The sequence below is a fragment of the Odontesthes bonariensis genome, chromosome 11, assembly GCF_027942865.1.
Source record: "Odontesthes bonariensis isolate fOdoBon6 chromosome 11, fOdoBon6.hap1, whole genome shotgun sequence".
In the NCBI taxonomy this organism is placed as follows: Eukaryota; Metazoa; Chordata; class Actinopteri; order Atheriniformes; family Atherinopsidae; genus Odontesthes; species Odontesthes bonariensis.
The window spans coordinates 37,633,573-37,705,661 of NC_134516.1; the positions used below are offsets into that span (position 1 = coordinate 37,633,573).

The following is a 72,089-nucleotide window of genomic DNA, read 5'->3' on the forward strand; positions in this document are numbered from 1 at the left end:
TGGATGCAGTTCCCTGGGTGCAATTATATGGGTGCAGTTCCCTGGGTGAAGTTCCCTGGCTGCAGTTCTCTGGGTGCAGTTCTCTGGGTGCAGTTCCCTGGCTGCAGTTCCCTGGGTGCAGTTCCCTGGCTGCAGTTCCCTGAGTGCAGTTCCCTGGGTGCAGTTCCCTGGGTGCCGTTCCCTGGGTGCAGTTCCCTGGGTGCAGTTCCCTGGGTGAAGTTCCCTGGATGCAGTTCCCTGGGTGCAATTCTATGGGTGCAGTTCCCTGGATGAAGTTCCCTGGGTGCAGTTCCCTGGGTGCAGTTCCCTGGGTGCAGTTCTCTGGGTGCAGTTCCCTGGCTGCAGTTCCCTGGGTGCAGTTCTCTGGGTGAAGTTCCCTGGGTGCAGTTCCCTGGGTGCAGTTCCCTGGGTGCAGTTCCCTGGGTGCAGTTCCCTGGGTGCAGTTCCCTGGGTGCAGTTCCCTGGGTGCAGTTCTCTGGGTGCAGTTCCCTGGGTGCAGTTCTCTGGGTGCAGTTCCCTGGGTAGAGTCCCCTAGGTGAAGTTCCCTAGCTGCAGTTACCTGGGTGCAGTTCCCTGGCTGCAGTTCCCTGACTGCACTTCCCTTGGTGCAGATCCCTGGCTGAAGTTCCCTGGGTGAAGTTCCCTGGGTGCAGTTCTCTGGGTGCAGTTCTCTGGGTGCAGTTCCCTGGGTGCAGTTCCGTAAGTGAAGTTCCCTAGCAGCAGTTACCTGGGTGCAGTTCCCTGGCTGCAGTTCCCTGACTGCACTTCCCCGTGTGCAGTTCCCTGGCTGCAGTTCCCTGGGTGCAGTTCCCTGGCTGCAGTTCCCTGGGTGAAGTTCCCTGGGTGATGTTCTCTGGGTGCAGTTCCCTGGGTGCAGTTCTCTGGGTGCAGTTCCCTGGGTGCAGTTCCCTGGGTGCAGTTCTCTGGGTGCAGTTCCCTGGGTGCAGTTTTCTGGGTGCAGTTCCGTGGATGCAGTTCCCTGGGTGCAGTTCCCTGGGTGCAGTTCCCTGGATGCAGGTCCCTGGGTGCAGTTCCCTGGCTGCAGTTTCCTGGGTGAAGTTCCCTGGGTGAAGTTCCCTGGATGTAGTTCCCTGGGTGCAGTTCCCTGGGTGCAGTTCCCTGCTGCAGTTCCCTGGGTGAAGTTCCCTGGGTGCAGTTCCCTGGGTGCAGTCCCCTGGGTGCAGTTCCCTGGTTTCAGTTCCCTGGGTGTCGTTGTTGGACTTACTTCTACCATATCTAATCCTACAAAGCAAAATCAGCCAACATCTGTCTCCTCGCCACATCTGTACCAACGTACCAAAGTACATTTGTCCAATGAAGTTCCCTGGGTGCAGTTCCCTGGCTGCAGTTCTCTGGGTGCAGTTCTCTGGGTGCAGTTCCCTGGCTGCAGTTCCCTGGGTGCAGTTCCCTGGCTGCAGTTCTCTCGGTGCAGTTCTCTGGGTGCAGTTCTGTGGGTGCAGTTCTCTGGGTGCAGTTCCCTGGCTGCAGTTCTCTCGGTGCAGTTCTCTGGGTGCAGTTCTGTGGGTGCAGTTCTCTGGGTGCAGTTCCCTGGCTGCAGTTCCCTGGGTGCAGTTCTCTGGGTGCAGTTCCCTGGCTGCAGTTCCCTGGGTGCAGTTCCCTGGGTGCAGTTCCCTGGGTGCAGTTCCCTGGATGCAGTTCCCTGGGTGCAATTCTATGGGTGCAGTTCCCTGGGTGAAGTTTCCTGGCTGCAGTTCTCTGGGTGCAGTTCTCTGGGTGCAGTTCCCTGGGTGCAGTTCTCTGGGTGCAGTTCCCTGGCTGCAGTTCTTGGGTGCAGTTCTCTGGGTGCAGTTCCCTGGGTGCAGTTCCCTGGGTGTAGTTCCCTGGGTGAAGTTCCCTGGGTGCAGTTCCCTGGGTGCAGTTCCCTGGATGCAGTTCCCTGGGTGCAATTCTATGGGTGCAGTTCCCTGGGTGAAGTTTTCTGGGTGCAGTTCCTTGGCTGCAGTTCCCTGGATGCAGTTCCCTTGGTGCAGTTCCCTGGGTGCAGTTCTCTGGGTGCAGATCCCTGGGTGCAGTTCCCTGGGTGCAGTTCCCTGGGTGCAGTTCCCTGGATGCAGTTCCCTGGGTGCAATTATATGGGTGCAGTTCCCTGGGTGAAATTCCCTGGGTGCAGTTCCCTGGGTGCAGTTCCCTGGATGCAGTTCCCTGGGTGCAGTTCTCTGGGTGCAGTTCCTTGGCTGCAGTTCCCTGGATGCAGTTCCCTTGGTGCAGTTCCCTGGGTGCAGTTCTCTGGGTGCAGATCCCTGGGTGCAGTTCCCTGGGTGCAGTTCCCTGGGTGCAGTTCCCTGGATGCAGTTCCCTGGGTGCAGTTCCCTGGGTGAAATTCCCTGGGTGCAGTTCCCTGGGTGCAGTTCCCTGGATGCAGTTCCCTGGGTGCAGTTCTCTGGGTGCAGTTCCCTGGGTGCAGTTCTCTGGGTGCAGTTCGCTAGCTTCAGTTCCCTGGGTGCAGTCCCCTAGGTGAAGTTCCCTAGCTGTAGTTACCTGGGTGCAGTTCCCTGGCTGCAGTTCCCTGACTGCACTTCCCTTGGTGCAGATACCTGGCTTCCGTTCCCTGGGTGAAGTTCCCTGGGTGAAGTTCCCTGGGTGAAGTTCCCTGGGTGAAGTTCCCTGGGTGCAGTTACCTGGGTGCAGTTCCCTGGCTGCAGTTCCCTGAGTTGCAGTTCCCTGGGTGAAGTTCCCTGGATGTAGTTCCCTGGGTACAGTTCCCTGGGTGCAGTTCCCTGGGTGAAGTTCCCTGGGTGCAGATCCCTGGGTGCAGTTCCCTGGGTGCAGTTTCCTGGCTGCAGTTCTCAGGGTGCAGTTCTCTGGGTGAAGTTACCTGGGTGCAGTTCCCTGGGTGCAGTTCCCTGGGTGCAGTTCTCTGGATGCAGTTCTCTGGGTGCAGTTCTCTGGGTGCAGTTCCCATGCTGTAGTTCCCAGGTTGCAGTTCTCTGGGTGCAGTTCCCTGGGTGCAGTTCCCTGGGTGCAGTTCTCTGGGTGCTGTTCCCTTGGTGCAGTTCTCTGGGTGCAGTTCCCTGGAGACAGTTCCCTGGGTGCAGTTCCCTGGATGCAGGTCCCTGGGTGCAGTTCCCTGGCTGCAGTTTCCTGGGGGAAGTTCCCTGGGTGCAGTTCCCTGGGTGCAGTTCTCTGGGTGCAGTTCCTTGGGTGAAGTTCCCTGGGTGCAGTTCCCTGGCTACAGTTCCCTGGGTGCAGTTCTCTGGGTGCAGTTCCCTGGCTTTAGTTCCCTGGGTGCAGTTCCCTGGCTTTAGTTCCCTGGGTGCACTTCTCTGGGTGCAGTTCCCTGGGTGAAGTTCCCTGGGTGCAGTTCCCTGGGTGCAGTTTCCTGGCTGCAGTTCTCTGGGTGCAGTTCTCTGGGTGCAGTTCCCTGGGTGCAGTTCTCTGGGTGCAGTTTCCTGGCTGCAGTTCCTGGGTGCAGTCCCCTGGGTGCAGTTCCTTGGGTGCAGTTCTCTGGGTGCAGATCCCTGGGTGCAGTTCCCTGGGTGCAGTTCCCTGGGTGCAGTTCCCTGGATGCAGTTCCCTGGGTGCAATTATATGGGTGCAGTTCCCTGGGTGAAATTCCCTGGGTGCAGTTCCCTGGGTGCAGTTCCCTGGATGCAGTTCCCTGGGTGCAGTTCTCTGGGTGCAGTTCCCTGGCTGCAGTTCCCTGGATGCAGTTCCCTTGGTGCAGTTCCCTGGGTGCAGTTCTCTGGGTGCAGATCCCTGGGTGCAGTTCCCTGGGTGCAGTTCCCTGGGTGCAGTTCCCTGGATGCAGTTCCCTGGGTGCAGTTCCCTGGGTGAAATTCCCTGGGTGCAGTTCCCTGGGTGCAGTTCCCTGGATGCAGTTCCCTGGGTGCAGTTCTCTGGGTGCAGTTCCCTGGGTGCAGTTCTCTGGGTGCAGTTCGCTAGCTTCAGTTCCCTGGGTGCAGTCCCCTAGGTGAAGTTCCCTAGCTGTAGTTACCTGGGTGCAGTTCCCTGGCTGCAGTTCCCTGACTGCACTTCCCTTGGTGCAGATACCTGGCTTCCGTTCCCTGGGTGAAGTTCCCTGGGTGAAGTTCCCTGGGTGAAGTTCCCTGGGTGAAGTTCCCTGGGTGCAGTTACCTGGGTGCAGTTCCCTGGCTGCAGTTCCCTGAGTTGCAGTTCCCTGGGTGAAGTTCCCTGGATGTAGTTCCCTGGGTACAGTTCCCTGGGTGCAGTTCCCTGGGTGAAGTTCCCTGGGTGCAGATCCCTGGGTGCAGTTCCCTGGGTGCAGTTTCCTGGCTGCAGTTCTCAGGGTGCAGTTCTCTGGGTGAAGTTACCTGGGTGCAGTTCCCTGGGTGCAGTTCCCTGGGTGCAGTTCTCTGGATGCAGTTCTCTGGGTGCAGTTCTCTGGGTGCAGTTCCCATGCTGTAGTTCCCAGGTTGCAGTTCTCTGGGTGCAGTTCCCTGGGTGCAGTTCCCTGGGTGCAGTTCTCTGGGTGCTGTTCCCTTGGTGCAGTTCTCTGGGTGCAGTTCCCTGGAGACAGTTCCCTGGGTGCAGTTCCCTGGATGCAGGTCCCTGGGTGCAGTTCCCTGGCTGCAGTTTCCTGGGGGAAGTTCCCTGGGTGCAGTTCCCTGGGTGCAGTTCTCTGGGTGCAGTTCCTTGGGTGAAGTTCCCTGGGTGCAGTTCCCTGGCTACAGTTCCCTGGGTGCAGTTCTCTGGGTGCAGTTCCCTGGCTTTAGTTCCCTGGGTGCAGTTCCCTGGCTTTAGTTCCCTGGGTGCACTTCTCTGGGTGCAGTTCCCTGGGTGAAGTTCCCTGGGTGCAGTTCCCTGGGTGCAGTTTCCTGGCTGCAGTTCTCTGGGTGCAGTTCTCTGGGTGCAGATCCCTGGGTGCAGTTCCCTGGGTGCAGTTCCCTGGGTGCAGTTCCCTGGATGCAGTTCCCTGGGTGCAATTATATGGGTGCAGTTCCCTGGGTGAAATTCCCTGGGTGCAGTTCCCTGGGTGCAGTTCCCTGGATGCAGTTCCCTGGGTGCAGTTCTCTGGGTGCAGTTCCCTGGCTGCAGTTCCCTGGATGCAGTTCCCTTGGTGCAGTTCCCTGGGTGCAGTTCTCTGGGTGCAGATCCCTGGGTGCAGTTCCCTGGGTGCAGTTCCCTGGGTGCAGTTCCCTGGATGCAGTTCCCTGGGTGCAGTTCCCTGGGTGAAATTCCCTGGGTGCAGTTCCCTGGGTGCAGTTCCCTGGATGCAGTTCCCTGGGTGCAGTTCTCTGGGTGCAGTTCCCTGGGTGCAGTTCTCTGGGTGCAGTTCGCTAGCTTCAGTTCCCTGGGTGCAGTCCCCTAGGTGAAGTTCCCTAGCTGTAGTTACCTGGGTGCAGTTCCCTGGCTGCAGTTCCCTGACTGCACTTCCCTTGGTGCAGATACCTGGCTTCCGTTCCCTGGGTGAAGTTCCCTGGGTGAAGTTCCCTGGGTGAAGTTCCCTGGGTGAAGTTCCCTGGGTGCAGTTACCTGGGTGCAGTTCCCTGGCTGCAGTTCCCTGAGTTGCAGTTCCCTGGGTGAAGTTCCCTGGATGTAGTTCCCTGGGTACAGTTCCCTGGGTGCAGTTCCCTGGGTGAAGTTCCCTGGGTGCAGATCCCTGGGTGCAGTTCCCTGGGTGCAGTTTCCTGGCTGCAGTTCTCAGGGTGCAGTTCTCTGGGTGAAGTTACCTGGGTGCAGTTCCCTGGGTGCAGTTCCCTGGGTGCAGTTCTCTGGATGCAGTTCTCTGGGTGCAGTTCTCTGGGTGCAGTTCCCATGCTGTAGTTCCCAGGTTGCAGTTCTCTGGGTGCAGTTCCCTGGGTGCAGTTCCCTGGGTGCAGTTCTCTGGGTGCTGTTCCCTTGGTGCAGTTCTCTGGGTGCAGTTCCCTGGAGACAGTTCCCTGGGTGCAGTTCCCTGGATGCAGGTCCCTGGGTGCAGTTCCCTGGCTGCAGTTTCCTGGGGGAAGTTCCCTGGGTGCAGTTCCCTGGGTGCAGTTCTCTGGGTGCAGTTCCTTGGGTGAAGTTCCCTGGGTGCAGTTCCCTGGCTACAGTTCCCTGGGTGCAGTTCTCTGGGTGCAGTTCCCTGGCTTTAGTTCCCTGGGTGCAGTTCCCTGGCTTTAGTTCCCTGGGTGCACTTCTCTGGGTGCAGTTCCCTGGGTGAAGTTCCCTGGGTGCAGTTCCCTGGGTGCAGTTTCCTGGCTGCAGTTCTCTGGGTGCAGTTCTCTGGGTGCAGTTCCCTGGGTGCAGTTCTCTGGGTGCAGTTCCCTGGCTGCAGTTCCTGGGTGCAGTTCTCTGGGTGCAGTTCCCTGGGTGCAGTTCCCTGGGTGTAGTTCCCTGGATGCAGTTCCCTGGGTGCAGTTCCCTGGGTGCAGTTCCCTGAATGCAGTTCCCTGGGTGCAGTTTCCTGGCTGCAGTTCCCTGGGTGAAGTTCCCTGGGTGAAGTTACTTGGGTGCAGTTACTTGGGTGCAGTTCCCTGGGTGCAGTTCCCTGGGTGCAGTTCCCTGGGTGCAGTCCCCTGGGTGCAGTTCCTTGGGTGCAGTTCCCTGGGTGGCGTTCTTTGGACTTACTTCTACCATATCTAATCCTACAAAGCAAAATCATGTGTGATCAAGCTGTGTCCATGTGACCATAACTCCTCTTCCTTATATAAAATAGCGAGAACCACTGCTTCCACATGCTTTTAACAATAAGAGTCCATGTGATGTTTAAGCTACAGCGGTTTGTAATTCTGCCATTAGGAATGTCTTGTACGTGCATTCCTCGTCTCAGGGTTTCCTCTGAGGTTCATCACTAATTCTACATCTCTCGCCCATCGCTGTTTATTATATGAAGGCGTTGAACGGTCCTCCTTGTCAATGCGTAAGCTAACATTCTGGCACATGACAAGGCTTTTCTGGGTCTACTCCCTTCTTACCTCTCGACCTTCCTCCATCTGAGGAGTTCAGGGCCTCATAGCCTTTGTTCACAGGATTTTATATTATTCTCAGTTCCAAGGGTCCAAGCTGAGATGGGAAAAGTCTTTCATGTACGCTGCTCCCTTTGCCTGGAACCAACTCGTCCCGCTTCCAAGAAATTGCTGAATGACTCAGAGGCAGATGCATCTGTTAGTAGATGTTCTGCCTGATTTTCGGGTTTTGCTTGTGACGCAGGAGTCGGTTTGTATGTGTGTACATTAGGGCTGGGCAACGATTCAAATGTTTAATCTAATTAATCACATGATTTCCCTGATTAATCACGATTAATCGCATTTGTACGCAGAATCTAAAAATGAATCCAAAAGTAGCGTATAGCTTTTAGCATTTAGTTTTATTTGAAATGTGCTGCCATATGAATGAAAGTGCCATAACATTTGTTGTGCACACACACGTTTAACATCAGCATCTTTCTGTAGTTTTTATGTAGAAGCCTCGCTCCACTGTCTGTTTCCTTGAATGACTTGCTGCTATCAGTTGTGTGTTTTGCCTTTAAGTGATATTTTAGACTGGAACTACTACGCTGAGAAGACAATTCAACTTGGCAGTGTTTACAGATGACTTTGGTTCTGTCGACTCCGCCGTCTGGAAGAACTTTAAAATGAAAATGGCCGAGTAAAAGTTCCGTACCCTTCTCCATGTTTGGTGGATCCGCCGATTACTTTCTTTTCCGGTTCAGCACCAGACGGCAGCAGACTTTTACAAAATAAAAGCTGCAGATGCAGCTATAAATGACAGTCCTGTTATAAATGATCTGTCCTTTTTACAGTTTTTATTTAGTTTAGTGTTCCAGAGTCCAGACTAAACATGGAGAAGCAGCATTTAGCTGTTATGCTGCAAACAAGTGGAACAAACTGCCAGTGGAGATTAAACTTTCACCAAATGGAGACATTTTTAAATCCAGGTTAAAAACATTTCTGTTCTCATGTGTCTATGCATGAAATCTGCACGATATCTTTGAACCTCGAAGCTAACTATGTTATAAAAAAATATGAAAAATAGAAGAGGGGACATACCTTTGCTCTACCCATTCTTTTGGAAAACTGTTTAATGATGTGATTCACTGCTTTCTTCTACTTCTACCATGCTAACAAAGGTTATGGTAACAGGGTTGCGTTACCATACACACGTTCCATGAATAATAATTATTATTTGAGATATTATGTTTATTAAAACAAATGTTCCAACAGTTACAAGAGACAGCAATGAAACAAATAATGACAAAAAAATTACATTTAAATTTAATTTTAACTGTTTTGTTTGAGATTCAATTTGCTCATTAGGGTGGTGGGACAAGAGAAAAATGGCATTTTAGGGGATACTCCATACTTATTTTGGTATTTTTAAAGCTATTTGACAGCATTCTTTTCTCTTAATTTTTTTTAGGTTTGGTCTCAGGACAAGTAAATTTACTCAGAAACTGCATGTCTTACTATTTTGTATGTGGAATATTTAAAATTTGTTGGGTGGGACGTAAAATGTCCTCCAATTCTGGAATGACCCATTTCTGTTCTCATGTGTCTATGCATGAAATCTGCACGATATCTTTGAACTTATCTGGATTGTTGCTTGTTTTTAATCATTTTATTTATTTCTCTTTATATTCTTTTATGTATTTTTGATGCTTCTTCCACTCCATGCTGCCATGCTTTTATTTTATGTGAAGCACTTTGAATTGTTCTGGACATGAAATGTGCTACAGATAAATCTGATTTGATTTGTTTTCTGGGCAGACTTCTCCGTAGAAATGAGCAGCCATGTAAATAAAGCTTGCTCTGCCCTCCCACAGACGGCAGCAGTGTTTTAAACCACGGTCTTCCTCCTTTCGGCCAATGTTGCCCGCCCTGACGTGTCGCATCCTCCGGAGGCGGAACCACGCATACATTTATGTGAGGCGGGGGCCCGGGCCGGACCCATTAGCGCGTAGCGCCGGGCTCCTGAGCGGAAGCAGAAAGATGTGGCTGCAGTCGGTGCTGGTGCCTCTCCTCCGGCTGTATCTGTGCGGGATCAAGGTGCTCCTGTATCAGATGTTCAACAGGTCCTTCACGCTCCCAGGTCAGCTCTCCCCTTTCCCTGAAGTCTGAAAATAATTTCTCTTCCTGTTCTTCCTGTGCTGAAACGGGCCGTTTGTTCGCCGGAAGAAAAACGGATGTTTGACAACCGCATTTGATTCATACAGGACATAATGGGTCTTAAATTGTCTGCCTGCTTCTCTGCTCTTACCGTCACCTGATGGAAGCAGGTGTAAAACATGGCGTCCTCCCGGTTGTTTATTCTCTCCTGTTTCTTTGTGAGGATTGTTTGGTGCAGACATTTCTAATCTGCACCCAGGGGCGCCGAAAGGGGTAAAAGGAGAAGGATTCTAGGGGCCCTAATGAAATTATAATACTGACAAAAAAGTAATATGACACTAAGTTATTAACTAATTTATAATCACAAATATATTTTATTTACAATTTACTGGTAACAATAACTTTATTTGTTTTGGAAACGTTACGCTTATGTTTTGTATTTTTCAGGTAGCCTAATTAAGAGTTTAGAATCAGAGTATCAGTGTTGCAGCAAATAAATGAATTCCATTGGATTCCTTGTGCTCAGTGTTTACCTACCTCAATTGTTGTGTTTTTCTTTTTTCCCAAATATGGGAACGAATGTCAGAAATACCATTAAAATGCATAGTTTTCTGTAAAATAGCATCACAAATTTTCACCGACCTCCTGGCCGGCTGTTGGGGGGGCCCAGTAAAAATGATTTTCATGGGGCCCAAAATCCCTAGCGGCGCCCCTGTCTGCACCACTGGTTCGTTCCTAGAGGAGCTGATTAGTCCTCACAAAGTCCTGCTGCTCACCTCTTTTCATTGACTTTGGCTTTACGGGATGGGCTGAGGGTCATTGTGTTGGGTTAGTCAGCTGAAGGTGAGCCTGAGATGGATCGTGTGTCTGAGCAGTTCACTGATGGCCTCCACTGTACACCAAAAGTTAGAACAAAAGTTGGAACAAAACTTATTCAAAACGTTCCTTTGCCATACAGGTTTCATTTAAAATGGGAATTTATCCTGTTTGTTCTGTTTGAGGAGCTGTGGTGTTCATCAGGATATTAGAAAAGAAATAGAAAAATACTTTATTCTGAAAATTCAAACTAGTCAAGTAGCTCCTAAAAAAAATTATAAATATTTTAGGGCTGGGCGAGTTAACTCGTTAATTATTTAACGCCGATAAATATATTTTATCGCGCATTAACGCAGGTATTTATCATTTATTTTTTTAAATAAAAAAGATTACATTTTTGGATTTTGTGATTAATCCACAATTACCACATACCACAATTAATTAATTGTGGTAAATGCATTGAGGAGATTAATGACTGGATGTGCCACAACTTTCTCCAGCTAAACAAAAACAAGAACTGAGTTAATTGTCTTTGGATCCAAAGAGAAACGATTACAGGTCACCACAGAACTTCAATCTATACACCTAGAAACTACCAACCAGGCCAGACATCTGGGTGTAGTGATGGACTCAGACCTAAATTTGGAAAAACACATTAAGGCAGTAACAAAGTCAGCCTACTATCACCTTAAGAATATATCAAGGTTAAAGGATCTGATGTCTCACAGTGTTTCCCACAGATGTTTCCCTCCGTCTCTCTCGCATAGCCTACACACACACACAGCCCCTCCCCTCCGTGCTTCCCTGGAAGCTTGCTAGCTTCAGCGTCGCGTTAGATTAGCTCTATAGCTCTGGCTCAACCGAAAGAAGACGGCTGGCGAAATTCACGAAAGGTTGGTATCACGTGCACCTTTTATAAAATCACACATTAAAAAGTCCTATAAAAATATTTTATATTTTGAATACAATGTTGTCCCGTCCCGACCCGACCCATAGCAAACACACGATTACGCCTTCTTTATAAAGTTAACTAGTCGAAAGTTTGTCGTTTTTAAAAAAAAAAAAAAATGTAGTTGGGTTGTCGAGGTCTAAACACTAGCAACTGTGAATCAAATAAAGTAGTTTTTTTAAACTCTTACACTGAATGTTTGCTGCTTCAATCCAGATGAGTATTGAAAAATATTTGCCGCGCTTGAAAAAGAGACGTGCGTGTTGAGGATGAGGACCAGCCTGAACCGGAGGTATCAGTCTGGTCTTATGGGTTAATACAATAAAGTTCTGTGTGACCAATTACTAACGAAGGAATTATTTTGAAGAATTTTTATTTTTTACCCCCGCGGCCCACCACCACACATTGCCTTCACATCTGTGGGAAACACTGATTGGTCACACAGAACTTTATTGTATTAACCCATAAGAGCCCAGACCCATTTCTACTTAAATAAAAATTAAGGGGGTTATAACACAGACTAAATAGACCACATAGAACCCATTTCAGAATTTTTTTTTCCAGAATACCACCCCCCACTGTCAGAGATCTGTAATGTGACATATATGTCACATTGGGAGTTAAGAACCTGGATAATTTGTCCATCAAGGAAAATTATGGGGGACGTAAGGATGTGTGACACCTGTGTCACGGTGGGTGACACAGGTGCGGCTTAAATGCAGATTTTCACATCTTCATTGTAAACAAATGAATAACATAGCTAATTACACTGGTGGGACTGTTCAGCTGTTTCAGACTGATACCTCCGGTTCAGGCTGGTCCTCATCCTCAACACGCACTTCTCTCTTTCAATCGTGGCAAATATTTTTCAATACTCATCTGGATTGAAGCAGCAAACATTCAGTGTAAGAGTTTAAAAAAACTACTTTATTTGATTCACAGCTGCTAGTGTTTAGACCTCGACAACCCAACTACATTTTTTTTTTTTTTTTTTTTTTTTTTTTTAACGACAAACTTGCGACTAGTTAACTTTATAAAGAAGGCGTAATCGTGTGTTTGCTATGGGTCGGGACAACATTGTATTCAAAATATAAAATATTTTATAGGACTTTTTAATGTGTGATTTTATAAAGGTGCACGTGATACCAACCTTTCGTGAATTTCACCAGCCGTCTTCTTTCGGTTGAGCCAGAGCTATAGAGCTAATCTAACGCGACGCTGAAGCTAGCAAGCTTCCAGGGAAGCACGGAGGGGAGGGGCTGTGTGTGTGTGTAGGCTATGCGAGAGAGACTGAGGGAGAGCAGGGAAAGGAAATGCAGCTTAACGAATACGAGTATTTTTTTAAATAGTGTAAAAAAAAATAATAATAATGAAACGCAATATGTGGCGGCCGGTGTTGAATCTGTGGCGCACCGCCACGAATTAGTCTATGTGTGGGGAAACACTGTCTCATTAGGACCTGGAAAAACTAGTCCATGCATTCATCTTTAGTAGGCTTGATTACTGTAACAGCATCTTTACAGGTCTACCTAAAAAGTCAGTTAGACACCTGCAGCTCATTCAGAACTCTGCTGCTCGAGTCCTCACTAAGACCAAAAAAGTGGACCCCATCAGTCCAGCTCTGAGGTCTTTACACCGGCTGCCTGTCCATCAGAGGATAGACTTTAAAGTTCTGATGCTGGTCTATAAAGCTCTGAATGGTCCAGGACCAGAATGCATCAGAGACCTCCTGACCCAGTATGAACCTTCCAGGCCCCTCAGCTCATCTGGATCCGGTCTTTTATCAGTTCCCAGAGTCAGAACCAGACATGGAGAAGCTGCATTCAGCTTCTATGCTCCACATGTCTGGAACAAACTCCCAGAAAGTCTCAGATCAGCTGAAACACTCAGTGTGGTTAAGTCCAGGCTGAAGACACACCTATTTTCAGCTGCGTTTGAATAAAGCTCCAAAAGCTCTGAAGCTTGAGTTTTAAAACTTAATCACATTTTAACTCCTGATTGTATCTGATTTTATCTATTGTTCTTATTTCTCTTTTTTTTTTGTTTAAAATTTAAATCATGCTTTTTATTTCTAGTTTGAGTATGAGTAGTAACCTCATGATGCATACCCAACATTTCAGAGAATCTAGTATGCATCTGGGAGCTTCTCGCTTTCTCAAACTCGCATACTAACTCAAAAAGTTAGTATGAGTAGTAGGAGAAGTATGCAGTTTTGAACACAGACATAGTCTGTAATCCATGATGTCAGGGAGGGGGCCACACCCATACTTAGAAGCTTGTCTTTCAGTATGGGAGGCCGTATGGTGTTGAAGGCACATGAGAAGTCAAAGAACACGATTCTCACATATGAACCAGGCACATCCAGATAAGCATATGCCCGATGCAACATGTACAGAATCTCCCGTGTTTCTGGTAGGCACATGTTACAGGGTGATTGCAGAATAAAGTGGTGATGAAACCACCTATAAAGGTATCTAAAACCTTGGACTGACAGCCTGCTCAGTCGATCAAAGATCACCGATGAAGTCATTCATCAGGAGATCTGTGGCTGCTGACGTATTGACGAAGAATGCCTCTTTATCTTCAAAGTAATAAATCAGAAACAAAGTCCACTAAGTTACTTCAATTTTCAGCTGCTGAAACTGTGAAATGGGATTAAAAGCCATGCTGAAGTGGATCGTGAATGAAAACATTCTTTCAAGTTTAGGGTCAGTTTAACAGCAGAAACCAATGGTAGAAACGTGAAAGTGAACATGTGAGAAAAACAACCCTAATGCGTACGAAAGAAGCAGACAAAGAGGACTGTTTGTGGTCATTTTAGGTTTATACGCCTCTAATCTCCCAAAGAATGTTTAGCCACTCAGTGTTAGGGTAGGGGAGGGGGTACCAGCAGAACCCAATGCTTTAACCACAAACTCAACACCAATAAATAATGATGGAATGTGTGCGCAATTATGTAGGAGCAGGAACTAGATCAGTTCCCCATTTATTCAAGAATTATTAGGAAATGTTTTTTATATATATATATATATAGTGTGTGTGTAGATATCTACTTGTCCTTGGGTTAGGGTCACCTAATCCTCATGAAATATTTTCTGTTTGACGTCAGTTAGGATCACCAACATGTTTTATATTTATTTAATGTCAGAATAAAGAGATAATTTCATAGTACAACATCCACTTCCTCAGTATGTGGAAGCGTTACCTTAAAACTCTTTGACTCGGGCCAAGCATTTTGGGGTTCCTTCCACAAGCTTCTCCCAGTTTGCAGGGAGTCTGGCCCACTCCTCTGGACAGAACCGGTGGAACTGAGTCAGGTTTGCAGGCCTTCTTGCTTCAATGCTGCCACCATCTCTTCCACAGGACTGAGGTCAGGGCTCTGTGATGGCCACTCCAGTACCTTGACTTTGAGGTCCTTAAGCCACTGTGGAACTAATTTAGAGGCATATTTGGGGTCATTGTCCATTTGGAAGACCCATTTGTTTCCCAAGCTGGCTGATGTCTTCAGTTGTTGCTTCAATATATCCACATCATCTTTTCTCATTATGCCCTCTGTTCTGTGAAGTGCACCAGCAGCCCCACAGAATGATGCGGCCACCCCCGTACTTCACAGTTGGGATGGTGTTCTGCAAACTCGCCCCCTTTCCTCCAAACATACCGTTGATCATTAAGGCCAAACAGTTGAGTTTTAGGTTCATCAGACCACAGAAAGGAAGATCTTTGTCCCCATGTGCAGCTGCACACTGTAGTCTGGCTTTTTTGTGCTGGCTTTCTCATGGCTCAATGGCCTTTAAGCTCATGTTTTACTGTGGATAATCAGACTATATGACCAGTTCCAGCTGCATCTTCACAAGGTCTTTTCCATTAAAACCTGTTCATTTCTGGGACTCAGAATGCGTCTCCTTCCTGAGGTATGATGGTGTTTATACGCTGATATAAAGTTTTGAACCTGGGACCTTCAGGCATCTGGAAATTGAACCAGACTCTTGATTTTCCCATGATGCCACAGAAAGAGGTTCTGTGATGGAGGCGGGCCTTGAAATACATCCACAGGTGTGTCACCAATGAACTCAAATGATGCCAATTTACCAACCAGAAACTTCTAAAGCTCAGACTGGAATCATCTTGAATGTTCTTTGCCGTTTAAAGGCAGAATAAAGTTGGTGTGTGTATTTTTTTACTTTAGAATTAATTACTTGAGAATTAATTTGAAAAAGTCCCCATAAAATAATTTCTTTCTTCGATCTGAAAATGTACAAATGCAAAACATGTTGGTGATCCTAACTGACCTGAAACTCATTTAGTGACCTTTGTCTTTTTCTGAAGTAGATAAAAAAAAAAAAAAAAAAACATCTGGATTCAACTTGTGCTGTGGTTAGTCGGTTTGTTGTCATCAAACCGCTGAAACTCCTCGATCTGGCTCTCTGTAAGAGGGAGTAAAAATGTATCGGGCCGGTGGGATGCAGCAGACCCCTACAGGTCCGGTGTGGAGGATGCAGCAGACCCCTACCGGTCCGGTGTGGAGGATGCACCAGACCCCTACCGGTCCGGTGGGGAGGATGCAGCAGACCCCTACCGGTCCGGTGGGGAGGATTTTTGGTTGACAAATGCTGGCCATCAGTGCAACAAACTTTAACATGAGCACACCCAGCTTTTTTTTTTTTTTTTTTAAATAAAATAATGAACCTTTGAGGGTAGCTACTTTCCTTAACGTTAGTGTTTGTGTCTCAGTCTAGGCTTTCATATGCATGTAATGTTCTTCACAGAATCCTCAAATGTTAATTTCACTATCCTTGTTAGGTCCTCTGTAAGTGAAGGCACCCACGGGGGATTGCATACAAGGGAACCAATGGAGGGTAAAAGTTCAGGACCTTCATCCTCTGGACTCAATCTTGTTGCACATCCGCGAGCAAAAAGCAAAGTGTGGAAGTACTTTGGCTTTGACACAGATTCGGATGGGTGCATACTGCACTGGAAACGGATATACTGCCGCGTATGTATGAGCCAAATCGCCTACTCTGGAAATACCTCCAACCTGTCGTACCACCTTGAAAAGAACCACCCCGTAGAGTTCAGTGAGTTTGTGAAAAGCAACACGGATCAGATGCGTGAGGCTTTTGCCACAGCATTTTCAAGAATAAAGACGGAACCCACAGGCCCACATACACAGCAGCAGTCTCAAGATGTGAATTTAAGGCCAAACTTAAGCTTTGAAAACAGGAGACATAATGATCTGACAGCAGCTATCATCACCTTCATCTGTCAAGGATTGTACCCCGTGTCTATAGTTGAAGAACCTACGTTCAAGAATTTGATGAGTGTTGTCGACTCTGGATATTCGCCCCCTTGCAAACGAGACCTTGCAGGTAAAATGGTTCCTGAGACATATTGCCGTACCAGGGATGTAGTGTTCACTGAGCTCGGTGCGGTCGTGAACTGTGGAGTCACTACTGATCTCTGGCAAAGCCAGACCCAAAACAGAACATACATTTCACTCTCTGTTCATGCAGTTAATTACAACAGTTCAACTGGCTTCTCAACGACTGACAAGTGCCTCAAAACATTCGAGGTACAAGAGGAAAACACGGCTGAAAATATCACCAGAGCAATATATGAAGCCTTTGTTGAATGGGGAATAACTCATAAAGTGAGTGGTGCCACCACCAATGGTTCCGTGGACATCATCAAGGCATGCTCGCTCCTGGAGCTGTCCGTGAAGATGCCTTGCTTTGGGCACACAATAAACCGCGCAGTGGATGAAGCCTTCCAGCTGCCTCGAGTCGACGGCTTTTTGGGTAGTTGCCGCAGACTTGTGGATCATTTCAGAGAACCAGGAATGTATATTCTGAGAGACAAACAGAAGCAGCATGGTCTTGCTCAGTGCACCCTCATCACGGACAGAGGCAGGTCCTGGTTGGCCACGCTGGCAATGTTACAACGACTGAAAGGGCAGCAAGTTGCTGTAACTGCAACGCTCCTAGATGTTCCCAGCAGCCACCAGTTGAGCGTGGATGACAATGACTGGTCCTTGATGGAGGGCTTGATTGAAGTCCTTCAGCCGTTTAAAGTTGTTGCAAACATGGTAGCCTCATGTCGGCATCCAGCCATTAGCATGGTGAGACCTGTGCTTCATATGCTGCTAAACACCACCCTGAAAGTTAAAGAAGGGGATCTCAAGGAGATCAGCATGACCAAAGAGGTCATCTCCAAAGTCCTGTCAAGCACATATTTCCAGAACTCGCAGTCACAAGACATCTCAATGTTTCTGAACATCGCATCATTCTTAGATCCCCGTTACAAGAAGCTTCCCTTTCTGACCACTCAGGAACGATCCAAAGTTGAGACCAGCATCATCGAGGAGGCCAAAGTAATCCTGGAGAGGCAGATTTCGGAGCAGGCGTGTCTTGATGATCTGTCACTGGTAACTGACGAGCCGCCCAGCAAAAAGCAGGCACTTCTCAGAGAATCTGGCACCAGCACCGTGACCCAAGACAACCCACTGGCTGCCATATTTTGCCAGTCGGATGCAGACCAAAGCCAGGAGGAGCTGCACGCTCAGGTGCTCGAGGAGCTGAGCAACTACAAGTCCCAGAGGGTATTGGGTCTGAACGAGGACCCTTTGCTTTGGTGGTCCAGTCACGCACTCTTGTTCCCCACACTTCCCAAGGTGCTTCAGAGGTACTGGTGTGTCCCTGCCACCAGTGTTCCCTGTCACAGGCTGTTCAGCTCGTCGGGTGCGGTTCTGTGTGGGAAAAGGAACTGCATACCTCCAGCTCTGGTGGATCAGCAGGTCTTCCTTTATGAGAACTTGCGAGACCTCCATGATCCAGAACCCTGTGAGGACGATTTGGACAATGTTGGCGAAAGCAACAGGTTTCTGGGGCAGCCACCAGAGTGACCAAGACTTTGGGCATAGCTACATATACTGTATGGCATTAAAAGGACGACGCTCTGCCTTAGGTTCCGCAGATATTTGTTTTGGTTAATGTGTCCATAAATCATGTAAAGCTGTTGAGTTGGTGCATAAGATTATGTTTTTAGGTTTCCAAGGATTTAGGTATCAGAACATAAGGAAATGAGTTACAACCTCAAACGCTGAGACAAAACACCGAAAAAGTGTGAGGAAAAACTAAGTTAACCCTCACTGCTTCTGTGTCTGTTTTTGTTTCATAAATAATGAGACGGTGTCATGTGTTAGTGTTACTCTGAGGTTGTTTTTTACCTCCTTTTAACTCCTGATGACTGTGTTTTTTTTTGTTTGTTTTTTTTTTACATTACTCTACTTCCTCTTCTGCCTGTTAATGTCTCAACTGTGAACAGAACAAAGCCAAATGTTTTTATCTCTGATTATGTCTCTGATTTATCTGAATGGCTCATTTATCAACTCTCTTATATGTGTAGCTGCAGTTGTTGTTTGTCTCCAGTAAAGCACATCTTTGCAGAAAGTGTGATGTAATCGAATAAACTCAAACTATACAAAACAAACTGATGTCTTTATCTGATGGATGAGAGGTTTTCTCTCTGGGAAAGGTTCTCATGTGGTGCCCTCTCTCCTCCATCACAGTCCTACCCAGGCAAAGTGGAAGGGTTGCCATTGTGACTGGGGGCACCAGAGGTATGGGTTTTGAGACGGCGAGGCACCTGGCAAGTCTTGGGATGCGTGTTATCATAGGTAGGCCTTTTCTCGCTCAGTAGTTCCCCTGTTAACGTCTCCCCAGTCCAGTTTTAATGACGGTGTCTGCGTCATTTTGTTTAGTCAGCAGAATGTTTTGTATCTAAATTCCCCTCACACAATCTGTAACCAAATGAACTGTAGAAATGGAGTGATATTTCAATCAAATGATGACCAAATGCTTGTTATTACGTTCTCAAATCATTAGCATCCACTCAGTGTTTTTAGTTAAGCTCAGGACTCATGTTTGGAAGTTGGACGGATGGCATAAGTCGTGGGTTAAATGGATTAATAGCCAAACAAGCTTCTGTCTGATTTGCATCATCTCCAGCTGGGAACGAAAGAGAAGAGGGCTCAACCGCCATGAGGAAGATCAACCAAGAGTGCGGCCAAGACAGAGGTAACCATGTGCCCGTGTCACTGGCTGTGTTCGAAACCGCATACTACATATTGCATACTTCCATACTGCATACTCATCAATTAGACTGTATGCAGAGCGTTTACCCACAATGCATTTCGCTCCTGCCTGAGCCGATATCAGCCGGCCTGAAGCTGATTTCGCTTAAACTCTAAACTCTGTAAACTTTAGCAACATTTGAAACATTTTCAGGTGAGAAAGTAGTCGTTTAGATCCCCAACGTGTTGAAAACGTCCGGTTATTTTCACAAAATATAATAGCCGTTGCCTTTTATCATAGGGAAAGCCATTACGATACAATTGGTGCTTTTGTTTTGAAAACAGGAAGTGAACCTACCCTCGTTGTAGCTACCTTGAAACTGCCATTTTGACAGGAAATGACGATCAGTGACGTCACGTTACGTTGCATCTTGGGCAGTTTGAGTATGAGTGGTAACCTCATGATGCATACCCAACATTTCGGAGAATCTAGTATGCATCTGGGAACTTCTCGCTTACTCAAACTCACATACTAACTCAAAAAGTTAGTATGAGTAGTAGGAGTATGCGGTTTTGAACACAGCCACTATGTTTCACAGCAGCTGCTGCTTCAGTGTTTAAAGGTGATAACGGTCTGTTCCGCACAGCGAAATGCTCCAGTGGCAGCCGTTGAATTACAGAGCCAACACATCTGGAGCCAAACAATGTGGAATGAGACTTTTCCAGCGCATAAACAGGTGTTTTGCTTGGTGATAATGTGCACCTGGTGCATGCTTCCGAAGCAACCGAAGCCTTGAATGATTGAAGAGTAAAATATTCTGAGAACCTCCAGCTGTAGAAAGTGAATTACACTGAACAAACGCCCTCTCGGAGTAAGATTTAGTTTGAGTTTGTGATCTAGTGACCAATCGGTGATATTCAGATTCATTTCAAAAGGAAAATAAAATGCTGATATTGATCTATGTTCCTGTGGAGTCATGGGTGGGTTCAGGGTGACGGGCATCCCACGGGAAAGTTCCTAAAAGTGCCAAGCTACGATTTTAAAAGACAACAATCTATAACTGGAACTTAACTGGTTCTGTTCAAGTCCAGTTACTCGCCGCGTCATTCAGTTAAATCCAGTTAATTTCAGTGTAACTGTATGTATCTAACGACATGGCAAAGAGGAATACTCATCTTTAACAGGAAGCAGGAAGCACAGCCATCTGCCTCAACCGGCAGAGGAGTTAAGTGGAAAGAACAGAGTCCCACCCAAAGGCAAACACGCCAAGAAAAGCCCAACCTGCTCAGGGAAAGAGACGGAAACCAATTTAATGACAACAAAAGCACTCTTTTTACTGCAATATGAGGAGAGGTGCATCATGGGAGCTCCCCCAGCACTCTGGGCCTATAGCAGCTTAACTATGAGATGTTTCAGGGTCACCTGAGCCAACTATAAGCTTTATCAGAAAGAAAAGTTTTAAGCCAGGTCTTAAAAGTACCATGCAATGAAAGCTCCTTTAAAAAGGTGTTGTGGGGGCTGTAGCTCAGGAGGACCCCCAGCCGCTGGTTCCATTCCAGGACCCCCCAGTCTACATGTTAAAGGACAAGACCGTTTTTTTTTACATTGGGCCCTTGATTTCACATTATAACATGATGTTCTACTCACCCCTGCTTCTTGTTGGTAATTTGGAGCTGTTCCGAAGATATTCAAGAGGCGTCTGGCTGCTCTCTTGAGATATTCGGCCATGAAACGGTTTCCTATGGGCAACGTTATACAGGCACAAACTATGCTGTTTATAATTTATTAATTACTGTACATTAGCATCCCAGCTGCCTTTAAACATGCCGCTCTGCAGCTTGTTAAAAAGAAAGAAATCTTACCCCTCTGTCTTCTCTAATTGGATAGCTAACTTTTAGCTGGATAGCTAACTGCCCAAGATGCAAAGTAACGTGACGTCGCCGATCGTCATTTCCTGTCAAAAAGGCAGTTTCAAGCTAGCTACAACGAGGGTAGGTTCACTTTCTGTTTTCAAAGCAAAAGCACCAATTGTATCGTAATGGCTTTCCCTATGATAAAAGGCAACGGGTCTTTTATTTTGTGAAAATAACCGGAAGTGCGTTGCTCACTGCGGCTAGCTTTAGTAGCGCCGAATTCGTGGGAAAAAAATTGTAAATAGCCAGTATTTTGTCAGGTTTTCAACATGTCGGGGATCTAAACGACTACTTTCTCTCCTGAAAATGTTTCAAATGTTGCTAAAGTTTACAGAGTTTAGAGCTTAAGTGAAATCAGCTTTAGGCCGGCTGATTTCGGCTCAGGCAGGACTGAAATGCATCGTGGGTAAACGCTCTGCATACTGTCTGATCGAAGAGTATGTAGTTTGCGGTTTCGAACACACCCATAAACTTTAGGTCCAGCTCTCGTGAGCCCTTTCATGTCATAGGTTCTGGAGAAAGTAGCTCCTCAGTTCCTCCACGTTCCACGTGGGGGCGCTGTGCGCAGGGCTCACAGCTAACCTGCTTGTTGTTCTGCTTCCAGCTGAGTTTGTGTTTGTGGACCTGACCTCGCTGAAGTCTGTGCGGCAGTTTGCGCAGACCTTCAAAGACAGAGGTCTTCCGCTCCACGTTCTGGTGAACAACGGTAGGATGAAGAACACGCCAACACCCTAACCATAACCCAACCCTAACCTACCCTACCCTTCAAAGACAGAGGTCTTCCGCTCCACGTTCTGGTGAACAACGGTAGGATGAAGAACACGCCAACACCCTAACCCCTAAGCCTAAACCTCTACCCCAACCCCAACCCTAACCCTACCCTACCCTTCAAAGACAGAGGTCTTCCGCTCCACGTTCTGGTGAACAACGGTAGGATGAAGAACACGCCAACACCCTAACCCCTGTAGGGGCAGCTTCGCAGCTGCCTCTTCTGAGCGGATAAAACTTCGTCCAACGCGCGTTGTAGAAAAATAAAGTCTATTTATTTGTTCACATTCAAACCAAACAAAAGGTTTCATTAACTCAAAGTATACAAACAAAAAGGGCTCTATTTCGGAGGTTTCCACAAACACGGTTAAAAGACTGTTTGCCTCTTCCGCTCCCAGCTGGCCACCTGAGCGAGGCGTTTTTTATGAAACGTCATTCCAAATCCAATTAGACACGTCACACAGTAGGCCAAACAGAGCGGACCAAGCAAGACAGTCCAACAACAAAATAAATAATCCATAATTACCAGATCAAACTTTATAAACATAAATACCATCATTCCATAACCACAATATACAAATAATAAGTCAAAAAGTTTATCAAACACAAAATAGGCAAAATGGCTCCAACATTCCGGCCCCTAATTGAGCACAATGTGGCAATTCAATCCATATTCATAAGGAGCCATTCATTTCAAATTCAGAAGTCCAAAAGCATTCAAGTTCTGCATGAGCACATAGTGCTAAAGTCTCTCATGATTCAACAGAAAAGTCCTTCAAAAGTCTTCAAAATGTATCCTTTGGAGAAAATGGTCCATTAAAAAAATAAATAAATAAATAAAATCATTGAGATTCAAAAGAGTAATTCGAACAAATAGTCCTTGTAGCTCATTTCATCGTCCATTATTCAAGCATCACATTCAAAATTCAAACTCAAAGTCAATTTTCATATCAATTCCACATTCAAAATTCAATTTTCCTTCATATTTCCCAAAGTTTCAAAGAATTCAGCAATGCTTTCCACATTCATATCAACACACACAAAAACACGCACTTTCATTCAGTGCACTTGTGTGGTCAGTAAAGTGTTATGTGTCTTATATGTACTATGATGCATGTTCTATGTGTTCTGTCAGGTTAAGTCAGTCAGGTCATATCTTTAAGGAGGCAAAGTCTCGTGATAGGCCTTTCAAGGGTGCCAGTTTGGGTCTTGACCTTGACACGACGTACATGTCCGTTGGTGTCAGGGAATGTCTCTGTGATCAAGCCCATAGGCCAGGAGTTGCGTGGCGCAGTTTCATCAATGATCAGTACCAGGTCACCAGGTTTAATGTTTCTCTTCACTTCATTCCACTTCTGTCTCTCTTGCATAAGGGAAAGGTATTCTCGCGTCCATCTTTTCCAGAAGAGATCTGATAGGTACTGGACCTGCTTCCATCTTCTCCTGGAGTAACAGTCCTGCTTGTTAAAGAGTCCTGGTGGAAGGATAGGCTTTCCTTTAAGGAGCAGTATGTGGTTGGGTGTAAGAGGTTCAGGATCTTTCGGATCTCCAGATGATGCAGTGATTGGACGTGCATTGAGAATGGCTTCCACTTCGCAGAGAGCAGTGTGAAGACATTCGTCAGTCATGGTTTGTTCTTTCGTGACAGAGTACAGGGTTTTCTTGATGATACGTATGAGACGCTCCCACGCACCTCCGTGATGTGAGCCGTATGGTGGGTTGAAGGTCCATTTGATTCCCTTCTCGTGCATTGCGTTCTGTATCTTACTGAGGTTCATGTGAGTAAGGGCTTCCCTGAGCTCTCTTTCGGCTCCCACAAAGTTGGTTCCGTTATCACTGAGGATCTCCTTGACCTGGCCACGTCTACAGATGAATCTGCGGATGACTGAAATGCAGGAATCTGTGTCTAGGGTGTAGGACATCTCCAAGTGTATGGCTCTGCTGACAAGACAGGTAAATAATGCTCCGTATCTCTTCACTTTGCCACGACCATACTTGACTTCAATAGGTCCGAAGTAGTCCAGGCCTGTGTGAGTGAATGGGGGTAAGTCTGGGGTTATTCTTACAGAGGGCAGGTCTGCCATTTTCTGGTTGATGGCTCTGCTATGCCACCTTCTGCAAAGTATGCAGTCGTCCGTTATTCTCCTTGCAGCAGCATTTGCTTTAGGGATCCAGTATTTGGTTCGTAGTTCTGAGAGCATTTGATTTTTTCCACAGTGTCTGGCTGAGTTGTGGACATAACTCAGAAGTATTCTTGATAAGTGGTGGTCATGAGGCAGAATGGCTGGATGTTTGACTTCTTCCGGCATGGCCAGCCTACTCAGTCTGCCACCCACTCTTAAAATTCCTTCTTGGAGAACAGGGTCTAGCTTATAGAGCTTACTGTCTCTCTTCACAGTTTGGCCCTTCTGTAGCGCACACACTTCATCTCTGAAGGATTGATGTTGAACATGGGCTAAAAGTGACATTTCAGCATCTTTGAGCTCTTGGACTGAGAGCTGTTGGTCTGCAGGATCTGGTCTTACTGACATTTTCAATGAGACGCTGGTCTGGCTCCTCAGCCTCAGATGTTTCTTGAACTTTAGAAGCCAAGCTGTAGCTCTGATCAGTTTTGGCCATGATGAAAAGTGCTCTATGAAGCAGGTAAGGGGGCTCTGCTGCTGGACTGTTGTGGCAAGAGTCACGGCAGTTTTCTTTACCTCAGTGTCATTCTCAGAGAGTTCCAGAGGTTCAGTCGGGAGTTTTGGCCAAGCACTTTCAGATTGGGTCAGGAAGTCAGGGCCTTTGATCCAATTTGTAGCTGCCAGTAAGGTCTCAGCTCGCATCCCTCTGGATGCCTTGTCTGCTGGGTTCAAGGCAGTTCGTATGTGACGCCATTGAGATTTCTCTGTCAGATTGCGAATGAGTGTCACTCTGTTTGACACGTATGTTTTAAATCTTTGTGTGTCACTCATGATGTATTTCAGAACCGAAGTGCTATCAGTCCAGAATACAGAGTCTGACATCCTGAGCTCTAGCTCATTCCTCAGCATTCTGTCCATCCGAGCAGCCAACACTGCTGATGCAAGTTCCAATCGGGGTATTGTGATCACCTTCAATGGAGCCACTCTTGCTTTCCCCATCAGAAAGGCAATCTCCGGAGGTCTACCTCTACTGGTCAGTCGCAGGTAACTCACTGTCCCGTAGCCGCTCTCACTGGCGTCGCAGAAGTGGTGTAATTGGGCATCTTTGACTTCAAATCCTGCTGGCTTGTAGCATCGTTCAATTTTGAAGCTGGAGAGTACCTCAAGGTCCTTCAGCCATTCCTTCCACTTTGATGCAAGTGCTGTTGGGATATCCTCGTCCCATCCATAATTCAACTTGCAGAGCTCTTGGAGAATCATCTTTCCAGACAGCATGACGGGCGATAAGAATCCCAGGGGATCATAGATGGAGTTCAGCACTGACAGGATTCCCCTTCTGCTATGCGGTTTTTCTTTCAAAGTGATGTTAAAGAAGAACATATCTGACTCGATGTCCCATCTCATGCCGAGAGCACGTTCAGCTGGAAGTTTGTCCTTTTCCAAGTCGATGTTCTTGAGCTCTTTGGCCCATTCCTCGTGAGGTAGTGATGCGAGGACTGAACGGCTGTTGCTGGCCCATTTGGTGAGCTTGAATCCACCAGTTGCGCAAACTGCCTTCAGGTTCTGGACCAGAGTGATGGCTTGCTTTTCATTGGCCACTGATTTTAAACAATCATCTACATAAAAATTATGCAGGATGGTGTTGAGGACTGGAGTGTCAGCCTTGTCTTTGTTATCCTCAGCTGTCTGTCGAAGGGCAAAGTTTGCACAGCTTGGGGATGAAACTGCACCGAACAGATGCACTATCATTCGGTAATCTCTAAGTGGTTGTTCAGTGTCGCCATCTGGCCACCATAAGAATCTCAGGAAGTCCACATCATCTTCTGGAATTTTTACTTGGTGGAACATTCCTTCAATGTCCCCCATCATGGCCACTGATTCCTGTCTGAATCGAAGTAGTACACCCAGCATGGTGTTCGTAAGATCGGGGCCTTGCAATAGCTCAGAGTTCAAGGATGTGCCTTGGAAGGAGGAAGTACAGTCGAAAACCACACGGATAGACCTTTTCTGCTTGTGATAGACCCCGTGATGAGGGATGTACCAGAGTCTTCCATCGTTCCGGTGGAGCTGTTCTTCAGGTACCATCTCAGCATGTCCTTTCTTGAGAACATCATTCATGAAGCTGACATAGTCCTTCTTAAACATTGAATCTCTTTCCAATTTCTTCTTAAGACCCAGAGCTCTTTGTTCGGCCATCTTCTTATTGTTTGGTAGACAGACATCATCTCTGCGGAATGGCAGTCGCAACTCGTAGTGACCATCTCGTTTCGTCACAGACTCGTTCATGATCTCAAGAAATCTTTTGTCCTCGAAGGAGTGTTCTGATTTCTCTTCGTAGGCCAATTCTGGGAAATCCTGATTGTACTGCTGAACCCAGAGTTCTTCCAGGCGAGCCACTGATATTCGGTTGGATGTGACCAGTGGTCGGCCATGGTGGTCTACAGGTGAGCTAATGCCCAGTGGTCCATTTATGATCCATCCTAGGCGTGTTAAGACAGCATATGGCCCCTCGACTTGACTGCTGATCACCCTCAGGGGTTCCAGGGCCTTGGGAACATTCACCCCAATCAACAGACTGACGTCTGCTATGAGGGACTTGAAATGGATGTCGTGTAGATAGGGCCACTGCTTCACATCATCCTCACATGGGATGTTCTCTCTTTTTACAGGAATGGTGCATTGTGTGAAGACCTCGGGAAGCGCGAGGAACTGGTCACCATCGAGGCTGCAGACTTCCAGTCCTGTCACACTGTATGTTTGCACAGGCTTTTCCTGGTTCATGGTTCGTAATAAAATTTCTGTTTTTCTTCCTCTCACCGACAGCTGTTCCATGAGTGCCTCGGTGCAGAATGTTGCAGAACTTCCGGAATCGAGGAAGGCGTAGGTTTGTATGATGTTACTGCCCTTGGATGTTTTTACTTTCACAGGTACGATCGGCAGTTTGTGGTCTATAGTGCCGGCCCCTGTTTGGCCTGTAGATGTCAGGCTCACTAGGACTGACCCTGTACCATTGCTGCCATCTTTCTTGGTCACAGAAGTGACTGTTGCATTCTGCGTAGCACCATCAGGTGGGTTGTTTGTAAAATGCAAGATCGTGGGGTGTTTCTTTGCGCATGAGTCACATGTCAGGCGGTTTTTGCATGTCTTGCTGAGATGCCCTTTAATCAAGCACCCAAAACAAAGCCCATTTCTCTTCAGAAACTCCACCTTTTGGTTGTGGGGAATTTTAGCTATCCGTCTGCAAGATTCCATGGTGTGGTTTCCCTGGCAGTACATGCAAGGTTTTGCAAATGCGTCTTTCTTGTTTGTGTTGGTGTCAGAATTCTGTGTGTTGGCATCTGTAGAAGTTGTGACTGGGGACACTGTGGTAGCAAAAGTTTTCTTGCTTCCAGACTTCGTATGGCGTGTGTCTGTTGCCACCTGTCTGGGTTTTGGATTTTTAGTCACATCTTGAATATTGCCAAACACTGGGTCTTGCATGATCCGGACTTCCCTTTCAATGAATTTGACTAGGTCGTGGAACTTGGGTCTCTGCTTAGTCTGCTCCATGTGGTTGCACACAGCAGATCGCCATCTCTCTCGGAGTTTGTATGGAAGTTTTGTTACAATCAGTTTCATGTTGGATGGTAAATCAAGCTCTGACTTGTACTGGAATGTTTGTGCGGTGTTGTTACAGCTTCTCAGATAGAGTGCATAGCTGTTCAGCTCCTCTGCGTCATCTGGACGAATTGCGGCCCAATCCAAGGCTTTCTGCATGTATGCCGTTGTAATTTTAAATTCGTCACCGAAGTGATGTTTGAGCAGGCGCTTTGCTTCCCTATAACCAGCTGCAGCATCCATATGTAGACAGCTTCTCACGAGTTGCTTAGGCTGCCCTGCCGTAAACTGATCCAGGAAGTACAGTCTGTCTTCAAAACTGTCAGTCTTGTCTTCAATATTGTGTCTGAAAGCTTGCGTGAACAACTGGTATTCTAACGGGTCCCCACTGAAGACAGGAACCTCTTTTTTAGGAAGAGAAGTCTGCGACACTACAGACACAAGCAGGTTTGTCATGTCTGATTGTGCTGATATGTTCATGGGGCTGGATGCACCCCCTGCAGGAGTGATCTGTCCTCCCATCCGTTGGCTGACTTTCTTACTGATAATAGGTCTGGAGGTAACATGTTTGCTTAGTGGGTTTGCTGTTGTCATTGGTATTGTTGTAGTTGTCGTTTTAGTTGTTATTGTTGGTGGTGGTTTGGGTGTTGGTGCTGCTGAAATCTGAAGTGCTCGCATGGTTGTCTGTAGAGGTGTTTTTGGTACAGCTCCTAATTCAGCAAAGTGAGGTGGTAAAAGCACTGAGTCGACTCTGCTGTCTTCAGTTGCCATGGTTTCAGTAGGTTGGGGTTGTTGAGTTTCCAGGTATTCATCCAGGTAAGCATTCATACCATCTTCCTGTTTAAATGTAGGTTCTATTTCCTCGCCAAGTTCAAATGCATTTAGGACCTTTAATTTTGCATCTTTAACAGCCAGGTCTTCTTTTAATTGCAGGGCTTCCATCTTAGCTTGCAAGTCTTGTTTCTCTTTTTGCAAGGTGTGTTTCTCCTTTAGAGTCTTTGCCCTTTCTAGCAATTCTGCTCTATCTGCTGCTAATTCAGCTTTGGTAGCAGACAAATAGGACTTGGAGGTCTTGGATGTACGTGATGATCGTGAACTACGTCTTGATACCCTTGAGGCACTGTCATTCGGGCCAACTAGTGATTGTGGATCTACGTCGTGTTGTGTTAATCGTAAATCTACTTCATGTTGTGTTAACCGTGGGGCTACTTCATGTTGTGTTAACTGTGGGGCTACTTCATGTTGTGCCACCCAAGCGTCTGTGTCAGTAATGAATGTATAGAATTTAGATACCCTGGGTTCGTACCAATCAAGGTTCTCATTCTCTCTCATGTCATCAGACAACAGTGCTTGCACAGACTCATGACACACATTAAAATCATTAAGTATAATCTTAAAACCAAGCAACTCAGTTTTCACAACAGCAACATCAGCATGTTCATTCATCATTTTTTTCATGTCATTCATTTTGCGAGTGCAATGGCCAAGTCTGCCTCGCCGCGTTGCACTCAGCGCTTTAAACGAAGGCTCTGGCTCCGGTTGCGTCTCCCATTCAGTAACCGGCACCTGGCCTTCATCAGAAATGGTCATGTCGGAGTTAGTGGGCTCCGTGTGGGCCTCCATGTCAGACATATCAACAGCGTAGGCCTCTATCAAATCAAGTGCGTCTTCTTACACAGTCCAAGCACGTCGAAATTTAAAGGTTCAAGTATTACACGCGCATTCAAAGCTCCTCAGCATGCGTCAAAACAGTAACCCGAGCTGGGATATTTCGATTTTAATATTTCCACAAAGCGTCAGACTGTCACAAAAGGCAGTTCATTATACTGTCCATAATTTTACCAAACGAAAAAAAGTGTTCAAGGCGAAGAAAACAAATCACGGTCTCAGTAATCCACGTTTCAAATCTTGAACAGAAGTGCGATCCGTGGCACCAATGCAGGCCTCGCCTATTGTCCTTCCAAACAGCTCCAAACAAAGTCTCTCGTAAAAAAGTGACTGAGCTCACCTGGTCTGTCGATCAAATAATATTCCAGGTTACTCACGACCCTGAGACGATGTAGGATAATCCACAGAAAGTCTTCCAGTAATCCAAATAAGAAGTGAATCTTTGTCCATCCACATCCGAAGTTTGAAGCAGTCTTTTAACTTATGTAGGGGCAGCTTCGCAGCTGCCTCTTCTGAGCGGATAAAACTTCGTCCAACGCGCGTTGTAGAAAAATAAAGTCTATTTATTTGTTCACATTCAAACCAAACAAAAGGTTTCATTAACTCAAAGTATACAAACAAAAAGGGCTCTATTTCGGAGGTTTCCACAAACACGGTTAAAAGACTGTTTGCCTCTTCCGCTCCCAGCTGGCCACCTGAGCGAGGCGTTTTTTATGAAACGTCATTCCAAATCCAATTAGACACGTCACACAGTAGGCCAAACAGAGCGGACCAAGCAAGACAGTCCAACAACAAAATAAATAATCCATAATTACCAGATCAAACTTTATAAACATAAATACCATCATTCCATAACCACAATATACAAATAATAAGTCAAAAAGTTTATCAAACACAAAATAGGCAAAATGGCTCCAACAACCCCTAAGCCTAAACCTCTACCCCAACCCCAACCCTAACCCTACCCTACCCTTCAAAGACAGAGGTCTTCTGCTCCACGTTCTGGTGAACAACGGTAGGATGAAGAACACGCCAACACCCTAACCATAACCCAACCCCAACCCTAACCTACCCTACCCTTCAAAGACAGAGGTCTTCCGCTCCACGTTCTGGTGAACAACGGTAGGATGAAGAACACGCCAACACCCTAACCCCTAAGCCTAAACCTCTACCCCAACCCCAACCCTAACCCTACCCTACCCTTCAAAGACAGAGGTCTTCTGCTCCACGTTCTGGTGAACAACGGTAGGATGAAGAACACGCCAACACCCTAACCATAACCCAACCCCAACCCTACTCCAAACTGATGGAGAGTTGGAGCAGGGACCCCCCCTACTATTTATATGGCATACAATTGTGTTTTATATTTAACGGGGCCTAGTGCCGTGTATAAACATAGCTACTATGTTCTTGTACATTCAATACTAAGCTATTCAAGTAATACACAGGTTAATATATTCATGTTTTTATTTTAAACATGTGCAAGGTACAGGGTGGCCGTGCCTCTGCCATTTATAAACAAACATCTTGCATACAACACTGAGCTATTCAAATAATCCACAGATTTTAACTTTAAACATGCATGTAGATGGGACAATGAATCCTCAAACCATCTGTGGATGCCACACGTTTGCACACAATTTGTGAGAAAAAACTGTTTAAAAAAAAAAAAGAAATGTTAAAAATTGTCTAATCAACCAAAGATTTCGTGACCCCCCTGCAGTACCTCCGCAGACCCCCTGTTGAAGACCTCTGCCCTAACCCATTAATGTCCTTTCTAATAATAAAGCCGTGTCTTCAGTCAGGGTGTCTTTTGGTTTTCGTAAATGACCTTATTCAGACATTATTTGGGGATAATGTCTCACTCCTCTTCTGCCGTGTCCTCTCATGTAGCTGGAACCATGCTGGTTCCTGAGAGACAGACGGAGGATGGCTTCGAGTTCCACTTCTGCCTCAACTACCTCAGCCACTTCCTGTTGACCCAACTGCTGCTGGACCTGGTGAAGAGGTCAGGAAGACCGGGCTTATGCTCCAGAATCATCAACATGTCCTCAGCCACACACTATGCAGGAGTCATAGACCTGGAGGACCTGAACAGGAGGTATGAGCATCAGTCAGACAGTTAAGGCCAGACACAACCGGTGAATAGGGTAATATTTTAAAATAATAGATATCGCCATGAAACTTCCTCAGTTGATTACTTGCACAAGTATAAAAAAAATGTATTACAAGTTTTAGAAATTTGTATGTTTAATTATGCAAATGAGGCATTATCTCATTAAATATGCACAAATGTGCATATATTTACGGAAGCTAGATCTGAACATATGATAAAGCCAGGTGCAAAATTCTTTTATCATTTTGTTTTCACACAAAATGAAAAGAAAATTATAGGGATATGAGGATATCTGCTTTCATTTCCTAGGAAATCAAAATATACTGCCCATAGCCTAAAAAACATAGATTTTCGCCATATTTTTTATTATGATGTCACATAAATCAGGCCAGGAATGATTTATCAACAAATCCTTCTGTAAATATCTTCAGAATACTGCTAAGTGTATAACTGGAAAGTTTGGTGTTTGTAGGTGCTCCATAGGCTGAGATATTGATACAAAAAACAGATTTTGAGAAAAAGGGAATTAAATACATTTGTATTAGAAACAGTTGCTCAAAAACAGAATAAATGCTCAGGCCCTTAGAAGCTGACGCTTAGAAGCTCGGCATGGCTTTTTGGTAAAGTTGGGCAAAACGTGCTGCCGCGAGTAAACAAAATGTAATAAAACAAACATTTTAATTTCTGTTTTCAACATTTTCTGTATAGCAAGTTGAAAGAACACGTTGAAGGTGTAGACTGGCCCAAAATCTCAAAATTGACCACTGCATGAAAAATCCTTGTTTTTGCCTGCCGTTCACTCGCACCACGTTACTCACGCGATTGTTGCCGTGGGTGTAAATTGAAATCACTCGCCTCCTTCGCGCGAGTAAAAAACGAGTGAATAGCTCAAGGGGCTATCCATGGCTGATATAAGTACCATCGCGTCCTTGTACCTGCTGTGGCAGTCCGAGATTCGTCGGAAACGCACACGCCGTCGTGTCTGGGTCAGTGACATCATCCGGTGGTGCATTCAGCTCGGATAATTTCACCGCCTTCCAGCGGTGTTTCGGGCTCGCCGGGACCCAGTTTGGTGGCCTGCTCGGGAGGATCGATGCTGTGATCTCTCGGCGGGACGCCGGCTGCAGGCGCTCCGCAGCTGGGCTGCGGCTCCGTTTCAGCTGCGGGGCGCCTGTGGTTGGTGTCCTGCCGAGAGATCGCGGCGCCGGTCCTCCCGAGCAGGCCACCAAACGTCGGGTAGGACGACCCACTTGGGAGGCAATCGCCTCACCGCACCGCCTCACCGCACCGCCTCACCGCTCCTCACCGCTCCTCACCGCGCCGCCCCACCGCGCCTCATCGCGCCGCCGGCTCGAATCCGTCTCTAATTGCGTCTTTGCATTGACTTTGTATGTAATCGCGTCGCCCGACCGCGTCTGGTGTGAACGCACCGTTAAGCAGCTGTTTGACTCTGAATCCATCTAAAGACGGCAACGGGAGACACTCGCTCAGTTGTGGGAGCTGTTTTAAACCTCAGTTTAACTACGTTTTGTCGTCTCTTTTCCATCCTTCTTACATTCTTTAGTTATATGTTCCGACTGACTTTTATTTTCTAGTTTTATGTACACCACCCTGTTAAAGGTGCTTTCTAAATAAAGTGCTACGATATGGTATCACATCTCAGGAAACGTGTGCTGGAGAGACTTTTCTGCTGACTTTGGAGTATAATCTGCTGCATACAGGTCGGGTCAGAGCAGTCAGCTCAGTGATTCCTGCATCAGTTTGCAGCTTCTTCTCAGATTAGTTCAATTGGTACTTGATTATTGCAAAGTGCTAGCCTAGCAAGCCAGACCCCTGTACAGCAAAAAGCTGTACAGGGGTCTAGTGAGGCTGGATAGTAGTGTGGGCGGGATAAACGGTTGTCTGTTAAGTTGCCCCTGCACTCAACGCCACGCAATAGGATGGCGCAACAACCAATCAGAGCGATGAAGAAGGATTATGTAGTCAGCGCGACGGAAAGTACATTGTGGTACATTAAACTTTTACCGTACCTGGTGGGCAAAACTCCGAAAACGTCCTTTTTTTTTCAAGAAAAACTTAAGTGCAGTTACCTGTGTGTCTCGCAAAGAAAAATTTATATTTAAATCTTCTAGAGTTGCTGCCAAAGCCAACTCGAAAGACTGTTCGCTGGGCGCAGCCATTGTTTACCTCTCTCTGGAACTACACACTGAAACGTCGCACCTCTGTCGTCACTAGGTAGACCGGCCTCCGACCCCGCTCCTCACGATTTGATTGGCCTGATTAAGTTTTGATTTTCAGACTCGCAAGTGACTAGAGTAGCCCGGGAGCAAATTTAATTTGCGGTCGCTAGGGGCGTCTAGATTTCTAGGCTAGCAAAGTGCCCTAGGATGACTGATAATAAAGTCTAATCTGACCTCAGGGCCCAGTACAGTTCCCACGCCGCCTACTCTCAGAGCAAACTGGCTCTGGTCCTCTTCACCAACCGCCTGCAGGAGCAGCTGACGGCCGGCGGCTTCCATGTGACCGTCAACGCCGTGGACCCCGGCATGGTGGACACGGCCCTGTACGATAACCTGTGGACCCTCGCACAGATGCTGAAGAGACCGGTGGCGAAGATGCTGTTCAGGGTACGTGTTCCCTCAGTGATTGATCCTGTCTTCTGACTGTTTCTACTGAAGTGTGGGGTTTAAACACTGACTTTGTGTCCCCCTCAGACTCCAGCAGAGGGAGCATCCATATCTGTCTATGCTGCAACCGCCCCCGAGATGGAAGGGGTGGGCGGCTGCTACCTGTACAACGGCCAGAGGACGCAGTCCTCCGACCTCTCCTATGACTCTGAGCTGCAGGCGCGGTTGTGGAAGAAGAGCTGCGAGCTGGTGGGCCTTCAGGAGGCCTGACGGAGGTCCACACCCTCCTCCGTCACCAGAGGGAAGCGCCGTGTCATCATTTCACCGCTGGATGCTCCACCTCTGATAATTCCATTTTCTGACAGCAGCTGTCACTCATCTTCTGTGTTTAAAGGCACAAAAGAAAAAAAAGGCACATACAGAGGAAAACACCATTTTTTAGCCGATTTACAGACGGAGAAAAACACATTTTTTAGGCGATTTACAGACGGAGAAAAACACATTTTTTAGCCGAGTTACGACACAGAGCGGCTCTGAAACTCATCTGAGCCTCATTGATCCTCGTGCACGTGATCAATCCATCACGTATGTGATGGATTGATCCCGGTATGAAGATAATCATTAAGTTTCACCCATGTTTACATCATCTGACGTCTAACCACACCTTAGAAGGCTCATTCTGCCTTATAAATCTATGCAGAACTTATACTGTATGTTATTCCCACTGCTCCATATGCCACTGGTTATTCCTCCAGTCCAACCAGTCACTCATGAGTGGCACTATGAGTCAGAACCTTTTGCAGTTTGGTGGTGCTGACCCTTTCTGGATTGGATGACTGGCTCATGAGGACGGGTGGCGGCAACTCTGACCTGCTGCTGCACTCTTTAGTGGCTGCTGCATGTTCCTTCATGCTGTCACGCCCACCAAAGCTCAACGGAACGGCTCATATCACCTTGTCTCATGGTGCAAATGGGTGGTTTTCAGAGCCTTCGCACCTGTTTAGGATTTCTTAGAATTGTTCTGCGTCTTGTTCAGTTCATCATTTCCAATGATATGGCATAAAAGTGTGTGATTTCTACTATAACCTGCATATCTTAGACCTAACCTATTATGCCTTCTTTATATTTAGGACGAGGAGCTGTGACTGTATGACACTTAAAGCTTCATGTATTGGGTGCACCGTCCCACACTAACGTCCCAAATTAACCCTAACGTCCCACCTTAACCCTAACCCTGCCGTCCCACCCTAACGTCCCACCTTAACCCTAACCCTGCCGTCCCACCCTAACGTCCCACCTTAACCCTAACCCTAACGTCCCACACTAACGTCCCAACTTAACCCTAACCCTACCGTCCCACCCTAACGTCCCACCTTAAAGCTGCAGTCTGCAACTCTTTTTCAAGCATAATGCCTGGAACTGTCCGGGGATTCTGAAAGTAGTACATTAAATACCCCAATACAAAAAAAAAATAGTTCTCTAGGTCCCCTATATGTCCCGCTAGGTCCCTCCAAAGCCAGCAGGTTTGTTTACAAAATTGCAGACCGGACCGGTAAAAGGTAACCAATCAGGTTACGAGCTGGGCTCTGCTGCCTGTCAATCACCGATTGTGCACGCGCGATACAAGGGAGGCTCGTCCCCACGCTTATTTATCTGGACTATTGAACTTCATTACGGGCTAGTCTACTTACTGTGTCTTCCATGATTGCAAATGACAGGTGAGTTGATGAATGAGGAGTCGTGTACGCGCATCTGGCGTGCACGTAGATGTGCACGAGTTCTCATGTGTTTTGATGGGGCGGGACAGTTTAAAAAATAAGCATTTCTTGCATTTTGCGACTACGGAGGTCACCGTTTTCAACTTCAAGCGTTCTGATAGATCATGTAAACTCTTAAAATGCCAAAAATTAGGACTTTACGTATGACGACAACAAATCCTGCAGACTGCAGCTTTAGCCCTAACCCTACCGTCCCACCCTAACGTCCCACCTTAACCCTAACCCTACCGTCCCACCTTAACCCTAACCCTACCGTCCCACCCTAACCCTAACCCTACCGTCCCACCCTACCGTCCCACCCTAACCCTACCGTCCCACCCTAACGTCCCACCTTAACCCTAACCCTACCGTCCCACACTAACGTCCCAACTTAACCCTTTGAAAAGGTAAGTAGGCAAATACCAAGTTAAGTAGCCTAAGTGAGTAAAATAAATAAAACAATCTCTTAATTCTCCCCTTACTCAGCGTCAGACATTAAATAAATTGGTTACAAACGCAAAGGAGTAACGCAGCCTGCAATTAAAAGGCAGCTCACTTAAAAATTCAGTCGAAATTAACAAAATTTAAAAAAGATAGATAAACTATTAATAACTATCAATTCGATCATTTCTTCTTGCGGCCCATCAGAGTTCACGTACCTGCATAGCAGAGCTGTCTGTTCGATATCGGTCACGTCACACGACTCACAGGCAATTGAGAAAGCTGGAGCTGAATTGATGTCCTTGATTTGCTAATAGGTGATATTGTTTGCCATTTTAATTACCCTTTCCTTCACTGTTTTTGCGGAGAGAGGCATGTCTTTCATTTTCTGAATGATCCCGGTTTTGTTTTTGAAGTCCGAAAATATAGGCACTCTGATATTTTAATGAATGAATCCTTCATGTACTCGCCATCGGTGAATGGTTTTCCTTGCTTTATTATCTCCCGGGCTGCAACAAAACTTGCAGCAGTAGTAGAGTTTGGAGATGCAATCCACTTCTTCAAACTGTTTTTTCGGCCCTCAAATTTCTCCACCAGCACTGCAATTGCACCTTTCCTCTCAGTTCCAACTGGGTGATCGGCAGCAAATTTAGCATGCTTTAGCTGGAAATGTCGCTCCAAGTTGCTCTTCTTGTTATTTGACAACTTCTCATTGCAAATCAAACATGCAGGCAATCCTTCAGCATTGGCAATGAAAGCAAAGAGTTCAGTCCATTCTTCTTTAAACCCTCTGTTCTCATCAGCAATCTTTCTCTTTTTGCCTTTTGAATCAATGGCCCATCACTCACACACCTGTTTGTTTACAACTCGCCTGTGCTGTGCATTTGAGTATGTGTCATTCAAAATGGAGATAAAACAATCTTCCATACTTTATATCACCATTTATAAACCACCACAGAATTGTTTTATTGATGATTTTACTGAACTACTTTCAATTGTGTGCACTGCTTTTGACTGTTTAGTCATAACAGGGGACTTGAATGTGCATGTGGACGTAGCGCATAACAAGGATGCTAAAGAGCTCACTGCTGTCCTTGAAATGTTTGGTCTAACTCAGCATGTGACTGAGCCCACCCACAACAGAGGGCACACTCTAGATGTGCTCATTTCAAGGGGTGTTGTTATTTCAAACGTGGATGTCGTGGATGTTGCTTTATCTGATCATTTCTGTGTTTTCTTCGACCTATCTACTTTACCCAAAACACCAGCTGGGTCTGCAGTTGTTCGGGGAAGACTCATAAATGACAGAACAGGGACACAGTTTATGGAAATGATTAGGTTTGAGAAAACCCTGTGTTCTGATGTTGATGATCTGTTGAACTCTTACACATCAAGTCTCTGAAATGTTTTGAATACCATTGCTCCTATCAAGGTTAGAATGGTTAAAAGTAGGCAAAGGGCGCCATGGAGGAAAGAAGAGTCGGTCAGGGCACAGAAAAGGGAGTGCCGGAGAGCCGAACGGAAATGGCGCAAGTCAAAGCTCCAGGTTCATTATGAGACTTACAAAGAAAAGCTATGTGTGTTCAACCAGACTTTGCGTAGAACAAGGGAGAGTTATTTTTCTGAAATCATCAAAAACTGCAGTAACAACTCTCGTGTCCTGTTTGCTACAGTAAACAGATTAACAAACCCTCCAGTTTCACTGCCTTTAGAACTCATTTCTACATCCAAGTGTAATGAGTTTGCAACATTCTTTAATGACAAAGTTCAAGGCATTAAAAATGCAATAATTTCCACAACACAAATAACTACTATGCAGCCAGCTAGACACCTAGAGCTGACACATTTCACACCTGTTACTGACAAAACAGTCAGAGACCATCTGCAGTCTGAGTTCATCAACGTGCTGCCTTGATGAGTTGCCCACTAGATTCCTAAAGTCTGTGCTGAGCAGTTTTTTACCACAACTCCCTCATCTAGTCAGCATCTCACTCCAGACTGGAACATTTCCAAAGGCCTTAAAAACCGCTGTCATTAAGCCTCTTCTAAAGAAGAGCAATCTTGATGCCACAGTACTGAACAACTACCGGCCCATATCAAACCTGCCATTCTTGGGCAAAGTCCTAGAAAAAGTTGTATACCAACAACTTAGTGACTTTCTCCTGTCTAACAATGCTTTTGATACTTTCCAATCAGGCTTTAGGCCCCACCACAGCACTGAGACAGCTCTGATCAAGGTGACAAATGACATCCGCCTGAACACAGATGCAAGTAGAGTCACAGTCTTAGTTCTGCTGGACCTGAGTGCTGCCTTTGACACAGTTGACCATGCGATCTTATTACAGAGGTTAGAAGACTGGGTGGGAATCTCTGGTCGTGCTTTAAACTGGTTCAAGTCCTATCTGGAGGACAGGAAATATTTTGTTGAAATCGGTTACTGTGTCCCAGACCAAATGGCTATGACCTGTGGGGTTCCCCAGGGGTCAATCCTGGGACCCGTATTGTTCAATATGTACATGCTTCCACTAGGCCAGCTAATACGCAGCTATAATGTGTCCTACCACAATTATGCAGATGACACTCAGATCTACGTGTCACTGACGGCAGGAGAACAAGGGCCACTGTGTCACTGCATCGAACAGATCAGTGTGTGGATGCAAAACAATTTTCTCCAGCTAAACTCAGACAAAACTGAAATCATTGTCTGTGGCCCACAGAAACAAAGAGAAAGTGTTATCAGTCACCTTGAGACTCTCTCTCTAAAACCTAACTATCAAGTTAGAAATCTCGGGGTAATATTGGACTTAGACCTGAACTTTAACAGCCACATTAAATCTGTAACATCAGCAGCTTTTTACCATCTAAAAAACATTGCCAGAATCAAAGGAATAGTGTCTAAACCAGACTTAGAGAGACTGATCCATGCGTTTGTCTCCAGCAGGTTAGACTACTGTAACGGCCTGCTCACTGGGCTCTCTAAACGGGCTGTAAGACAGCTGCAGTACATCCAGAACGCTGCTGCTCGAGTCCTGACTAGAACCAGGAAATACCACCATATTAGTCCAGTGCTCAGGTCTCTGCACTGGCTTCCTGTCGCTCAGAGAATAGACTTTAAAACAGCTCTGCTTGTGTACAAGTCTCTTCACGGTCAAGCGCCAAAGTACATCTCTGACATGTTAGAGCCATATGAACCAACTCGGGCTCTGAGAACCTCAGGGAGGGGTCTCCTGCTGGTGCCCAGAGTCAGGACTAAACAAGGTGAGGCTGCGTTTCAGTTTTATGCCCCTAAAATCTGGAACAGTCTTCCAGAAGATGTGAGACAGGCCTCAACTCTGACAATGTTTAAATCCAGGCTGAAAACAGTTCTATTTAGCTGTGCATATGACACCTGAAAGTATTTTATCTGCACTCTTCACTTTTTAATTACTTAATGATTATTTTAATGGGTTTTAAATTTCTTTCTTTTTTAATTTCTTTCTTTTATTTTTTTATTCCTTTTTAATGGTTTTATTGCCTTTTTGTGATTTTATGTAGCTGTAAAGCACTTTGAATTGCCCTGTGTATGAATTGTGCTCTATAAATAAAATTGCCTTGCCTTGCCTTGCTGTGTTGCAGGCTATGACGCAATTTTGCTATTTGGCGCCATTCTGAAATTCGTTTTTTAAAATATATTTACATTTGCATACATTTTTACAGCTTAAGAATGTTTGTGTCATGTTTACCCCCTAAGAAACCATATTTAAAAAAACAACAATTAAAAAAAAAAATCTTTCGCACATTTTTGCAAAAGCTCCAGGGAGCCACTAGGAGAGTGCTAAAGAGCCGCATGCGGCTCTGGAGCCGCGGGTTGCCGACCCCTGCCCTAACCCTACCGTCCCACCTTAACCCTACCATCCCACCCCAACCCTAACCCGTCCCACCTTAACCCTAATCCTAACGTCCCACCTTAATGTCCGACCTTAACCCTAACCCTACCATCCAACCCTAACCCTAATGACCCATCTTAACCCTAACGTTCTACCTTAACCCTACCATCCCACCCTAACCCTACTGACCCATCTTAACCCTAACGTTCTAACTTAACCCTACCATCCCACCCTAACCTTACCATCCCGCCCTAACCCTAACGTCCTACCTTAACCCTACCATCCCACCCTAACCCTACCGACCCATCCCACCCCAACGTTCTACCCACACCCGTCGCCATGGGCGGGCCCTGGGGGGCCGGGCCCGCCCACTGATACGATTGGGCCCGCCCTGGCCCACCCAAGCAAGCCAGATCACAGTCACAGATCTCAAATAAATAAATAGATAAATAAAATCCCAATTTCATTTTATTGTACTTGTTTTGGGTTAAAACGTAGTGTTGCATAATCATTAAGACAATAAATATATTAAAACCGTGTGAATTTGTTGGAAAGTTTGTCTACGTATGTAATTTGTCAGTGTTGCCCAGCAACAATCAGTTAACGCATTTGTGGAGGGAAATGAAGTGTGAGTTTTTGCGAGCAGACATGCTAGTTTTAGTGCTTTTCTAAATATGGATATACGTAACTGGTTTAAAGCCCCAACATCGGTAACTTTGGATAAACCAAGACATGATGCCGTCGTTGGCAACGAAACCCCTGGACCAATTTCTTCCTCCGTGGATCCTGACGGTGTCAGCCGGACCTGCAGCGACCACGAAGAGGAGCCTAGCACTAGCAGGTAAACTATTGTAGCTGCCCCCACTGATGGATCTGTGAATGACCTCGGCACGGATAAACCCAATCAGGTTTAGTTGAAAAAATACCCCGTGAGATCTTTTGGTTTGAAAAGACGTTCACTTTTCTCTAGCTGGTATGTGAACAGGGATTGGCTCGAGTATTCCATTGAAAAGGACGCAGCCTTTTGTTACGCTTGCAGAAGATTCAAATCTGTATCGTCAGACACAACCTTCTCTCTGAAAGGATTTAGTGATTGGAAACATGCTATCGAAACTGGCAAAGGCTTAAACAAGCATGCAGCTTCCAAGGAACATTTAGTATGTGAAGCGATGTGGCGAGATTCAGAAAAGCGCAGAAAGAGACCGGCAAAGAGATTTTCACTCTTTTAAATTCAGAACAGCTGGCTCGCAACAGATACTACATGTCAGCCATAATAGATATGCTGGAGTTTTTAGTGGTGAATCAACTGCCGTTACGTGGCGATACTGCTGGCTTTGCCAGTGTGCTAGATGCTAGCAGTGCTAGTTCCAGCTTCCACAGCAATGTGTGAAAACTCGTTTTACACTCTCAAAAACGTTTTCTCAGAGCATCGACGCAGTATGCTACATAGACGCAAGGCCCAGCTGATTCAGCTTGCTTTTGAAAAGGACCTTACACACAAGTTCAAGTCCGAGTTGAAGGATGCGCTGATGAGGAGGTTCAGCTCGGACAAACGCCGCATACAGCTCTACTGACACTGGGTGGACAACCGAGAGGACAGCACTGCCACTCAAAGTAAAAAAAGTCAATTTTTTTTAGTGTGTGTGTGTGTGATGGCAATTGGTACTATTGCTACTATGCCTCTGTTGGTTGCTTTGGAATGCACCCGCCGTGGTGTCTTTTTTGTTTAGTTTGAGATGCTGCTCGTCATCTAATACGTCATGCACACTGAGTGGTGGTGGCGGCGTGTGCGTGTGTGTATCTCTGTGTGTGTGTGTTGGCAATGGGTAGCTACCCCTCTGTTGGTTGCTTTGAAATGCACCCGCCGTGGTGTTTTTTTGTTTGTTTAGTTCGAGATGCTGCGCGTGATCTAATACGTTATTTGTACATGTGTGCGCGCCCGCGTGTGTGTGTGAGAGAGAGAGAGCGCACGCTGGTCCGGCTATGTTTAATATAATGATTATTGTGAGGGATTAGGGCTATGTGAATAGTAAAATAATCAAAAATAAGCTAATAATAGTGGTGCCCCCCTGTTGGATTTCATAAGCCCCCCTTAAGACTGAGATCTGGCGACGGGTCTGGTTCTACCTTAACCCTACCATCACACCCTAACCCTACCGACCCACCTTAACCCTAACTTTCCACCCTAATGTTCTACCTAAACCCTAAAGACCCACCATAAATCCTACCGTCCCACCTTAATGTCCCACCTTAACCTTAACCCTACCATCCCACCCTACCGTCCCACCCCAACCCTACCATCCCACCCTACCGTCCCACCCTAACCCTACCGTCCAACCCTAACCTGTCCCACCTTAACCCTACCGACCCACCTTAACCCTAACGTCCCACCCTAAGGTCTGAGTGATGATATTTTATGATTTACTTGTAGAGGCAACAATCCCGTAGTCAGTTAGACACCTGCAGCTTATTCAGAACTCTGCTGCTCGAGTCCTCACTAAGGCCAAAGAAGTGGACCCCATCAGTCCAGCTCTGAGGTCTTTACACCGGCTGCCTGTCCATCAGAGAACAGACTTTAAAGTTCTGATGCTGGTCTATAAAGCTCTGAATGGTCCAGGACCAGAATGCATCAGTGACCTCCTGACCCAGTATGAACCTTCCAGACCCCTCAGCTCATCTGGATCCGGTCTTCTATCAGTTCCCAGAGTCAGAACCAGACATGGAGAAGCTGCATTCAGCTTCTATGCTCCACATGTCTGGAACAAACTCCCAGAAAGCCTCAGATCAGCTGAAACACTCAGTGTGTTTAAGTCCAGGCTGAAGACACACCTATTTTCAGCTGCGTTTGAATAAAGCTTTAAATCTGAAGCTCGAGTGTCAAAACTTATTCACATTTTAACTCCTGATTTTATCTATTGTTCTTATTGCTTTCTTTTTTGTTTAAAATTTAAATCATGCTTTTTATTTCTATTGTTTTAATGTATCTGTAAAGCACTTTGAATCGCCCTGTAGTTGAATTGTGCCATGCAAATAAACTTGCCTTGCATGTTAGTGAAATGTGTGTCAGCTGGCTGTCCGGATGTTGATCACTCTGCACATCATAAATAATGTCTCTTCACAGAGTTGTCGTGTCTCTTCTTCTCTTAGTTCATGGCCCCTCAGTGATGAGAGCCTACATTTATACTACAGACTTTGGAGGTTTTACTGTTTTAATTATATGTCGAATCATTTATTAACCTTCTAATCATGAGCTGGGCTTTTTAAAGATGTCCCAGTAGATTCTCTTGTTTTGTGGATGTTAGCTAAAACAAATCTGCAAAGTCACCATGAACTATAAAAGTGACGCTGGGGGGTAACTGGGAGCGAGGTTAGGGCTCACATGGATGAGCCACACCACAACACTGACGTCTAGTGGCTATACTGCAGCAAACTCCACATCAGCCATTTCCACTTGCTGCCCAGCAGCAGCACAAATTACACCTGAAGAAAGCTGTAGAAATGTGTCCCACACCGGCGCTGGACATGAGATGTGCACCCTGCCGTTTGCACCGGGGGCAGCTGGGCCAGGCCCACAGCTGAACTCAACAAGTATGGGAAGATAAATGGAAACATTAAAAACATTAAAAACCAACATTTGCACTTAACCCTCATACCTGATTTAAAACACAACTTCATTTCTGAATAGGGACATTTTTGTCCCCTTTTAAAATGACCTAAAAACATCATATATTATTATTTTTTTCCGCTTTTTTTTCGTAGATCTTTTATTCCGCTTCAGTTCTAACCATAACTACCAAGTTTTCAATTATTTTCAAAAATTTAACCCTATAAATACTGGTTTATATGATGTAAACGCCAATTTCTGTAAAAAAAAAAAACAACACTAAAACTGCTATGTTTTCAATATATATAATGCAAAGTGGAATTGTTGAGGGGGGATAATTATGGTCTGGGATATGTCAGTGATCAGCAACAACATTGATTTTTTTGGAATATTAATTTTTTTTGCTATGTCTAATTTTAAAAGAAAAACTCCTTAATTTCTGAAAAGGGACATTTTTGTACCCTTTTAAAACGACCTAAAAACGTCATATATTAATATGTTTTTCCACTTTGTTTTTCATAAATCTTCTATTCCACTTCCACTTTCAATTATTTTCAAAAAAATTAACCCTTTAGATGCCAATTTGAACTTTTTAGCCCAAATTTGAAGCCTTTAGGTGCCAGTATTTTCAAAATATGGAATGCAAAGTGGAATTATTGAGTAGGGATAATTATGGTCCTGGATATGTCAATGATTAGCAACAACATTGATTTTTAGGGATTTTTAATTTTTTTGTTATGCCTGATTAAAAAAAAAAAACTCCTTAATTTCTGAAAAGGCACATTTTTGTCCCCTTCTAAAATGATCCCCAAAATACCATATGTTAATATTTTTTTACACTTTTTTTCAGAAATCTTTTCTTCCACTTCAGTTCTGATCATAACCACCGAGTTTTCAATTATTTTAAAAAAAATAACCCTTTAAATACTAGTGTATATGAAGTAAACACCAATTTTTGTTAAAAAACCCCCACAAAAACTGCTGTATTTTCAATGTATGCAGTGCAAAGTGAAATATTCTATGGGGGATTATTAGGTCTGGGATATGTCACTGATGAGCTACAACATCAGTTTTTACAGCTTTTTAGTTTTTCTGCAATGGCAGATTACAAAAAAATCCATTATACCATAGACATCCATTATAATGAATACAGCATTAGTCTATGGCACACGCACGCGCAGTCTAGGATTAGTTGGGGTTTTCGGTGTTCATCCTCGGTGACCGCTGGGTCCCTGTGCGCTGTGCTGAGGAGGAGAACATTTTCCACCTCTTTGGCACATATGACACTGCAGATTACAGAAAGTGTGTGTTGCAGTGAAGGCAAATGTTGAGGAGCGCACAGGTCTGTGGCTCGCCTGCAGATGGACTGGGGGAAGCTCAGGCTTATTCCTTCTAATGGTCCCAACCATGGCGAGTTTTCATTTGAGCAGATCTTCATTCCAATACTTGAAGATAGAAATTTAGCTTATTATTTATATATTATTATTTAGCTTTTTATCCCACGACGTAGGCCGATACATTTTAACACAGCGTCTAAAGTCTGCCACTCCCAAACCCTTCATCGATAAAACGGCCGATGTACGACCGTACTGAAACATTCATATCATTCATATCTTAGATGTCTTTGGAAGGCTATGAGCTGCGCACGTCACAGGCAACCCACACTTTGATGCCATATTTTGGGGGTTTGCTGGGGATATACTGCCGAAACGCGCAGCGACCCTGAAAGGCCTTCAGCTGCTCATCAATGCAGACTTCTCTGCCCGGGGTGAAGAGGCGGGCGAGTCGGCTCTCCCACTTGTCCCGGAGAGCTGCAATCGGAGCCAGTTTGCCCTCTCACTGTCGATGGGGTCGTGTCAGCTGGTCATCAAACAAGGGATTCAAATCTTGTGCGTGCCATGGTTTGCCTGAACATGGCCCATCCAGTGCATCCCACAGACTGAGGGTGCTCTCACCTCGTGAGTGATGCACTGCGGCGAGGATGAGCGGCCCGAGGAAGGCCTGCAGCTCTCCCTGGTCGGTGTCCCTCCGGGCCTCTGTGGTGCGTCTGCCTTCCAGGTTGGTGAATTGAATGATCAGCTCCATCAGCTCATCAGTCAGAAAAAGATCCCAGGTGGGCTTCACATCGGTTATGCGGGCGCATGCATAGGTGGTCGGTCCAGGGCGAGCACAGGGTGTAGGCAGGTATCGGAGGGTGTTGGCGTGGTTGTCAGACCAGGAGATCTTGCCATTTCTTGACACCAACAGAACATCCAGGCCAGCAGTCTCATCAGTTTCATCCTCCGTGCTGTTATAATCAGAGCTGCTGGGAGGGTGAGTTCCCATTCTTCATCTGAGGAGTCATCAGAGGATGAATAAAGAGAGTCGCTGTGAACTGGTCTGAGGACTTCCTCCACGGCTTGGGCAACGCTGAATTTTTGTGCCATGCCTTCCAACCTTCAGGAGAATGAGAAATGTGCACAGCTTAGGTATTCTCATGCTGGTGGATCTGTCGTTGACAAACGAGGGTGCTTTCATTGTGTTACCTCAAAGACACCTAAATTATTTTATTATGTTACCTCAAAGAAACCCAAACTATTTCTCAGTCTGACGACCTCATAACATCACTGGGGTTAAACAGGTTTCAGTGTCTGCATGTGTGTATGTGTGTGTGTGTGTGTGTGTGTGTGTGTGTGTGTGTGTGTGTGTGTGCATGTGTGTGTGTGTGTGTGTGTGTGTGTGTGTGTGTATGTGTGTGTGTGTGTGTGTGTGTGCGTGTGTGTATGTGTGTGTGCGTGCATGTGTGTATGTGTGTGTGTGCGTGCATGTGTGTGTGTGCGTGTGTGTGTGTGTGTAAGTGCGTTTGCGTGTGTGTGTGCCATAGACTAATGCTGTATTCATTATAATGGATGTCTATGGGAGCCGTTTCTGTAATCTGCCATTGCAGAAAAACTAAAAAGCTGTAAAAACTGATGTTGTAGCTCATCAATGACATATCCCAGACCTAATAATCCCCCATAGAATATTTCACTTTGCACTGCATACATTGAATATACAGCAGTTTTTGTGTGTGTTTTTTTTTAACAGAAATTGGTGTTCACCTCATATACACTAGTATTTAAAGGGTTAATTGTTTTAAAATAATTGAAAACTTGGTGGTTATGATCAGAACTGAAGTGGAAGAAAAGATTTCTGAAAAAAAAAGTGTAAAAAAATATTAACATATGGTATTTTGGGGATCATTTTAGAAGGAGACAAAAATGTGCCTTTTCAGAAATTAAGGATTTTTTTTTAAATCAGGCACAACAAAAACATTAAAAATCCCTGAAAATCAATGTTGTTTCTAATCATTGACATATCCCAGACCATAATTATCCCTACTCAATAATTCCACTTTGCATTCCATATTTTGAAAATACTGGCACCTAAAGGCTTCAAATTTGGGCTAAAAAGTTCAAATTGGCATCTAAAGGGTTAATTGTTTTGAAAATAGTTGAAAACTTGGTAGTTATGATCAGAACTGAAGTGGAATAAAAGATTTATGAAAAAAAGTGGAAAAAAATATTAGTTTTTCTCAATTGCTAAAACACAATTTCTGAAACCTTGCTCAATTTTCTGAAAACATTCAACACAAAACCTCAGCTTCAAGCACTATTTACAAAAAAGTTTTACCTGTGCTCAAAACCAAACACTGCTCTTAAATCATACAAAAAGTGATCAAACTGATAAATCCTATCAAGCAGTCAGTAAATAATACACCAAGAAATAAAAAACACATTGTTCAAAACATATAGTTCTCAGGGAGAAGTAGATTTTTAATCTCAAAACAAATTTTATATTTTTCTATTTTTGATTAACGTAAAGTTATGTTCATTGTACTACAGTATACAATATTAAATATAATACAAAATCAAAAGGAGTAAACAATACAATGTGCTTCATCCTGCCTTTGGGCTGGGTCAGGCCAGAGCACCTCATCAACATCACAAGCAATCTTTTCCCTCCTGAGACAACGAAGGAAGAAGCCTCTTGTGTGCCGTATCCAGCCCTGACATGGTTCCTCACCTATATCACCACAGGCTAAATTTCGGCCACTCCTTCTCCTCTTTGTTAGATTGAAGCCTGCTTCATCGACAAAGATGAACTCAGGTGGCTCTATATGAACGAATTGGATTATTTTATGAATAATTATTATTACAATTAATTTAATTCCAATTGACTTGAATTGGACTTACTAAGTGCCTTGAGATGACATTTGTTGTATTTGGTGCTATATAAATAAAATTGAATTGAAATGAATTGAATTAAACCTCCCAACCTAACCCTACCGCCCCACCTTAACCCTACCGTCCAACCTTAACACTACTGTACCACCTTAACCCTAACGTCCCACCTTAACCCTCCCACACTAACCCTAACGTCCCACCTTAACCCTACCACCCTAAACTTCCCACCCTAACCCTACCGTGCCACCTTAACACTACCGTCCCACCTTAACCCTACCGTCCCACCTTAACACTACTGTCCCACCTTAACCCTCCCACCCTTACCCTACCATCCCACCTTAACCCTAACGTCCAACCTTAACCATACCGTCCCACCTTTAACCTTACTGTCCCACCCTAAACCTCCCAACCTAACCCTACCGTCCCACCTTAACCCTACCCTTCCACCCTAACCCTAACGTCCCACCTTAACCCTCCCACCCTAAGCCTAACGTCCCACCTTAACCCCACCATCCCACCTTAACCCTACCCTCCCACTCTAACCCTAACGTCCCACCTTAACCCTCCCACCCTAACCCTACCGTCCCACCTTAACCCTACCGTCCCACCTTAACCCTAACGTCCCACCTTAATCCTACCCTCCCACCCTAACCCTACCGTCCAACCTTAACCCTCCCACCCTAACCCTACCATCCCACCTTAACCCTACCGTCCCACCTTAACCCTCCCACCCTAACCCCACTGCCCCACCTTCACCCTACTGTCCCACCCTAACCCTACCGTCCCACCTTAACCCTACCGTCCCACCCTAACCGTACTGTCCCACCCTAACCCTATCGTCCCACCCTAACCCTACTGCCCCACCTTAATCCTACCGTCCCACCTTAACCCTCCCACCCTAACCCCACCTTAACCCTACTGTCCCACCCTAATCCTATGTCCAACCCTAACCCTACTGTCCCACCTTAACCCTACCGTCCCACCTTAACCCTCCCACCCTTACCCCATTGCCCCACCTTAACCCTACTGTCCCACCTTAACCCTACCGTCCCACCTTAACTCTCCCACCCTAACCCCACTGCCCCACCTTAACCCTACTGTCCCACCCTAACCCTACCGTCCCACCTTAACCCCACTGTCCAACCTTAACCCTACCGTCTCACCCTAACCCTACCGTCCCACCCTAACCCTACTGTCCCACCCTAACCCTATCGTCCCACCTTAACCCCACTGCCCCACCTTAACCCCACTGCCCCACCTTAACCCTCCCACCCTAACCCCACTGCCCCACCTTAACCCCACTGCCCCACCTTAACCCTCCCACCCTAACCCCACTGCCCCACCTTAACCCTACTGTACCACCTTAACCCTACCATCCCACCTTAACCCTCCCACCCTAACCCTACTGTCCCACCTTAACAGTACTGCCCCACCTTAACCCTACCGTCCCACCTTAACCCTACTGCCCCACCCTAACCCTAACGTCCAGCCTTAACCCTCCCACCCTAGCCCTACTGCCCCACCTTAACCCTACTGCCCCACCTTAACCCTCCCCCCCTAACCCTACCGTCCAACCTTAAAACTCCCACCCTAACCCTACTGCCCCACCTTAACCCTACCGTCCCATCTTAACCCTCCCACCCTAGCCCTACTGCCCCACCTTAACCCCACTGCCCCACCATAACCCTACTGCCCCACCTTAACCCTCCCACCCTAACCCTACCGTCCAACCTTAACCCTCCCACCCTAGCCCTACTGCCCCACCTTAACCCTACTTCCCCACCTTAACCCTCCCACCCTAACCCTACTGCCCCACCTTAACCCTACCGTCCCATCTTAACCCTCCCACCCTAACCCCACTGCCCCACCTTCACCCCACTGTCCCACCCTAACCCTACCGTCCCACCTTAACCCTACCGTCCCACCCTAACCCTACTGACCCACCTTAACCCTACCGTCCCATCTTAACCCTCCCACCCTACCCCCACCTTAACCTTACTGTCTCACCCTAATCCTATGTCCCACCCTAACCCTACCGTCCCACCCTAACCCTACTGTACCACCTTAACCCTACCGTCCCACCCTAACCCCACTTCCCCACCTTAACCCTACTGTCCCACCTTAACCCTACTCTCCCACCTTAACCCTCCCACCCTAACCCCACTGCCCCACCTTAACCCCACTGTCCCACCCTAACCATACCGTCCCACCTTAACCCTACTGTCCACCCTAACCCTACCGTCTCACCCTAACCCTACCGTCCCACCCTAACCCTATCGTCCCACCTTAACCCCACTGCCCCACCTTAACCCTACCGTCCCACCTTAACTCTCCCACCCTACCCCCAGCTTAACCCTACTGTCCCACCCTAATCCTATGTCCCACCCTAACCCTACCGTCCCACCCTAACCCTCCCACCCTAACCCCACTGCCCCACCTTAACCCTACCGTCCCACCTTAACCCTCCCACCCTAACCCCACTGCCCCACCTTAACCCTACCGTCCCACCTTAACCCTCCCACCCTAACCCCACTGCCCCACCATAACCCTACTGCCCCACCCTAACCCTACCGTCCCACCTTAACCCTACTGTCCCACCTTAACCCTCCCACCCTAACCCCACTGCCCCACCTTAACCCTACTGCCCCACCCTAACCCTACCGTCCCACCTTAACCCTACTGTCCCACCTTAACCCTCCCACCCTAACCCCACTGCCCCACCTTAACCCTACTGCCCCACCCTAACCCTACCGTCCCACCTTAACCCTCCCACCCTAACCCCACCTTAACCCTACTGTCCCACCCTAATCCTATGTCCCACCTTAACCCTACTGTCCCACCTTAACCCTACCGTCCCACCTTAACCCTCCCACCCTAACCCCACTGCCCCACCTTAACCATACTGTCCCACCCTAACCCTACCGTCCCACCTTAACCCTACCGTCTCACCCTAACCCTACCGTCCCACCCTAACCCTACTGTCCCACCCTGACCCTATCGTCCCACCTTAACCCTACTGTCCCACCCTAACCCTACCGTCCCACCTTAACCCTCCCACCCTAACCCTACCGTCCCACCTTAACACAACTGTCCCACCTTAACCCTAACGTCCCACCTTAACCCTCCCACCCTAACCCTACCGTCCCACCTTAACACAACTGTCCCACCTTAACCCTAAAGTCCCACCTTAACCCTACCGTCCCACCCTAACCCTACCGTCCCACCTTAACCCTCCCACCCTAACCCCACTGCCCCACCCTAACCCTACCGTCCCACCTTAACCCTAACGTCCCACCTTAACCCTACCGTCCCACCTTAACCCTCCCACCGTAACCCTACCGTCTTACCTTAACCCTAAAGTCCCACCTTAACCCTAACGTCCTACCTTAACCCTACAGTCCTACCTTAACCCTACTCTCCCACCTTAACCCTATCGTCCCAACCTAACCCTATCGTCCCACATTAACCCTACCGTCCCACCCTAACCCTATCGTCCCACCTTAACCCTCCCACCCTAACCCCACTGCCCCACCCTAACCCTACCGTCCCACCTTAACCCTAACGTCCCACCTTAACCCTACCGTCCCACCTTAACCCTCCCACCGTAACCCTACCGTCTTACCTTAACCCTACCGTCCAACCTTAACACTACTGTACCACCTTAACCCTAACGTCCCACCTTAACCCTCCCACACTAACCCTAACGTCCCACCTTAACCCTACCACCCTAAACTTCCCACCCTAACCCTACCGTGCCACCTTAACACTACCGTCCCACCTTAACCCTATCGTCCCACCTTAACCCCACTGCCCCACCTTAACCCTACCGTCCCACCTTAACTCTCCCACCCTACCCCCAGCTTAACCCTACTGTCCCACCCTAATCCTATGTCCCACCCTAACCCTACCGTCCCACCCTAACCCTCCCACCCTAACCCCACTGCCCCACCTTAACCCTACCGTCCCACCTTAACCCTCCCACCCTAACCCCACTGCCCCACCATAACCCTACTGCCCCACCCTAACCCTACCGTCCCACCTTAACCCTACTGTCCCACCTTAACCCTCCCACCCTAACCCCACTGCCCCACCTTAACCCTACTGCCCCACCCTAACCCTACCGTCCCACCTTAACCCTACTGTCCCACCTTAACCCTCCCACCCTAACCCCACTGCCCCACCTTAACCCTACTGCCCCACCCTAACCCTACCGTCCCACCTTAACCCTCCCACCCTAACCCCACCTTAACCCTACTGTCCCACCCTAATCCTATGTCCCACCTTAACCCTACTGTCCCACCTTAACCCTACCGTCCCACCTTAACCCTCCCACCCTAACCCCACTGCCCCACCTTAACCATACTGTCCCACCCTAACCCTACCGTCCCACCTTAACCCTACCGTCTCACCCTAACCCTACCGTCCCACCCTAACCCTACTGTCCCACCCTGACCCTATCGTCCCACCTTAACCCTACTGTCCCACCCTAACCCTACCGTCCCACCTTAACCCTCCCACCCTAACCCTACCGTCCCACCTTAACACAACTGTCCCACCTTAACCCTAACGTCCCACCTTAACCCTCCCACCCTAACCCTACCGTCCCACCTTAACACAACTGTCCCACCTTAACCCTAAAGTCCCACCTTAACCCTACCGTCCCACCCTAACCCTACCGTCCCACCTTAACCCTCCCACCCTAACCCCACTGCCCCACCCTAACCCTACCGTCCCACCTTAACCCTAACGTCCCACCTTAACCCTACCGTCCCACCTTAACCCTCCCACCGTAACCCTACCGTCTTACCTTAACCCTAAAGTCCCACCTTAACCCTACTGCCCCACCTTAATCCTACCGTCCCACCTTAACCCTCCCACCCTAACCCCACCTTAACCCTACTGTCCCACCCTAATCCTATGTCCAACCCTAACCCTACTGTCCCACCTTAACCCTACCGTCCCACCTTAACCCTCCCACCCTTACCCCATTGCCCCACCTTAACCCTACTGTCCCACCTTAACCCTACCGTCCCACCTTAACTCTCCCACCCTAACCCCACTGCCCCACCTTAACCCTACTGTCCCACCCTAACCCTACCGTCCCACCTTAACCCCACTGTCCAACCTTAACCCTACCGTCTCACCCTAACCCTACCGTCCCACCCTAACCCTACTGTCCCACCCTAACCCTATCGTCCCACCTTAACCCCACTGCCCCACCTTAACCCCACTGCCCCACCTTAACCCTCCCACCCTTACCCTACCATCCCACCTTAACCCTAACGTCCAACCTTAACCATACCGTCCCACCTTTAACCTTACTGTCCCACCCTAAACCTCCCAACCTAACCCTACCGTCCCACCTTAACCCTACCCTTCCACCCTAACCCTAACGTCCCACCTTAACCCTCCCACCCTAAGCCTAACGTCCCACCTTAACCCCACCATCCCACCTTAACCCTACCCTCCCACTCTAACCCTAACGTCCCACCTTAACCCTCCCACCCTAACCCTACCGTCCCACCTTAACCCTACCGTCCCACCTTAACCCTAACGTCCCACCTTAATCCTACCCTCCCACCCTAACCCTACCGTCCAACCTTAACCCTCCCACCCTAACCCTACCATCCCACCTTAACCCTACCATCCCACCTTAACCCTCCCACCCTAACCCCACTGCCCCACCTTCACCCTACTGTCCCACCCTAACCCTACCGTCCCACCTTAACCCTACCGTCCCACCCTAACCGTACTGTCCCACCCTAACCCTATCGTCCCACCCTAACCCTACTGCCCCACCTTAATCCTACCGTCCCACCTTAACCCTCCCACCCTAACCCCACCTTAACCCTACTGTCCCACCCTAATCCTATGTCCAACCCTAACCCTACTGTCCCACCTTAACCCTACCGTCCCACCTTAACCCTCCCACCCTTACCCCATTGCCCCACCTTAACCCTACCGTCCCACCCTAAACCTCCCACCCTAACCCTACTGTCCCACCTTAACCCTACCGTCCCACCTTAACCCTACCGTCCCACCCTAACCCTACTGACCCACCTTAACCCTACCGTCCCACCTTAACCCTCCCACCCTACCCCCACCTTAACCTTACTGTCTCACCCTAATCCTATGTCCCACCCTAACCCTACCGTCCCACCCTAACCCTACTGTACCACCTTAACCCTACCGTCCCACCCTAACCCCACTTCCCCACCTTAACCCTACTGTCCCACCTTAACCCTCCCACCCTAACCCCACTGCCCCACCTTAACCCTACTGTCCCACCCTAACCATACCGTCCCACCTTAACCCTACTGTCCACCCTAACCCTACCGTCTCACCCTAACCCTATCGTCCCACCTTAACCCCACTGCCCCACCTTAACCCTACCGTCCCACCTTAACTCTCCCACCCTACCCCCAGCTTAACCCTACTGTCCCACCCTAATCCTATGTCCCACCCTAACCCTACCGTCCCACCCTAACCCTCCCACCCTAACCCCACTGCCCCACCTTAACCCTAACGTCCCACCTTAACCCTCCCACCCTAACCCCACTGTCCCACCTTAACCCTCCCACCCTAACCCCACTGCCCCACCTTCACCCCACTGTCCCACCCTAACCCTACCGTCCCACCTTAACCCTACCGTCCCACCCTAACCCTACTGACCCACCTTAACCCTACCGTCCCATCTTAACCCTCCCACCCTACCCCCACCTTAACCTTACTGTCTCACCCTAATCCTATGTCCCACCCTAACCCTACCGTCCCACCCTAACCCTACTGTACCACCTTAACCCTACCGTCCCACCCTAACCCCACTTCCCCACCTTAACCCTACTGTCCCACCTTAACCCTACTCTCCCACCTTAACCCTCCCACCCTAACCCCACTGCCCCACCTTAACCCCACTGTCCCACCCTAACCATACCGTCCCACCTTAACCCTACTGTCCACCCTAACCCTACCGTCTCACCCTAACCCTACCGTCCCACCCTAACCCTATCGTCCCACCTTAACCCCACTGCCCCACCTTAACCCTACCGTCCCACCTTAACTCTCCCACCCTACCCCCAGCTTAACCCTACTGTCCCACCCTAATCCTATGTCCCACCCTAACCCTACCGTCCCACCCTAACCCTCCCACCCTAACCCCACTGCCCCACCTTAACCCTACCGTCCCACCTTAACCCTCCCACCCTAACCCCACTGCCCCACCATAACCCTACTGCCCCACCCTAACCCTACCGTCCCACCTTAACCCTACTGTCCCACCTTAACCCTCCCACCCTAACCCCACTGCCCCACCTTAACCCTACTGCCCCACCCTAACCCTACCGTCCCACCTTAACCCTACTGTCCCACCTTAACCCTCCCACCCTAACCCCACTGCCCCACCTTAACCCTACTGCCCCACCCTAACCCTACCGTCCCACCTTAACCCTCCCACCCTAACCCCACCTTAACCCTACTGTCCCACCCTAATCCTATGTCCCACCTTAACCCTACTGTCCCACCTTAACCCTACCGTCCCACCTTAACCCTCCCACCCTAACCCCACTGCCCCACCTTAACCATACTGTCCCACCCTAACCCTACCGTCCCACCTTAACCCTACCGTCTCACCCTAACCCTACCGTCCCACCCTAACCCTACTGTCCCACCCTGACCCTATCGTCCCACCTTAACCCTACTGTCCCACCCTAACCCTACCGTCCCACCTTAACCCTCCCACCCTAACCCTACCGTCCCACCTTAACACAACTGTCCCACCTTAACCCTAACGTCCCACCTTAACCCTCCCACCCTAACCCTACCGTCCCACCTTAACACAACTGTCCCACCTTAACCCTAAAGTCCCACCTTAACCCTACCGTCCCACCCTAACCCTACCGTCCCACCTTAACCCTCCCACCCTAACCCCACTGCCCCACCCTAACCCTACCGTCCCACCTTAACCCTAACGTCCCACCTTAACCCTACCGTCCCACCTTAACCCTCCCACCGTAACCCTACCGTCTTACCTTAACCCTAAAGTCCCACCTTAACCCTAACGTCCTACCTTAACCCTACAGTCCTACCTTAACCCTACTCTCCCACCTTAACCCTATCGTCCCAACCTAACCCTATCGTCCCACATTAACCCTACCGTCCCACCCTAACCCTACCGTCCCACCTTAACCCTCCCACCCTAACCCCACTGCCCCACCCTAACCCTACCGTCCCACCTTAACCCTAACGTCCCACCTTAACCCTACCGTCCCACCTTAACCCTCCCACCGTAACCCTACCGTCTTACCTTAACCCTACCGTCCAACCTTAACACTACTGTACCACCTTAACCCTAACGTCCCACCTTAACCCTCCCACACTAACCCTAACGTCCCACCTTAACCCTACCACCCTAAACTTCCCACCCTAACCCTACCGTGCCACCTTAACACTACCGTCCCACCTTAACCCTATCGTCCCACCTTAACCCCACTGCCCCACCTTAACCCTACCGTCCCACCTTAACTCTCCCACCCTACCCCCAGCTTAACCCTACTGTCCCACCCTAATCCTATGTCCCACCCTAACCCTACCGTCCCACCCTAACCCTCCCACCCTAACCCCACTGCCCCACCTTAACCCTACCGTCCCACCTTAACCCTCCCACCCTAACCCCACTGCCCCACCATAACCCTACTGCCCCACCCTAACCCTACCGTCCCACCTTAACCCTACTGTCCCACCTTAACCCTCCCACCCTAACCCCACTGCCCCACCTTAACCCTACTGCCCCACCCTAACCCTACCGTCCCACCTTAACCCTACTGTCCCACCTTAACCCTCCCACCCTAACCCCACTGCCCCACCTTAACCCTACTGCCCCACCCTAACCCTACCGTCCCACCTTAACCCTCCCACCCTAACCCCACCTTAACCCTACTGTCCCACCCTAATCCTATGTCCCACCTTAACCCTACTGTCCCACCTTAACCCTACCGTCCCACCTTAACCCTCCCACCCTAACCCCACTGCCCCACCTTAACCATACTGTCCCACCCTAACCCTACCGTCCCACCTTAACCCTACCGTCTCACCCTAACCCTACCGTCCCACCCTAACCCTACTGTCCCACCCTGACCCTATCGTCCCACCTTAACCCTACTGTCCCACCCTAACCCTACCGTCCCACCTTAACCCTCCCACCCTAACCCTACCGTCCCACCTTAACACAACTGTCCCACCTTAACCCTAACGTCCCACCTTAACCCTCCCACCCTAACCCTACCGTCCCACCTTAACACAACTGTCCCACCTTAACCCTAAAGTCCCACCTTAACCCTACCGTCCCACCCTAACCCTACCGTCCCACCTTAACCCTCCCACCCTAACCCCACTGCCCCACCCTAACCCTACCGTCCCACCTTAACCCTAACGTCCCACCTTAACCCTACCGTCCCACCTTAACCCTCCCACCGTAACCCTACCGTCTTACCTTAACCCTAAAGTCCCACCTTAACCCTACTGCCCCACCTTAATCCTACCGTCCCACCTTAACCCTCCCACCCTAACCCCACCTTAACCCTACTGTCCCACCCTAATCCTATGTCCAACCCTAACCCTACTGTCCCACCTTAACCCTACCGTCCCACCTTAACCCTCCCACCCTTACCCCATTGCCCCACCTTAACCCTACTGTCCCACCTTAACCCTACCGTCCCACCTTAACTCTCCCACCCTAACCCCACTGCCCCACCTTAACCCTACTGTCCCACCCTAACCCTACCGTCCCACCTTAACCCCACTGTCCAACCTTAACCCTACCGTCTCACCCTAACCCTACCGTCCCACCCTAACCCTACTGTCCCACCCTAACCCTATCGTCCCACCTTAACCCCACTGCCCCACCTTAACCCCACTGCCCCACCTTAACCCTCCCACCCTTACCCTACCATCCCACCTTAACCCTAACGTCCAACCTTAACCATACCGTCCCACCTTTAACCTTACTGTCCCACCCTAAACCTCCCAACCTAACCCTACCGTCCCACCTTAACCCTACCCTTCCACCCTAACCCTAACGTCCCACCTTAACCCTCCCACCCTAAGCCTAACGTCCCACCTTAACCCCACCATCCCACCTTAACCCTACCCTCCCACTCTAACCCTAACGTCCCACCTTAACCCTCCCACCCTAACCCTACCGTCCCACCTTAACCCTACCGTCCCACCTTAACCCTAACGTCCCACCTTAATCCTACCCTCCCACCCTAACCCTACCGTCCAACCTTAACCCTCCCACCCTAACCCTACCATCCCACCTTAACCCTACCATCCCACCTTAACCCTCCCACCCTAACCCCACTGCCCCACCTTCACCCTACTGTCCCACCCTAACCCTACCGTCCCACCTTAACCCTACCGTCCCACCCTAACCGTACTGTCCCACCCTAACCCTATCGTCCCACCCTAACCCTACTGCCCCACCTTAATCCTACCGTCCCACCTTAACCCTCCCACCCTAACCCCACCTTAACCCTACTGTCCCACCCTAATCCTATGTCCAACCCTAACCCTACTGTCCCACCTTAACCCTACCGTCCCACCTTAACCCTCCCACCCTTACCCCATTGCCCCACCTTAACCCTACCGTCCCACCCTAAACCTCCCACCCTAACCCTACTGTCCCACCTTAACCCTACCGTCCCACCTTAACCCTACCGTCCCACCCTAACCCTACTGACCCACCTTAACCCTACCGTCCCACCTTAACCCTCCCACCCTACCCCCACCTTAACCTTACTGTCTCACCCTAATCCTATGTCCCACCCTAACCCTACCGTCCCACCCTAACCCTACTGTACCACCTTAACCCTACCGTCCCACCCTAACCCCACTTCCCCACCTTAACCCTACTGTCCCACCTTAACCCTCCCACCCTAACCCCACTGCCCCACCTTAACCCTACTGTCCCACCCTAACCATACCGTCCCACCTTAACCCTACTGTCCACCCTAACCCTACCGTCTCACCCTAACCCTATCGTCCCACCTTAACCCCACTGCCCCACCTTAACCCTACCGTCCCACCTTAACTCTCCCACCCTACCCCCAGCTTAACCCTACTGTCCCACCCTAATCCTATGTCCCACCCTAACCCTACCGTCCCACCCTAACCCTCCCACCCTAACCCCACTGCCCCACCTTAACCCTAACGTCCCACCTTAACCCTCCCACCCTAACCCCACTGTCCCACCTTAACCCTCCCACCCTAACCCCACTGCCCCACCTTCACCCCACTGTCCCACCCTAACCCTACCGTCCCACCTTAACCCTACCGTCCCACCCTAACCCTACTGACCCACCTTAACCCTACCGTCCCATCTTAACCCTCCCACCCTACCCCCACCTTAACCTTACTGTCTCACCCTAATCCTATGTCCCACCCTAACCCTACCGTCCCACCCTAACCCTACTGTACCACCTTAACCCTACCGTCCCACCCTAACCCCACTTCCCCACCTTAACCCTACTGTCCCACCTTAACCCTACTCTCCCACCTTAACCCTCCCACCCTAACCCCACTGCCCCACCTTAACCCCACTGTCCCACCCTAACCATACCGTCCCACCTTAACCCTACTGTCCACCCTAACCCTACCGTCTCACCCTAACCCTACCGTCCCACCCTAACCCTATCGTCCCACCTTAACCCCACTGCCCCACCTTAACCCTACCGTCCCACCTTAACTCTCCCACCCTACCCCCAGCTTAACCCTACTGTCCCACCCTAATCCTATGTCCCACCCTAACCCTACCGTCCCACCCTAACCCTCCCACCCTAACCCCACTGCCCCACCTTAACCCTACCGTCCCACCTTAACCCTCCCACCCTAACCCCACTGCCCCACCATAACCCTACTGCCCCACCCTAACCCTACCGTCCCACCTTAACCCTACTGTCCCACCTTAACCCTCCCACCCTAACCCCACTGCCCCACCTTAACCCTACTGCCCCACCCTAACCCTACCGTCCCACCTTAACCCTACTGTCCCACCTTAACCCTCCCACCCTAACCCCACTGCCCCACCTTAACCCTACTGCCCCACCCTAACCCTACCGTCCCACCTTAACCCTCCCACCCTAACCCCACCTTAACCCTACTGTCCCACCCTAATCCTATGTCCCACCTTAACCCTACTGTCCCACCTTAACCCTACCGTCCCACCTTAACCCTCCCACCCTAACCCCACTGCCCCACCTTAACCATACTGTCCCACCCTAACCCTACCGTCCCACCTTAACCCTACCGTCTCACCCTAACCCTACCGTCCCACCCTAACCCTACTGTCCCACCCTGACCCTATCGTCCCACCTTAACCCTACTGTCCCACCCTAACCCTACCGTCCCACCTTAACCCTCCCACCCTAACCCTACCGTCCCACCTTAACACAACTGTCCCACCTTAACCCTAACGTCCCACCTTAACCCTCCCACCCTAACCCTACCGTCCCACCTTAACACAACTGTCCCACCTTAACCCTAAAGTCCCACCTTAACCCTACCGTCCCACCCTAACCCTACCGTCCCACCTTAACCCTCCCACCCTAACCCCACTGCCCCACCCTAACCCTACCGTCCCACCTTAACCCTAACGTCCCACCTTAACCCTACCGTCCCACCTTAACCCTCCCACCGTAACCCTACCGTCTTACCTTAACCCTAAAGTCCCACCTTAACCCTAACGTCCTACCTTAACCCTACAGTCCTACCTTAACCCTACTCTCCCACCTTAACCCTATCGTCCCAACCTAACCCTATCGTCCCACATTAACCCTACCGTCCCACCCTAACCCTACCGTCCCACCTTAACCCTCCCACCCTAACCCCACTGCCCCACCCTAACCCTACCGTCCCACCTTAACCCTAACGTCCCACCTTAACCCTACCGTCCCACCTTAACCCTCCCACCGTAACCCTACCGTCTTACCTTAACCCTACCGTCCAACCTTAACACTACTGTACCACCTTAACCCTAACGTCCCACCTTAACCCTCCCACACTAACCCTAACGTCCCACCTTAACCCTACCACCCTAAACTTCCCACCCTAACCCTACCGTGCCACCTTAACACTACCGTCCCACCTTAACCCTATCGTCCCACCTTAACCCCACTGCCCCACCTTAACCCTACCGTCCCACCTTAACTCTCCCACCCTACCCCCAGCTTAACCCTACTGTCCCACCCTAATCCTATGTCCCACCCTAACCCTACCGTCCCACCCTAACCCTCCCACCCTAACCCCACTGCCCCACCTTAACCCTACCGTCCCACCTTAACCCTCCCACCCTAACCCCACTGCCCCACCATAACCCTACTGCCCCACCCTAACCCTACCGTCCCACCTTAACCCTACTGTCCCACCCTAACCCTAACCCACCCTAACCCCACTGCCCCACCTTAACCCTACTGCCCCACCCTAACCCTACCGTCCCACCTTAACCCTCCCACCCTAACCCCACCTTAACCCTACTGTCCCACCCTAATCCTATGTCCCACCTTAACCCTACTGTCCCACCTTAACCCTACCGTCCCACCTTAACCCTCCCACCCTAACCCCACTGCCCCACCTTAACCATACTGTCCCACCCTAACCCTACCGTCCCACCTTAACCCTACCGTCTCACCCTAACCCTACCGTCCCACCCTAACCCTACTGTCCCACCCTGACCCTATCGTCCCACCTTAACCCTACTGTCCCACCCTAACCCTACCGTCCCACCTTAACCCTCCCACCCTAACCCTACCGTCCCACCTTAACACAACTGTCCCACCTTAACCCTAACGTCCCACCTTAACCCTCCCACCCTAACCCTACCGTCCCACCTTAACACAACTGTCCCACCTTAACCCTAAAGTCCCACCTTAACCCTACCGTCCCACCCTAACCCTACCGTCCCACCTTAACCCTCCCACCCTAACCCCACTGCCCCACCCTAACCCTACCGTCCCACCTTAACCCTAACGTCCCACCTTAACCCTACCGTCCCACCTTAACCCTCCCACCGTAACCCTACCGTCTTACCTTAACCCTAAAGTCCCACCTTAACCCTACTGCCCCACCTTAATCCTACCGTCCCACCTTAACCCTCCCACCCTAACCCCACCTTAACCCTACTGTCCCACCCTAATCCTATGTCCAACCCTAACCCTACTGTCCCACCTTAACCCTACCGTCCCACCTTAACCCTCCCACCCTTACCCCATTGCCCCACCTTAACCCTACTGTCCCACCTTAACCCTACCGTCCCACCTTAACTCTCCCACCCTAACCCCACTGCCCCACCTTAACCCTACTGTCCCACCCTAACCCTACCGTCCCACCTTAACCCCACTGTCCAACCTTAACCCTACCGTCTCACCCTAACCCTACCGTCCCACCCTAACCCTACTGTCCCACCCTAACCCTATCGTCCCACCTTAACCCCACTGCCCCACCTTAACCCCACTGCCCCACCTTAACCCTCCCACCCTTACCCTACCATCCCACCTTAACCCTAACGTCCAACCTTAACCATACCGTCCCACCTTTAACCTTACTGTCCCACCCTAAACCTCCCAACCTAACCCTACCGTCCCACCTTAACCCTACCCTTCCACCCTAACCCTAACGTCCCACCTTAACCCTCCCACCCTAAGCCTAACGTCCCACCTTAACCCCACCATCCCACCTTAACCCTACCCTCCCACTCTAACCCTAACGTCCCACCTTAACCCTCCCACCCTAACCCTACCGTCCCACCTTAACCCTACCGTCCCACCTTAACCCTAACGTCCCACCTTAATCCTACCCTCCCACCCTAACCCTACCGTCCAACCTTAACCCTCCCACCCTAACCATACCATCCCACCTTAACCCTACCGTCCCACCTTAACCCTCCCACCCTAACCCCACTGCCCCACCTTAACCATACTGTCCCACCCTAACCCTACCGTCCCACCTTAACCCTACCGTCTCACCCTAACCCTACCGTCCCACCCTAACCCTACTGTCCCACCCTGACCCTATCGTCCCACCTTAACCCTACTGTCCCACCCTAACCCTACCGTCCCACCTTAACCCTCCCACCCTAACCCTACCGTCCCACCTTAACACAACTGTCCCACCTTAACCCTAACGTCCCACCTTAACCCTCCCACCCTAACCCTACCGTCCCACCTTAACACAACTGTCCCACCTTAACCCTAAAGTCCCACCTTAACCCTACCGTCCCACCCTAACCCTACCGTCCCACCTTAACCCTCCCACCCTAACCCCACTGCCCCACCCTAACCCTACCGTCCCACCTTAACCCTAACGTCCCACCTTAACCCTACCGTCCCACCTTAACCCTCCCACCGTAACCCTACCGTCTTACCTTAACCCTAAAGTCCCACCTTAACCCTAACGTCCTACCTTAACCCTACAGTCCTACCTTAACCCTACTCTCCCACCTTAACCCTATCGTCCCAACCTAACCCTATCGTCCCACATTAACCCTACCGTCCCACCCTAACCCTACCGTCCCACCTTAACCCTCCCACCCTAACCCCACTGCCCCACCCTAACCCTACCGTCCCACCTTAACCCTAACGTCCCACCTTAACCCTACCGTCCCACCTTAACCCTCCCACCGTAACCCTACCGTCTTACCTTAACCCTACCGTCCAACCTTAACACTACTGTACCACCTTAACCCTAACGTCCCACCTTAACCCTCCCACACTAACCCTAACGTCCCACCTTAACCCTACCACCCTAAACTTCCCACCCTAACCCTACCGTGCCACCTTAACACTACCGTCCCACCTTAACCCTATCGTCCCACCTTAACCCCACTGCCCCACCTTAACCCTACCGTCCCACCTTAACTCTCCCACCCTACCCCCAGCTTAACCCTACTGTCCCACCCTAATCCTATGTCCCACCCTAACCCTACCGTCCCACCCTAACCCTCCCACCCTAACCCCACTGCCCCACCTTAACCCTACCGTCCCACCTTAACCCTCCCACCCTAACCCCACTGCCCCACCATAACCCTACTGCCCCACCCTAACCCTACCGTCCCACCTTAACCCTACTGTCCCACCCTAACCCTAACCCACCCTAACCCCACTGCCCCACCTTAACCCTACTGCCCCACCCTAACCCTACCGTCCCACCTTAACCCTCCCACCCTAACCCCACCTTAACCCTACTGTCCCACCCTAATCCTATGTCCCACCTTAACCCTACTGTCCCACCTTAACCCTACCGTCCCACCTTAACCCTCCCACCCTAACCCCACTGCCCCACCTTAACCATACTGTCCCACCCTAACCCTACCGTCCCACCTTAACCCTACCGTCTCACCCTAACCCTACCGTCCCACCCTAACCCTACTGTCCCACCCTGACCCTATCGTCCCACCTTAACCCTACTGTCCCACCCTAACCCTACCGTCCCACCTTAACCCTCCCACCCTAACCCTACCGTCCCACCTTAACACAACTGTCCCACCTTAACCCTAACGTCCCACCTTAACCCTCCCACCCTAACCCTACCGTCCCACCTTAACACAACTGTCCCACCTTAACCCTAAAGTCCCACCTTAACCCTACCGTCCCACCCTAACCCTACCGTCCCACCTTAACCCTCCCACCCTAACCCCACTGCCCCACCCTAACCCTACCGTCCCACCTTAACCCTAACGTCCCACCTTAACCCTACCGTCCCACCTTAACCCTCCCACCGTAACCCTACCGTCTTACCTTAACCCTAAAGTCCCACCTTAACCCTACTGCCCCACCTTAATCCTACCGTCCCACCTTAACCCTCCCACCCTAACCCCACCTTAACCCTACTGTCCCACCCTAATCCTATGTCCAACCCTAACCCTACTGTCCCACCTTAACCCTACCGTCCCACCTTAACCCTCCCACCCTTACCCCATTGCCCCACCTTAACCCTACTGTCCCACCTTAACCCTACCGTCCCACCTTAACTCTCCCACCCTAACCCCACTGCCCCACCTTAACCCTACTGTCCCACCCTAACCCTACCGTCCCACCTTAACCCCACTGTCCAACCTTAACCCTACCGTCTCACCCTAACCCTACCGTCCCACCCTAACCCTACTGTCCCACCCTAACCCTATCGTCCCACCTTAACCCCACTGCCCCACCTTAACCCCACTGCCCCACCTTAACCCTCCCACCCTTACCCTACCATCCCACCTTAACCCTAACGTCCAACCTTAACCATACCGTCCCACCTTTAACCTTACTGTCCCACCCTAAACCTCCCAACCTAACCCTACCGTCCCACCTTAACCCTACCCTTCCACCCTAACCCTAACGTCCCACCTTAACCCTCCCACCCTAAGCCTAACGTCCCACCTTAACCCCACCATCCCACCTTAACCCTACCCTCCCACTCTAACCCTAACGTCCCACCTTAACCCTCCCACCCTAACCCTACCGTCCCACCTTAACCCTACCGTCCCACCTTAACCCTAACGTCCCACCTTAATCCTACCCTCCCACCCTAACCCTACCGTCCAACCTTAACCCTCCCACCCTAACCATACCATCCCACCTTAACCCTACCGTCCCACCTTAACCCTCCCACCCTAACCCCACTGCCCCACCTTAACCATACTGTCCCACCCTAACCCTACCGTCCCACCTTAACCCTACCGTCTCACCCTAACCCTACCGTCCCACCCTAACCCTACTGTCCCACCCTGACCCTATCGTCCCACCTTAACCCTACTGTCCCACCCTAACCCTACCGTCCCACCTTAACCCTCCCACCCTAACCCTACCGTCCCACCTTAACACAACTGTCCCACCTTAACCCTAACGTCCCACCTTAACCCTCCCACCCTAACCCTACCGTCCCACCTTAACACAACTGTCCCACCTTAACCCTAAAGTCCCACCTTAACCCTACCGTCCCACCCTAACCCTACCGTCCCACCTTAACCCTCCCACCCTAACCCCACTGCCCCACCCTAACCCTACCGTCCCACCTTAACCCTAACGTCCCACCTTAACCCTACCGTCCCACCTTAACCCTCCCACCGTAACCCTACCGTCTTACCTTAACCCTAAAGTCCCACCTTAACCCTAACGTCCTACCTTAACCCTACAGTCCTACCTTAACCCTACTCTCCCACCTTAACCCTATCGTCCCAACCTAACCCTATCGTCCCACATTAACCCTACCGTCCCACCCTAACCCTACCGTCCCACCTTAACCCTCCCACCCTAACCCCACTGCCCCACCCTAACCCTACCGTCCCACCTTAACCCTAACGTCCCACCTTAACCCTACCGTCCCACCTTAACCCTCCCACCGTAACCCTACCGTCTTACCTTAACCCTACCGTCCAACCTTAACACTACTGTACCACCTTAACCCTAACGTCCCACCTTAACCCTCCCACACTAACCCTAACGTCCCACCTTAACCCTACCACCCTAAACTTCCCACCCTAACCCTACCGTGCCACCTTAACACTACCGTCCCACCTTAACCCTATCGTCCCACCTTAACCCCACTGCCCCACCTTAACCCTACCGTCCCACCTTAACTCTCCCACCCTACCCCCAGCTTAACCCTACTGTCCCACCCTAATCCTATGTCCCACCCTAACCCTACCGTCCCACCCTAACCCTCCCACCCTAACCCCACTGCCCCACCTTAACCCTACCGTCCCACCTTAACCCTCCCACCCTAACCCCACTGCCCCACCATAACCCTACTGCCCCACCCTAACCCTACCGTCCCACCTTAACCCTACTGTCCCACCCTAACCCTAACCCACCCTAACCCCACTGCCCCACCTTAACCCTACTGCCCCACCCTAACCCTACCGTCCCACCTTAACCCTCCCACCCTAACCCCACCTTAACCCTACTGTCCCACCCTAATCCTATGTCCCACCTTAACCCTACTGTCCCACCTTAACCCTACCGTCCCACCTTAACCCTCCCACCCTAACCCCACTGCCCCACCTTAACCATACTGTCCCACCCTAACCCTACCGTCCCACCTTAACCCTACCGTCTCACCCTAACCCTACCGTCCCACCCTAACCCTACTGTCCCACCCTGACCCTATCGTCCCACCTTAACCCTACTGTCCCACCCTAACCCTACCGTCCCACCTTAACCCTCCCACCCTAACCCTACCGTCCCACCTTAACACAACTGTCCCACCTTAACCCTAACGTCCCACCTTAACCCTCCCACCCTAACCCTACCGTCCCACCTTAACACAACTGTCCCACCTTAACCCTAAAGTCCCACCTTAACCCTACCGTCCCACCCTAACCCTACCGTCCCACCTTAACCCTCCCACCCTAACCCCACTGCCCCACCCTAACCCTACCGTCCCACCTTAACCCTAACGTCCCACCTTAACCCTACCGTCCCACCTTAACCCTCCCACCGTAACCCTACCGTCTTACCTTAACCCTAAAGTCCCACCTTAACCCTACTGCCCCACCTTAATCCTACCGTCCCACCTTAACCCTCCCACCCTAACCCCACCTTAACCCTACTGTCCCACCCTAATCCTATGTCCAACCCTAACCCTACTGTCCCACCTTAACCCTACCGTCCCACCTTAACCCTCCCACCCTTACCCCATTGCCCCACCTTAACCCTACTGTCCCACCTTAACCCTACCGTCCCACCTTAACTCTCCCACCCTAACCCCACTGCCCCACCTTAACCCTACTGTCCCACCCTAACCCTACCGTCCCACCTTAACCCCACTGTCCAACCTTAACCCTACCGTCTCACCCTAACCCTACCGTCCCACCCTAACCCTACTGTCCCACCCTAACCCTATCGTCCCACCTTAACCCCACTGCCCCACCTTAACCCCACTGCCCCACCTTAACCCTCCCACCCTTACCCTACCATCCCACCTTAACCCTAACGTCCAACCTTAACCATACCGTCCCACCTTTAACCTTACTGTCCCACCCTAAACCTCCCAACCTAACCCTACCGTCCCACCTTAACCCTACCCTTCCACCCTAACCCTAACGTCCCACCTTAACCCTCCCACCCTAAGCCTAACGTCCCACCTTAACCCCACCATCCCACCTTAACCCTACCCTCCCACTCTAACCCTAACGTCCCACCTTAACCCTCCCACCCTAACCCTACCGTCCCACCTTAACCCTACCGTCCCACCTTAACCCTAACGTCCCACCTTAATCCTACCCTCCCACCCTAACCCTACCGTCCAACCTTAACCCTCCCACCCTAACCATACCATCCCACCTTAACCCTACCATCCCACCTTAACCCTCCCACCCTAACCCCACTGCCCCACCTTCACCCTACTGTCCCACCCTAACCCTACCGTCCCACCTTAACCCTACCGTCCCACCCTAACCGTACTGTCCCACCCTAACCCTATCGTCCCACCCTAACCCTACTGCCCCACCTTAATCCTACCGTCCCACCTTAACCCTCCCACCCTAACCCCACCTTAACCCTACTGTCCCACCCTAATCCTATGTCCAACCCTAACCCTACTGTCCCACCTTAACCCTACCGTCCCACCTTAACCCTCCCACCCTTACCCCATTGCCCCACCTTAACCCTACCGTCCCACCCTAAACCTCCCACCCTAACCCTACTGTCCCACCTTAACCCTACCGTCCCACCTTAACCCTACCGTCCCACCCTAACCCTACTGACCCACCTTAACCCTACCGTCCCACCTTAACCCTCCCACCCTACCCCCACCTTAACCTTACTGTCTCACCCTAATCCTATGTCCCACCCTAACCCTACCGTCCCACCCTAACCCTACTGTACCACCTTAACCCTACCGTCCCACCCTAACCCCACTTCCCCACCTTAACCCTACTGTCCCACCTTAACCCTCCCACCCTAACCCCACTGCCCCACCTTAACCCTACTGTCCCACCCTAACCATACCGTCCCACCTTAACCCTACTGTCCACCCTAACCCTACCGTCTCACCCTAACCCTATCGTCCCACCTTAACCCCACTGCCCCACCTTAACCCTACCGTCCCACCTTAACTCTCCCACCCTACCCCCAGCTTAACCCTACTGTCCCACCCTAATCCTATGTCCCACCCTAACCCTACCGTCCCACCCTAACCCTCCCACCCTAACCCCACTGCCCCACCTTAACCCTAACGTCCCACCTTAACCCTCCCACCCTAACCCCACTGTCCCACCTTAACCCTCCCACCCTAACCCCACTGCCCCACCTTCACCCCACTGTCCCACCCTAACCCTACCGTCCCACCTTAACCCTCCCACCCTAAGCCTAACGTCCCACCTTAACCCCACCATCCCACCTTAACCCTACCCTCCCACTCTAACCCTAACGTCCCACCTTAACCCTCCCACCCTAACCCTACCGTCCCACCTTAACCCTACCGTCCCACCTTAACCCTAACGTCCCACCTTAATCCTACCCTCCCACCCTAACCCTACCGTCCAACCTTAACCCTCCCACCCTAACCATACCATCCCACCTTAACCCTACCGTCCCACCTTAACCCTCCCACCCTAACCCCACTGCCCCACCTTAACCATACTGTCCCACCCTAACCCTACCGTCCCACCTTAACCCTACCGTCTCACCCTAACCCTACCGTCCCACCCTAACCCTACTGTCCCACCCTGACCCTATCGTCCCACCTTAACCCTACTGTCCCACCCTAACCCTACCGTCCCACCTTAACCCTCCCACCCTAACCCTACCGTCCCACCTTAACACAACTGTCCCACCTTAACCCTAACGTCCCACCTTAACCCTCCCACCCTAACCCTACCGTCCCACCTTAACACAACTGTCCCACCTTAACCCTAAAGTCCCACCTTAACCCTACCGTCCCACCCTAACCCTACCGTCCCACCTTAACCCTCCCACCCTAACCCCACTGCCCCACCCTAACCCTACCGTCCCACCTTAACCCTAACGTCCCACCTTAACCCTACCGTCCCACCTTAACCCTCCCACCGTAACCCTACCGTCTTACCTTAACCCTAAAGTCCCACCTTAACCCTAACGTCCTACCTTAACCCTACAGTCCTACCTTAACCCTACTCTCCCACCTTAACCCTATCGTCCCAACCTAACCCTATCGTCCCACATTAACCCTACCGTCCCACCCTAACCCTACCGTCCCACCTTAACCCTCCCACCCTAACCCCACTGCCCCACCCTAACCCTACCGTCCCACCTTAACCCTAACGTCCCACCTTAACCCTACCGTCCCACCTTAACCCTCCCACCGTAACCCTACCGTCTTACCTTAACCCTACCGTCCAACCTTAACACTACTGTACCACCTTAACCCTAACGTCCCACCTTAACCCTCCCACACTAACCCTAACGTCCCACCTTAACCCTACCACCCTAAACTTCCCACCCTAACCCTACCGTGCCACCTTAACACTACCGTCCCACCTTAACCCTATCGTCCCACCTTAACCCCACTGCCCCACCTTAACCCTACCGTCCCACCTTAACCCTCCCACCCTAACCCCACCTTAACCCTACTGTCCCACCCTAATCCTATGTCCAACCCTAACCCTACTGTCCCACCTTAACCCTACCGTCCCACCTTAACCCTCCCACCCTTACCCCATTGCCCCACCTTAACCCTACTGTCCCACCTTAACCCTACCGTCCCACCTTAACTCTCCCACCCTAACCCCACTGCCCCACCTTAACCCTACTGTCCCACCCTAACCCTACCGTCCCACCTTAACCCCACTGTCCAACCTTAACCCTACCGTCTCACCCTAACCCTACCGTCCCACCCTAACCCTACTGTCCCACCCTAACCCTATCGTCCCACCTTAACCCCACTGCCCCACCTTAACCCCACTGCCCCACCTTAACCCTCCCACCCTTACCCTACCATCCCACCTTAACCCTAACGTCCAACCTTAACCATACCGTCCCACCTTTAACCTTACTGTCCCACCCTAAACCTCCCAACCTAACCCTACCGTCCCACCTTAACCCTACCCTTCCACCCTAACCCTAACGTCCCACCTTAACCCTCCCACCCTAAGCCTAACGTCCCACCTTAACCCCACCATCCCACCTTAACCCTACCCTCCCACTCTAACCCTAACGTCCCACCTTAACCCTCCCACCCTAACCCTACCGTCCCACCTTAACCCTACCGTCCCACCTTAACCCTAACGTCCCACCTTAATCCTACCCTCCCACCCTAACCCTACCGTCCAACCTTAACCCTCCCACCCTAACCATACCATCCCACCTTAACCCTACCGTCCCACCTTAACCCTCCCACCCTAACCCCACTGCCCCACCTTAACCATACTGTCCCACCCTAACCCTACCGTCCCACCTTAACCCTACCGTCTCACCCTAACCCTACCGTCCCACCCTAACCCTACTGTCCCACCCTGACCCTATCGTCCCACCTTAACCCTACTGTCCCACCCTAACCCTACCGTCCCACCTTAACCCTCCCACCCTAACCCTACCGTCCCACCTTAACACAACTGTCCCACCTTAACCCTAACGTCCCACCTTAACCCTCCCACCCTAACCCTACCGTCCCACCTTAACACAACTGTCCCACCTTAACCCTAAAGTCCCACCTTAACCCTACCGTCCCACCCTAACCCTACCGTCCCACCTTAACCCTCCCACCCTAACCCCACTGCCCCACCCTAACCCTACCGTCCCACCTTAACCCTAACGTCCCACCTTAACCCTACCGTCCCACCTTAACCCTCCCACCGTAACCCTACCGTCTTACCTTAACCCTAAAGTCCCACCTTAACCCTAACGTCCTACCTTAACCCTACAGTCCTACCTTAACCCTACTCTCCCACCTTAACCCTATCGTCCCAACCTAACCCTATCGTCCCACATTAACCCTACCGTCCCACCCTAACCCTACCGTCCCACCTTAACCCTCCCACCCTAACCCCACTGCCCCACCCTAACCCTACCGTCCCACCTTAACCCTAACGTCCCACCTTAACCCTACCGTCCCACCTTAACCCTCCCACCGTAACCCTACCGTCTTACCTTAACCCTACCGTCCAACCTTAACACTACTGTACCACCTTAACCCTAACGTCCCACCTTAACCCTCCCACACTAACCCTAACGTCCCACCTTAACCCTACCACCCTAAACTTCCCACCCTAACCCTACCGTGCCACCTTAACACTACCGTCCCACCTTAACCCTATCGTCCCACCTTAACCCCACTGCCCCACCTTAACCCTACCGTCCCACCTTAACTCTCCCACCCTACCCCCAGCTTAACCCTACTGTCCCACCCTAATCCTATGTCCCACCCTAACCCTACCGTCCCACCCTAACCCTCCCACCCTAACCCCACTGCCCCACCTTAACCCTACCGTCCCACCTTAACCCTCCCACCCTAACCCCACTGCCCCACCATAACCCTACTGCCCCACCCTAACCCTACCGTCCCACCTTAACCCTACTGTCCCACCCTAACCCTAACCCACCCTAACCCCACTGCC

General features: G+C 49.6%; 2 protein-coding genes across 3 annotated transcripts; both read left to right on the forward strand.

Annotated features, from left to right (window-relative positions):
• Positions 1-8,879: 8,879 nt before the first annotated feature.
• On the forward strand, positions 8,880-40,349 carry dhrsx (dehydrogenase/reductase (SDR family) X-linked). 2 transcript variants are annotated; one of them, XM_075478127.1, is made up of 7 exons: positions 8,880-8,988; positions 18,335-18,442; positions 18,774-18,842; positions 21,357-21,458; positions 30,802-31,009; positions 33,444-33,651; positions 33,739-40,349. In XM_075478127.1, the coding sequence occupies exons 1-7, from the start codon at positions 8,889-8,891 to the stop codon at positions 33,919-33,921; spliced, it is 978 nt and encodes a 325-aa protein (XP_075334242.1). In that variant the 5' UTR covers positions 8,880-8,888; the 3' UTR covers positions 33,922-40,349. The 2 variants fall into 2 exon arrangements, with proteins under 2 accessions (XP_075334242.1, XP_075334243.1); XM_075478128.1 differs by lacking the exon at positions 18,335-18,442.
• On the forward strand, positions 8,907-18,249 carry LOC142391932 (E3 SUMO-protein ligase ZBED1-like). Its single transcript, XM_075478126.1, has 2 exons — positions 8,907-8,988; positions 15,571-18,249. Exon 2 carries the CDS (start codon positions 15,620-15,622, stop codon positions 17,666-17,668), a length of 2,049 nt encoding a protein of 682 aa, XP_075334241.1. The 5' UTR covers positions 8,907-8,988; positions 15,571-15,619; the 3' UTR covers positions 17,669-18,249.
• Positions 40,350-72,089: the final 31,740 nt, after the last annotated feature.

Excerpts from the sequence above, each read along its gene's own strand:
- dhrsx (XM_075478127.1), top strand. The coding sequence starts at position 8,889 with ATGTGGCTGCAGTCGGTGCTGGTGCCTCTCCTCCGGCTGTATCTGTGC. Across the intron at positions 8,989-18,334 it reads CAGGTCCTTCACGCTCCCAG|TCCTACCCAGGCAAAGTGGA; the intron begins GTCAGCTCTCCC and ends CCTCCATCACAG. Across the intron at positions 31,010-33,443 it reads CTGGAGGACCTGAACAGGAG|GGCCCAGTACAGTTCCCACG; the intron begins GTATGAGCATCA and ends ATCTGACCTCAG.
- LOC142391932 (XM_075478126.1), top strand. The coding sequence starts at position 15,620 with ATGGAGGGTAAAAGTTCAGGACCTTCATCCTCTGGACTCAATCTTGTT.